The 60948-nt window shown below is 50.6% G+C and overlaps 1 protein-coding gene across 1 annotated transcript; it reads right to left on the bottom strand.

Moving 5' to 3' along the window:
• Positions 1-2422: 2422 nt before the first annotated feature.
• Positions 2423-10512, bottom strand: mfsd6l (major facilitator superfamily domain containing 6-like). The gene is made up of 2 exons (XM_041217245.1): positions 10257-10512; positions 2423-8752 (listed from the first exon to the last, which is right to left on the bottom strand). The coding sequence occupies exon 2, from the start codon at positions 8722-8724 to the stop codon at positions 6763-6765; it is 1962 nt and encodes a 653-aa protein (XP_041073179.1). The 5' UTR covers positions 8725-8752; positions 10257-10512; the 3' UTR covers positions 2423-6762.
• Positions 10513-60948: the final 50436 nt, after the last annotated feature.

Below are 60948 nucleotides of genomic sequence, written 5' to 3'. Positions count from 1 at the left end.
TCAACCCGGCCATTGGCCATCCTGCCAGTCATAAAGCCTCAGGAACAATGGCATTCTGCCTGAATTCATCAAAAATGGAAAGCCAGCACTGCTACTGCAGCTCATGAACTTTTGTGTCTGCTGGAAGGAAAGATTTGTGCCTCAAAAGAATAGTCATCTTGTACAAAAAGGGAGGCATCTCCTTTGTTATGTATTGTGCTTGTGTTGCTCTGACTAGATTGCAGACCCTGGCATTGCACATCTATCCTGTGTCTCAGTGCAACTTCAGAACTGGCCGATTGTTGATATGCATGATTTTATCACATTGGCAGTTACAGAAATGCCACAGATAGTGCAGACCAGTCTATATTGCCTTCATAGACCTCACAAAGGCCTTTGGCCTTGTCAGCAGAGACAGGCTTTTTAAACTGCTGTGGAAAATAGGCTGCTCACCTGGACTCCCGGGCATCATTTCTTCTTCCCACGAGGAGATGCGATTTCAGTTACAATGGGGCATCATCGGAGGCTTTCAATATCAGCAGCAGGGTAAAGCAGGGCTGTGTCCTCTTTGGCATTATTTTTCTCCATAATTTTGTACGCTTTCAGCAACTCAAATGAGGGTGTCTACCTGCATGCCAGAACTGACAGCAAGCTGTTCAACTTGGCAAGACTGCATGCGAAGACCAAAATGTGTAATGTCCAAGTTAGTGAGTTGTTGATAAAGCTGTGCTGGGATCCCATACTGAATCTCACTTGCAGCAGCTTGTAGATTGGCTCTCCTGGGCCTGCAAGGAGTTCGGACTGACAATCAGCATCAGGAAGACCAAAGTTATGGGCCAAGGCGTAGAGACTCCAGCTTCCATCAGCACTGACATCCTCACTTTGGCGGTCGTCAACAGCTTCACATACCTTGGATCAATTACCAGCAACCTGTCCCTTGATGCCGAAATCAGCACCAGGATTGCCAGGGTCGCAGCTGTCAGGTCAAAGTTGAGAAGCTGAGTGTCCCAACAGCAAACTGAAAATACGAAGCTTGTCTTCTCAGCTCCCTCCTTCACAGTAACGAGGCATGGACAACTTGAGCGCCAAGAAAAGTGGCTGAACAGCTTCCAGATCCGCTGCTGGACACAAACTTTGGGCATCTCCTGGCAAGACAGATTGCCGAATATGGAAGTACCTCAGCGCACAGGGATCCCAGCATGTTTGCCCGCAAGTCAGAGGTGACTCCGTTGTCTGGGCCCATGAGCTGAATGGATAACAGCCACATTCCAAAGTCATGTTCTATGGCAAGCTTGCCATTGGCATGAGACAACCAGGTCACCCACGTCTGCAATAAAAGGATGTCTCCAGGTGAGATCTCGAGTTGACCAGGATTGGAGTCGATGCATGGGAAGTACTTGCTGTTGACCAAAATGCCTGGAGATAAGCAGAGAAGGGTGTGGAAAAAGGAGAGGATGAAAGGAATGATCAGATGGCAGGAGAGCCTGCTAGAAAGAAAAAAAAAATCAGCAGACCTCGGGTTAGCGCTATTCATCTATCTCAGCTGTGAGAGGGTCTGCCACTCAGGAATCTGACTCTGCAGCCACAACAAACCAATGTTCAAAACAGAAGTGTCATACACCTTGGGCATAGTCCATTGCGTCTCAAGCGAGACAGATGGCAAGATTGTAAATCACAGCATATAAGTCAACTCAGTGTATAAGACGATCCCATTTTTCTAGCCCCAAAATCATGTTTTTGCATATACTTGGTGTATAAGTTGAATCTCCCTTTTTAGCCACAACATGCAATACATGCATTAATAGTCAGCCTCAATTTTTCAACCCACAAATGCATGTTTTACTTACCGGTATTTATGTGAACATACAGAAAAAAAATATTCTTATGTACCTCACAATTGTATGCAATGGGTCAAGCAGTCAATCAGGGCTGGGTTGCAAGAGATGCGTGGGAGTCGTAAGACACGTCCATTCTGTGTTGGGTGCTGATGACATTTCAAAATGGCGACTACTCACACCAGTGGTTCACTTTTATACCTGGCGTATAAATCAACCCCCCCATTTTTTGAGGCTTCAAAGGTCAATTTATATGCCAACAACTACAATGTTGGAAACAAAAATAACAAAATAAATTATAATTTAATAAGCTTCCCAGTTGGTGACTAAACAATGCTGTTAATCAAAGCTGCACTTTTATTTTGGAATAATTCAAATTTAGTGCAAAAATAATTGGGTTTTAGTTATAGCAAAATGATCTACATTTATAATTTCAAATGAGAAAAGTTTAAAAGGGATATAATATAGGAATAATTACAATTGATGTCTCTCTCTTTTGGCTTTCAACATTGACCTGAGACAGGATTTGGCTTATGTATGATCTATGTATGATCTATGAGTTAACAATGAAACTGACAAACTAGGCAAAAACGACAGAATTGACCAGGTTTCAATAAAATCATTTATTTAAAATCAATATATCCAATCACCAGTCCAATAAATAAGCTACAAGTACATTTACTAATAGAGACATTTAATATATTTTTCAATATTTACAGAGCTTTAATATACAACCAAATACACCATCATACAGCAGTGGTTACCAAGTAAAAAGTGCAATTTCAATTACCCACTGCACAATTTGTAATATTGCCTGAAGACAGAAACATAGCACCCCTCCCTGAAGGCACATTCCGTTTTTTTTTACAAGTGCAAGAATGTCTCAAATCAATTTCTAAGCACAAAGAATATTTGTTTATAACCTTATCCCGCATCCTCCCCAAACAAGCGGTAGCAAATCTCAAACAAATGATATTTTCTGATTTTTCACACATTTCCTAACAATTAAAAAATAACAATGGTTATTCCTCTTATTAGCAATAAGTGCAACAATGGAAAATAGATTGACCAGTTTCAACCAAAAGTATGGAGAACCCTAAAAATAGTCCCACTTTTTAAAAATAATTTAAATTCCAGAAAAGGAAAATGAAACCAGGGTTTCATCTAGTTCTACTAGCTAACTTCAAGAAAAGGAGCCAATTAACTCTAGGAATTAAGATTTTTCTTCTTTAAGGAAACATCCACACTTATTTTACCTTCATTGTTCTCTTTTTCCATAGGGAATTTTTTATATATTCAAACGAAGTCGTATCAAAATGTAAAACACTCTTTCCCCCAAAAAGAAAACAGTGCATTCAGCATTGATTTCATAATGGAACACCACCACAGTGCAAAAGATCTGCATGAGAGACATATAATTAAAGAGCTAAGTAATATATTGTTGAGACATTCACAGTATTTTGTTTTCAAATGCAACTACAATGTTACAGTATACTTCAATGTGCTTACAGTGGAATGTTAATTCTTTTGAGGAAATATGAATGAAATTCTTCACTCAACAAAAACATGCAATTACTTTGCATGTTAATAGGCAGAGGCGTAAGATGCGTGTGCAAAGATTTTGTTCCAATTTGCATACAAAATTTCTCTAAACAAATTCTACATATTTAATTTTGTAAATCAAGAAAATTCCCTCCTCCGTCCCACCCTAAGTAGCTAACCAAGAGCTTCATGGTATAGCTATGCTTAACTTACTTCACAAACAATTATTGTTAGTGTAATTGTCAGATTTTATTAGTGTACTAACATACAGTACTGCAGTATGGAGGGTTCATAGCTGAGGTACATGGAGTGAAGCACCCTGCACCTGGTTTTGAAATGATATTGGTCCTTGAAGCAGATCAGCTCATTGCCTGACCTACCAGCTGAGAAACAGCTTATGTTCAATTGGACTGGGAAGACAGTGGAACATCTGCATGTTTTTTTCAAATGAAAATGGAAAGCATGAACAAAAATACCACAAAAATAAAATTGTTCCTCACTTCAAATTCTACAAGCTTGAATGACAAAGGAATCAAGTAGGAAAATAGAAAATGTTCAGTATAATGAGCTAATTGGATAGCTCCTTCAAAGATCCAGCACATGCACAATGGGATGAATGGCCTCACTGTGCGTTGCATGATTCTCCATTTGCAACTATTTCAAGAAGAGTTTCCAACCTCAAAATGTGTCGTGCAGGTCTTCAGAAGGTTGTGTTTTTCCTGAAGTTCTCAGTTACATTTTTTTAAATTGCCTTCCTATCTGGAAATCAATCATTCCTGCTGTGGGTCAGTACGAAGGGTAACATGTCTCCCTCTGGAACCTCATCCAAGCAGCCATTCTTCATGTCACACTACTCAATGTTATCACATTATCTCACCATGGAGAGGCTTGGGATGGGAATGAGGCATGGGAAGAGGGCATCACAGCCTAGGTCAATCCTATCCTCACCAAACATTCACTCATGTCCTACTTAGCAGGATATCATTGAATCAGTCAAGAACTGGAAATGTCAGGCTGGGTTCCTCAACTTCAGCTTTTCTTGAGAACAAGTGGAGTTTTAATCAGCTAATTCAGAAAAGGCCAGATACTAAACATGGGAACATTTTGCTGGTACGGCTGCTCTACACTAGCTTTACAAACGGAGTCACCAACAAACCCAATATGCAGGTATTTTGCTAGAAGAATAAATCCATCTTAAACTAATCTGCAAATGCTAAACGCACTAATTGACCTGTTGGTTGACTGACTTAACTGGGCATGTTTGGCATGACAGAGAAAACATTTAGTGCAGCATAAAGTAGTATTAATGTTTAGTGTGGAAAATTATCCAGCGATTTTCAATCATTTTCTAGTTTATAGATGTAAAAAAACTAGTAGCTGCCTGTTCATAACTGCAGTTAGCATATCTGTACTTGACTTTTACATGTTTTTCTCCTCCACTGTAATGCTGCATCAGTGCCTTCAATTCTGACAAACACTTCCACCTAAAACACCTTTACCTTTTCTTTTCAAATGCTAACAGACTCATACTGTATCTCCAACACTTTGCATTTTTATTTCAAATCTAAACCTGAGTTTAATTACTGATCGGTACCCTTAATGAGACAAAAATCTAGAATGAGGAACACGTGATACTGTAACCTCTCCAAGATTTTTAAATTTTCTATAGCGTAGAAATTTTTAAAATACAAAGTTAAAGAACATGAATTATGAAATAATTGCTCATACTTCAGTTTTTAAAATAAGAATGTGTCTCCATATCCCTTTATGTCTCTCCATGCCATTTACTATTTCTCACCAAAAAAGAGTAAACAGGGAACTTGATGCAAATTCATGCCAGTAATACTTTAAGCTAAGCAAGGGGGAGCGTATGAATACAGCTTTGAAGAGCATCCATTGATGTTGGGGAGTGTGGTAAAGAGAGAAAAATAAGAGGGAAGAAAGACATGAAAAGATAAGAGTACAAAGACAACACATGTAGTTTGTTGGATAGGAGACATTTTTTGTGAAGTGAAGAGAGCATGCCAATGAGAGAAGGTAATGAGGATGGCACAGGAAGAGCTACCAGAGATTGGGCTACATCATAGGAGGTCGGAACATATAGATTCTCAAGTCTGCTGACAACATCACGCTCATCACCAGAACAAAGGAAGAGTTAGAGACCACGGCAGGCCTAGTCAAAAGACACAGTGAGTCTTCTGCGCTGACCATAACTGAGGCAATGACCAACATTGTGGCTCTATATGGAAAATCCAGGTTAGATTAACTACAGCAAGAGGTGTGACCAGTGACTTAAGTAGTGTCTGGAACTGCAAGTCCAAAAGCAATAGCATGAAGCTGAAAAACAACATCCAGTACAGTCACTAGTGTGGAGTGTTACACTCTATGAATGAGTTGGACCCTGAAAAAAAGGATAAGAGGAGGAGAACAGCTTTTGAAATGTGGGCATGGAGGAGGATGCTTAGGATCAGCTGGAAGGACAGAAAGACAAAATATGTGGGTTAGATCGAGGATAGAAGTTCAGGAATCAAAAGGGCTGTTCAGTAGTTAGAGAAAGAAAGATAGTCAAGTACAGACACTGGAAATGAAGACCCCACAACCTTGTCCTAGCAATAATTGAAGGAGAAAATGAGGGTAGAAACAGAAGAGGAAGAAGAAAGATTGGATGGGTGGATAACATCAAGACATGGACTAAGGGAGGATTGAAGAAAACCAGAGACGAAGCAAGAAAATGCCAACGGTCCCATTAAGGCTATGGTGACAAGGAATTAACAAGAGCATGATAAGGTAGAGGTGCTACATGAATGCAGTTTTTCTATTTAAATTATTTTTGCGTATTAAGTCCAGAAGTGGGCCCTTGGTAGCACTTTCCTTTCTCACCACTAACAGTGGAATGGTGAATGAGAAAACAGTCAGTCCAGATCATTTCTTGCCCTCCAAGTGTTCACTGTATTTTAATGAGTAGGTATAGAAGAATACCATAAACAGCTTTATATTCAATTAGCTGAAGACACCACATAAGCAATAACATCCAGTCATCACAGTTATGGCCTAACAACTATTAAAGGGACATTTCCATTTCAAAACAAATATTCTATTTTATTCAAAAATTAAATTCCCATAATTTGCCTTTTTAAAAAAAATCTCAATCCTACATTTCGTAGCTAAAAGTGCCAAAAAGAGTCAAAAAACCACACTTAAAGTAGAACTGGTATACAGTATTTAATAGCACATCATTTAATCTTAACCTGATTACTAAATTGTCACCTGAAAATTTCTATTCCAGATGTTTATTATATACTTTGGCTTGAATTTTAAAGCAACAACCAGAGCATTTGTGCCAAACATGAGGATGTCTTATATATTCAACAGGGAATACCCTAGAGAGATGAGCTTAGTAAACTAGCTACTTCTGTAAAACGTTTTCATTTTTCAGGGCCGTAACAAGCCAATCTTTATCTTGCTCATCATCCGAGTCACTCATATCACTGGTATCAGCTGCTAACAGTCGTGAGTAGTTTAACCTCTTTTGCCGAGGAATCTTAGACTGTGCAATGAGGAACACCACTGCCCAAAGCATTGCAGTAGCAGAGCATGCTTGGTAAAGTCTTTCTATGCCAAAACTATTCACAATGAAGCCACTGCAAAAACTGCCAAAACTTGCACCTAGACCAAAGGAAAGCCCATGGTAGATTTTATGGAGTGTCCTTTCTGTACCAAGGGTAGCTAGATCATTACATTGACTCCAAACAGCCCACCACAAGGCACCATTGCTAAAAGCATTCAAGACTTGAACAGGCAAAACTGCCCAAGAGGACCAGAGGAATGAATAGTAGAGCAGCTGAGCCGCAAGGCAAATTAGTCCCAAAGCCACTGTTCCAGAAAGTGAAAGGATCTTTAGCACTCTGTCCTTAAAAAGAAAAAGTAGAACTTCAGCTATAAAGCCAATTGCAACTGCAGCTCCCATAAAAGCCTCGCTGCTTCCCTTATTCTGCATTTGCCAAAAGAGGAAGTTGTTTATTGTTGATCCGATAGCTCCTGTGATGAAGACAGTGATCACATACAAGATGGCCCTTCCATCACTTCCCAACAGGTGCAATCCTTTGACAGTGCGGTTTACCATGTCATTTTTCTTAGCAGTGTGAATTGGATAGAACACACCAACAAGAAGTGTCAAAGTAATCAGCACTGCATAGCTATAAAAGTGCACGGCAATTCTAGGAGTATGTGCATTGAGGAAACAATTCAGCCTGTCCACAAGGACGCCAATACTAAAAGCTGCTCCAGCTGTGCCCAAGTAACCCCAAATCCACTGTTTACCATAGCGATCAACAGAGTCAACAAAGTCCAGGTAGTCATACAGCCCATCATCTGCAACCCAATCCGGAGCTGATGCTAAAATCTCCCATAAAGATATAGCTAGTAAAATAAGCACAAATGTCTGGTTCTGGTTATCCAGAATTTTAAAACTGTGATTAGGCTCAGTGTTGATGCGTTGCTTTTCTTTTCTGTCATCAGAACTGATCTTCAAAGCAACATTCCTTTTCATGACATGACTGTTTACTGTACTAGAATAAACATCTAAACTGTCGTTTTCCTCTTTGTTATTTTCTTTAACAGGAAGGTGCTTGGCAGCTTCTCTCATAGTTCTTGCCTGGCCAGAGTCTTCAATTGGCAGAAATTGGTTCTGCTTTGATTGAAGATGATCATTTGCATTTTGTGCGCTACCCACATCTTTTGACAGAGCTGAGAATTTTGAATTTGTAACATTACTCAGCTCAGTCTTGTCTGGATGTTTGGTTAGCGGTTTGGTTATGTTGCTCACAGCAGATGGTTCAGCAGTGGTCAGCAACTGGAGGTTTTCTTTCATTTGGAATGTTGAACGAGGATGGCCTGTTACAGCAGCATTCAATATTGTGGGAAGAATGGTCTGTGCAATCTTATTCATCTTAAAATCACCAACACTGTCTTTGCCTTCTGGTCTTATATTTTGATTCCAACTGTTTTTTGCATACATACTTGTGTTGCAGAATTTGTATTCTACTTTTTCATCACCGGGTGGAATGAGTGTGAGTAAAAGACCTGCTCCTATTGATGACAACAGGGAGCCAAGCACAAGAATTCTTCTTTTGTTATGGCGTCCAGCACAGTAAGACCAAAAGGGAGTACAAAGCAGGGAAATAAAATACTTTGCCCCCATGACAATGCCGACAAATGGCGCAGTTAATCCAAGCTGTCTGAAATATATGGTAAGGAATGGAATTATACAGGCTGTTGCTGCACAGTGAAGAAAGTGATAGAGGCTGGCAAGAGCCAGTGCTTTGCTGACATTCCACTGTTTATTTCTCTTCATGGTTTTTGGTTTCATCTTCTAGCAAACATTGTCAATTAACAATCTGAAAAACAACCAAAAACTTGTATTAGGCAACAAGATGCATTTAATACAAGGTGTGTGTGAATAATAAATCTTTCAGATTACACAAGTAACAGAATGTTCCTCATTAAATTATGAAAAGCCTGCCTTAAAGCTGTTGAAACTTTGTTGGCATACTATATTTGGGCCGCCTTGGAGAGCAGCAATAACCCCCAGATTCTTTTCTCCACTACCAACCATATCCTTTAACCCTATGCCCTGCCTCCTCCACCACCAAATAAGAGTAGGTCTTCAGCACTATGAATAAGACCATTTATTTAACTGTTTACCAGGTACTTCTCTAAGCAAAACCTCCTCCAGGCTCCCCTGCCCAACCTCCTGGTTTTCTCCGATTCCTTTCCTTTATGCTGCTATGGCCTTTACAAGCTCTCGCCCATGAGATAACTACTACTCTCTTGACCCCATTCCCACTAAACTGCAAACCACTCAAACTCCCTTTCTGGTCCTACATACTGACTGACATTGTGAAAGTTTCTCCCCCTTATTTACTGACCCTCTTGTTTTAAAATGTCATCACTATCCCTCTCCTCAAAAAAGCCCACCCTGGACTAATCTTCCCTTACAAAAATCTCCCACGTGTCCATTGGAACCTTTTCAATCAAGTTTCTGCCTCTGTCACAGCACTAAAATAGATTGAAATAAAGTAATCTGTGATTATGCTGCATTATTAACCTCCTCACTAGCTACCTGCATGTTTTAACTAAGCTAAACACAGCATTCTCTTTCAATGCATGTCCCCTCCATCTTGAATTGAGCTTCCAACCCCACATTCCGCTCTGTCAGGACACCACAGATCTCCATGTGTGTAGCATCAGCTACCCCCTGCCCTCAGTCACTGAAATCCTCATTTATGCTTCAGCACCTCCAGCCTGAACTATTCCAGAGCAAACGTCAACTGTGCTCTCCTCCGCCGATGCTGAGGACTCAGCAGCTGCTGAGTTTTTCCAGGTATTTCTGTTTCTGTTTTTATTCCAGTGCTTCCCTGGTTAACCTCTGGAAACCTCAGCTCAGCCTGAACTCTCTTGCACCATGCTTCTCACGCTATTTTTTGCTGGCTCGTGGCCTCCTGCTCCCCTCTCAATGCCTCAGATTTAAAACTCTCATCCTTAAAGCCTCCCAATCTTTGCCACCTCCACCAGAACACTCCTTCCTCCCCCACCCACCTCTTGCCCAACAGCTGGTGGCCCTGCCTCCGGCCTCTCCTGCTGATCAGAACACTGCCTTTAAACCAACTTCCAGCCAAACTCTCGCTCACCCCTCCCCCTCTTCTGGTCACTTTTGCCTGCGTGAAGCTCACTGGGATGCTCCAGGCGAGCCACAAATGCCAGTTGTTGTTGTATCGGTGAGCCCCCCCCCCCCCCCCCCCCACCCCATCCCACCTCACACCCCCACCTCACACACCACACCACCCCCCCCCCCAATACCACTCCCCACCCCCTCCACCCCGCCTCAGCCCCATCACCCACCGAGCCTGGGTCTTCAGTGCTGAACCTGAGGGAGGTTTATGGACACGGGGCTCATCACCGAACCGCAGCTCCAGCAATGAGGAAACATTCACATAAATAAACTCTTCTTCCTCATCCGGTCACCGCTTCACTCGGCTGCTCCTCCTGCGGCCCAGCTCACAACCGGCCAGCTTCCGCCTCCAGCAGCCCGGGCCCAGCAGGTAAACCGCTCGGCCTCGGGTCTGGGATCGAGGAGGTGGGGGGGGGGGGGAGGTGGTGGTGTGGAAACCAGGCACCGCCGCCTCATCCGCCACACGAAAACTTCCAGAGGGCGGGGCCCGTCATTCATGCCAATCGCCCAATGGGCGAGAGCCGCGCTGGGCACGTGATTGTCGCCCAGGGGACATTGCCGCCCCGCCCATTCGCGGCCCGCGTGACCCGCCCCACGCCCCAGGTGTTTGCCCACGTGATCCTCCCTCGCTGCCCGTGTGATGTGACCCGAGCCCCGCCCCCGTGGCTGCTGATGTCATTCTAACACCACCCCCACCCACCTCGCTCTAAACCTGGCGCTACCCAAGTGACCGCCATCGCGCGCGAGCATTTTTATTCAAAAAGGGATTTCGGTTTCTGGCTTTGGGGTGCGGGGCAGGATGGGATGGAGGCGAGATTGTTGTTGGGTTGTTGTTGTGACCTGGCCTGAGCCGCCATGTCAGCGGCTGGGAGGGTGGGACCTCCAACTGCAGCTCCTCCCAGCTGAGCTGCTCAGGGGGCCTGAGGTGGCAGAGTTCACCCTGTGGACCGTGTTTGACACTGACAGCAGAGGGCCGTTGTTCTTTGATGAGGTGAATAGTCATTGTCAGGTGAAGAGTAAGGGGGGGGCGATGACAGCATTCTGCAGAGATCCCTCACTCAACACAGTCACCTCGCCATCATCATCATCACCATCATCATCATCATCATGCAGCGCTGCAGGATCGTGAAGAAGTTTCTCGGAGCACAACTTACCCAGTCGAGTGCTTGAGTCGGGTTGCCCAACGCGACGAAGAGTTCCTGCTGCCGCCCTCGACGTTTTCTACAGCCGGGTCTGGCCACAAGCGTTCGGCCAAAGCTCCCGCAAAAATCAGCTAGGATGGAGTGGACACTTGCGGCCGACAAAACACCTCTCCCCCACCCCCACCCGCCTGGTCCTGTTCTCCCAAACGGCCCGCGTTCCAAGGGAGGATAAAGAAAACGCTGAAAAGACGCTCGAGCTGCGCTTGAGGTGTGTCAGCGTTGACATGAATGATAGGGAGGAACTTGCTACCAATAACGAAAGTCATCGAATCCTGTATTCTGGATCCCACTACCTTGTGGGGACAACCTGTCCAATCCCGAAAGATCTGCGGTCAAGAATTGGCCTGCAGGAACTCGCGACCCTGATTAATCGAGGTACAGCTGTCGACGGCTGAAGAAAGGTCACAGAGCTGGGACATACATTCAGTTTTTCTCACCCCAGAGATGCTACCGAAACCTACTGAGTATTGCCATAACTTTCTGTTTTTATATGGCGAAACAGATGTACTGCGAATTCCAATTTAACCACGGCTTGTATTTATAGAGCAACTTCAACACAACAAATGTCTGAAGAGGCTTCGCAGGACAATATAAAGCAAAGTTTGACAAAAGAGCTTCATAAAGCAATATTGGGGCAGGAGGTCAAGAGCTTGATCAAAGAGATAGGTTTTAAGGAGGAAAAAGAGGCAGAGGAATTTAGGGAGGGAATTCGAAAGCTGAGGGCCTTGGCAGTCAAGGGTAGGGTAACTAATGGTGGAGTGGTTACAATCAGGTTTGCTCAGGAGACCAGAATTAGAGGAGCGCAGTTATGATGGAGATTGTGAGACAGCAGAAGGTTACAGAAATAGGGATGGATGAGGTGATGGAATGATTCAAAAACTAAGCACCAGCAGTGCCTCTGTTGGTAGCACTCTCACCTCGGAGTTAGACAGGTGTGCGTTGAAGTCCAACTTGAGGGACTGAGCTCATAATTCAAACAGGATGCAGAGCGCTGCACTGCTGGAGGTGCTGTCTTATGTATGAAAAATTAAACTGAAATGCAATCTGCCTGCTTGCAATCTCTCGCTGTAATAACACCATCTTACACTATAATAATCCAGCGAAAGTCCATCTGTACTAACCCAATCTAAAGCCCTCTCATCAAAGCTAAACCACTCGAACCCTTTTTCTGTACTAACCCTCCAGAACCCTTCCTCTCTGTACTAACCCAGTACGAGACCCTTTTCTTTGCACTAACCCAGGACAAGCTCCTTCTCTCTGTACTCGCCCAGTACGAGCACCTGCTTTCTGTACTAGCCCAGTACGGGCTCCTTCTCTCTGTACTAGCCCAGGACAAGCTCCTTCTCTCTATACTTGCCCAGTACGAGCACCTGCTCTCTGTACTAGCCCAGTACGAGCCCCTTCTCTCTGTACTAGCCCAGCACGAGCTCCTTTTCTCTGTACTAACCAAGTACGGGCTCATTCTCTCTGTACTCGCCCAGTACGAGGCCCTTCTCTCTGCACTAGCCCAGTACGAGCTCCTCTCTCTACGAGCCCAATATGAGCTCCTTCTCTCTGTACTATCCAAGTACGAGCTCCTTCTCTCTGTACTAACCCAGTACGAGCTCCTTCTCTCAGTAGTAACCTAGTACGAGTCCCTTCTCTCTGTACTTGCCCAGTCCGAGCACCTTCTCTCTGTACTTGCCCAGTACGAGCTCCTTCTCTCTGTACTAAAAAAGTACGAGTCCCATCTCTCTGTACTCGCCCAGTACGAGCCCCTTTACTCTGCACTAGCCCAGTAGGAGCCCCTCCTCTCTGCACTAGCCCAGGAGGAGCCCCTCCTCTCTGCACTAGCCCAGTACAAGCTCTTTCTCTCTGTACTAGTCCAGTACGAGCTCCTTCTCTCTGTAATAGCCCAGTACGAGCTCCTTCTCTCTGTACTCGCCCAGTACGAGCCCATTCTCTCTGTACTCGCCCAGTACGAGCCCATTCTCTCTGCACTAGCACAGTACTAGCCCCTCCTCTCTGTACTAGCCCAGTATAATCTCCTTCTCTCTGTACTAACCAAGTACGAGCCCCTTCTCTCTCTACGAGCTCAGTACGAGCACCTTCTCTCTGTACTGGCCCAGTACGAGCCCCTTTTCTCTGCACTTGCCCAGTACAAGCTCTTTCTCTCTGTACTAACCCAGTACAAGTCCCTTCTCTCTGTACTAGCCTAGTATGAGCCCCTTTTCACTGCGCTTGCCCAGTACGAGCTCCTTCTCTCTGTACTAGCCCAGTAGGAGCCCCTTCTCTCTGTACTAGCCCAGTACGAGCTCCTTCACTCTGTACTAACCCAGTACCAGCCCCTTCTCTCTGTACTAACCCAGTACCAGCCCCTTCTCTCTGTACTAACCCAGTACCAGCCCCTTCTCTCTGTACTAACCCAGTACCAGCCCCTTCTCTCTGTACTAACCCAGTACCAGCCCCTTCTCACTGTACTAACCCAGTACGAACTCCTTCTATGTTTTTGTCCAGTACGAGCCCATTTTCTATGCACTAGCACAGTAAGAGCTCCTTCTCTCTACACTAGTCCAGTACAATCTCCTTCTCTCTGCACCAGCCCAGTACGAGCTCCTTCTCTCTGTACTAGTCCAGTACGAGATCCTTCTCTCTGTACTAGTCCAGTACGAGTTCCTTCTCTATGTACTAACCCAGTATGAGCTCCTTCTCTCTGTACTAACCAAGTACGAGTCCCTTCTTTCTGTACTTTCCCAGTACGAGCTGCTTCTCTCTGTGCTAGCCCAGTATGAGCTCCTTCTCTCTGCACTAGCACAGTACGAGCCCCTTCTCTCTGTACTTGCCCAGTACGAGCCACTTCTCTCTGCACTTGCCCAGTACAAGCTCCTTCTCTCTGTACTTGCACAGTGCGGACTCCTCCTCTCTGTACTAGCCCAATATGAGCTCCTTCTCTCTGTACTAGCCCAGTATGAGCCCATTCTCTCTATAATAGCCCAGTACGAGCCCCTTTTCGCTGCACTAGCACAGAACGACCTCCTTCTCTCTGTACTAGTCCAGTAGGAGCTCCTTCTCTCTGTACTAACCAAGTACGAGCTCCTTCTCTGTGTACTCGCACAGTACGAGCCCCTCCTCTCTGTACTTGCCCATTACGAGCTCCTTCTCTCTGTACTAACCAAGTACGAGCTCCTTCTCTCTGTACTCACCCAGTACGAGCCCCTTTTCTCTGTACTAACCCAGTATGAGATCCTTCTCTCTGCACTTGCACAGTACGAGCCCCTTTTCTCTGCACTTGCCCAGTACAAGCTCCTTCTCTCTGTACTTGCACAGTGCGGACTCCTCCTCTCTGTACTAGCCCAATATGAGCTCTTTCTCTATGTACTAGCCCAGTACGAGCCCCTTTTCTCTGTACTAACCCAGTACAAGCCCCTTCTCTACGTACTAGCCTAGTACGAGCCCCTTTTCTCTGCGCTTGCCCAGTACCAGCCCCTTCTCCCTGTACTAGCCCAGTATGAGCTCCTTCTCTGTACTAGCACAGTATGAGCCGCTTCTCTCTGTACTAACCCAGTACCAGCCCCTTCTCTCTGTACTAACCCAGTACGAGCCCCTTCTCTCTGTACTAACCCAGTACCAGCCCCTTCTCCCTGTACTAACCCAGTACCAGCCCCTTCTCTCTGTACTAACTCAGTACGAGCTCCTTCTCTCTGTACTAGTCCAGTACGAGCTCCTTCTATCTGTACTAGTCCAGTACGAGCTCCTTCTCTCTGTATTAACCCAGTATGAGCTCCTTCTCTCTGTACTAACCAAGTACGAGTCCCTTCTCTCTGTACTTGCCCAGTACGAGCTCCTTCTCTCTGTACTAGTCCAGTACGAGCCCCTTCTCTCTGTACTAGTCCAGTACGAGCTCCTTCTCTGTACTTGCCCAGTACGAGCTCCTTCTCTCTGTACTAACCATGTACGAGTCCCTTCTCTCTGTACTTGCCCAGTACGAGCTCCTTCTCTCTGTACTAACCATGTACGAGTCCCTTCTCTCTGTATTCGCCCAGTACGAGCCCCTTTTCTCTGCACTAGCCCAGGAGGAGCCCCTCCTCTTTGCACTAACCCAGGAGGAGCCGCTCCTCTTTGCACTAACCCAGTACAAGCTCTTTCTCTCTGTACTAGACCAGTACGAGCCCCTTCTCTCTGTACTTGCCCAGTACGGGCTCCTTCTCTCTGTACTTGCCCAGTACGGGCTCCTTCTCTCTGTACTTGCCCAGTACGGACTCCTTCTCTCTGTACTTGCCCAGTACGGGCTCCTTCTCTCTGTACAAGCCCAGTACGAGCCCCTTCTCTCTGTACTTGCCCAGTACGAGCTCCTTCTCTCTGTACAAGCCCAGTACGAGCCCCTTCTCTCTGTACTTGCCCAGTACGGGCTCCTTCTCTCTGTACTTGCCCAGTACGAGCTCCTCCTCTCTGTACAAGCCCAGTACGAGCCCCTTCTCTCTGTACTAACCCAGTACAAGCCCCTTCTCTCTGTACTAGCCCAGTACGAGCCCTTCTCTCTGTACTAGCACAGTACTAGCTCCTTCTCTCTGCACTAGCCCAGGTACGAGCACCATCTCTCTGCACTAACCCAGTACGAGCCCATTCTCTCTGTACTATCCAAGTACGAACCCCTTCTCTCTGTAGTTGTCGAGTACGAGCTCCTTCTCTCTGTACTAAACCAGTAGGAGCTGCTTCTCTCTGTAGTAACCTAGTACGAGTCCCTTCTCTCTGTACTGGTCCAGTACGAGCCCCTTTTCTCTGCACTAGCCCAGTAGTAGCCCCTCCTCTCTGCACTAGCCCAGGAGGAGCCCCTCCTCTATGCACTAACCCAGTACAAGCTCTTTCTCTCTGTACTAGCTCAGTACGAGCTCCGTCTCCCTGTAATAGCCCAGTACGAGCCCCTTCTCTCTGTACTCGCCCAGTACGAGCCCCTTCTCTCTGTACTCGCCCAGTACGAGCCCCTCCGCTCTGTATTAGCACAGTACAATCTCCTTCTCTCTGGACTAGCACAGTGCGAACTCCTCCTCTCTGTACTAGCCCAGTAAGAGCTCCATCTCTCTGTACTAGCCCAGTACGAGCTCCTTTTCTCTGTACTAGCCCAGTACGAGCCGCTTTTCTCTGTAGTTGCCCAATACTGGCTCCTTCTCTCTGTACTTGCCCAGTAATGGCTCCTTCTCTCTGTACTTGCCCAGTAGGAGCTCCTTCTCTCTGTACTAGCCCAGTAAGAACTCCTCCTCTCTGTATTAGCACAGTACGTGCCCCTTTTATCTGCACTAGCCCAGTACGAGCTCCTTCTCTCTCTACGTGCCCAATATGAGCTCCTTCTCTCTGTACTAGCCCAGTACGAGCCCCTTCTCTCTGCACTAGCCCAGTTCGAGCCCCATCTCTCTGCACTAGCCCAGTACGAGCTCCTTCTCTCTGCACTAACCCAGTACGAGCCCATTCTCTCTGTACTAACCCAGCATGAGCCCCTTCTCTCTGTACTAAACCAGTACGAGGCCCTTCTCTCTGTACTAACCCATTACGAGCCCATTCTCTCTGTACTAGCCCAGTACGAGTCCCTTCTCTCTGTACTTGCCCAGTACGAGCTCCTTTTCTCTGCATTAGCCCAGAATGAGCCCCTTTTCGCTGCATTAGCCAAGTACGAGCTCCTTCTCTCTGTACTTGCCCAGTACGGGCTGCTTCTCTCTGTACTTGCCCAGTACGGGCTCCTTCTCTCTGTACTTGCCCAGTACGGGCTCCTTCTCTCTGTACTTGCCCAGTACGGGCTCCTTCTCTCTGTACTTGCCCAGTACGGGCTCCTTCTCTCTGTACTTGCCCAGTACGGGCTCCTTCTCTCTGTACTTGCCCAGTACGGGCTCCTTCTCTCTGTACTTGCCCAGTACGGGCTCCTTCTCTCTGTACTTGCCCAGTACGGGCTCCTTCTCTCTGTACTTGCCCAGTACGGGCTCCTTCTCTCTGTACTTGCCCAGTACGGGCTCCTTCTCTCTGTACTTGCCCAGTACGGGCTCCTTCTCTCTGTACTTGCCCAGTACGGGCTCCTTCTCTCTGTACTTGCCCAGTACGGGCTCCTTCTCTCTGTACTTGCCCAGTAAGAACTCCTCCTCTCTGTATTAGCACAGTACGTGCCCCTTTTCTCTGCACTAGCCCAGTACGAGCTCCTTCTCTCTCTACGAGACCAATATGAGCTCCTTCTCTCTGCACTAGCCCAGTACGAGCCCCTTCTCTCTGCACTAACCAGTACGAGCTCCTTCTCTCTGCACTAACCCAGCACGAGCCCATTCTCTCTGTACTAACCCAGCATGAGCCCCTTCTCTCTGTACTAAACCAGTACGAGGCCCTTCTCTCTGTACTAACCCATTACAAGCCCCTTCTCTCTGTACTAGCCCAGTACGAACTCCTTCTCTCTGTTCTTGCCCAGTACGAGACCCTTTTCTATGCACTAGCACAATACGAGCTCCATCTCTCTGTACTAGTCCAGTACAAGCTCCTTCTCTCTGTACTAGTACGGTATGAGCTCCTTCTCTCTGTACTAGTACGGTATGAGCTCCTTCTCTCTGTACTAACCAAGTACGAGTCCCTTCTCTCTGTACTTGCCCAGTACGAGCCCCTTTTCGCTGCATTAGCCAGGTACGAGCTCCTTCTCTCTGTACTTGCCCAGTACGGGCTCCTTCTCTCTGTACTTGCCCAGTACGGGCTCCTTCTCTCTGTACTTGCCCAGTACGGGCTCCTTCTCTCTGTACTTGCCCAGTACGGGCTCCTTCTCTCTGTACTTGCCCAGTACGGGCTCCTTCTCTCTGTACTTGCCCAGTACGGGCTCCTTCTCTCTGTACTTGCCCAGTACGGGCTCCTTCTCTCTGTACTTGCCCAGTACGGGCTCCTTCTCTCTGTACTTGCCCAGTACGGGCTCCTTCTCTCTGTACTTGCCCAGTACGGGCTCCTTCTCTCTGTACTTGCCCAGTACGGGCTCCTTCTCTCTGTACTTGCCCAGTACGGGCTCCTTCTCTCTGTACTTGCCCAGTACGGGCTCCTTCTCTCTGTACTTGCCCAGTACGGGCTCCTTCTCTCTGTACTTGCCCAGTACGGGCTCCTTCTCTCTGTACTTGCCCAGTAAGAACTCCTCCTCTCTGTATTAGCACAGTACGTGCCCCTTTTCTCTGCACTAGCCCAGTACGAGCTCCTTCTCTCTCTACGAGCCCAATATGAGCTCCTTCTCTCTGTACTAGCCCAGTACGAGCCCCTTCTCTCTGCACTAGCCCAGTACGAGCTCCATCTCTCTGCACTAACCCAGTACGAGCTCCTTCTCTCTGCACTAACCCAGTACGAGCCCATTCTCTCTGTACTAACCCAGCATGAGCCCCTTCTCTCTGTACTAAACCAGTACGAGGCCCTTATCTCTGTACTAACCCATTACGAGCCCCTTCTCTCTGTACTAGCCCAGTATGAACTCCTTCTCTCTGTTCTTGCCCAGTACGAGACCCTTTTCTATGCACTATCACAATACGAGCTCCATCTCTCTGTACTAGTCCAGTACAAGCTCCTTCTCTCTGTACTAGTACGGTATGAGCTCCTTCTCTCTGTACTAGTACGGTATGAGCTCCTTCTCTCTGTACTTGCCCAGTACGGGCTCCTTCTCTCTGTACTTGCCCAGTACGGGCTCCTTCTCTCTGTACTTGCCCAGTACGGGCTCCTTCTCTCTGTACTTGCCCAGTACGGGCTCCTTCTCTCTGTACTTGCCCAGTACGGGCTCCTTCTCTCTGTACTTGCCCAGTACGGGCTCCTTCTCTCTGTACTTGCCCAGTACGGGCTCCTTCTCTCTGTACTTGCCCAGTACGGGCTCCTTCTCTCTGTACTTGCCCAGTACGGGCTCCTTCTCTCTGTACTTGCCCAGTACGGGCTCGTTTTCTCTGTACTTGCCCAGTACGGGCTCGTTTTCTCTGTACTTGCCCAGTACGGGCTCCTTCTCTCTGTACTTTCCCAGTACGGGCTCCTTCTCTCTGTACTTGCCCAGTACGGGCTCCTTCTCTCTGTACTTGCCCAGTACGGGCTCCTTCTCTCTGTACTTGCCCAGTACGGGCTCCTTCTCTCTGTACTTGCCCAGTACGGGCTCCTTCTCTCTGTACTTGCCCAGTACGGGCTCCTTCTCTCTGTACTTGCCCAGTACGGGCTCCTTCTCTCTGTACTTGCCCAGTACGGTCTCCTTCTCTCTGTACTTGCCCATTACGGGCTCCTACTCTCTGTACTTGCCCAGTACGGGCTCCTTCTCTCTGCACTAGCCCAGTACGAGCTCCTTCTCTCTGCACTAGCCTAGTACAATCTCCTTCTCTCTGCACTAGCCCAGTACAAGCTCATTCTCTCTGTACTAGCCCTGTACGTGCTCCTTCCCTCTGTACTAACCCAGTACAAGCCCCTTCTCTATGTACTAGCCTAGTATGAGCCCCATCTCTCTGCACTAACACAGTACGAGCTCCTTCACTCTGCACAAATCCAGTACGAGGCCCTTCTCTCTGTACTAACCGAGTACAATCCCTTCTCTCTGTACTAACCCAGTACGAGCCCCTTCTCTCTGTACTAGCCCAGTACGAGCTCCTTCTCTCTGTTCATGCCCAGTATGAGCCCCTTTTCTATGCACTAGCCCAATACGAGCTCCTTTTCTCTGTACTAGTCCAGTACGAGCTCCTTCTCTCTGTACTGGTCCAGTACAAGCTCCTTCTCTCTGTACTAGTCCAGTACGAGCTCCTTCTCTCTGTATTAGCACATTACGAGCTCTTTTTCTCTGTACTAGTCCAGTACGAGCTCCTTCTCTCTGTAGTAACCAAGTACGAGTCCCTTCTCTCTGTACTTGCCCAGTACGAGCTCCTTCTCTCTGTACTTGCCCAGTACGGGCTCCTTCTCTCTGTACAAGCCCAGTACGAGCCCCTTCTCTCTGTACTTGCCCAGTACGAGCTCCTTCTCTCTGTACAAGCCCAGTACGAGCCCCTTCTCTCTGTACTTGCCCAGTATGGGCTCCTTCTCTCTGTACTTGCCCAGTACGAGCTCCTCCTCTCTGTACAAGCCCAGTACGAGCCCCTTCTCTCTGTACTAACCCAGTACAAGCCCCTTCTCTCTGTACTAGCCCAGTACGAGCCCCTTCTCTCTGTACTAGCACAGTACGAGCTCCTTCTCTCTGCACTAGCCCAGTACGAGCCCCATCTCTCTGCACTAACCCAGTACGAGCCCATTCTCTCTGTACTATCCAAGTACGAACCCCTTCTCTCTGTAGTTGTCGAGTACGAGCTCCTTCTCTCTGTACTAAACCAGTAGGAGCTGCTTCTCTCTGTAGTAACCTAGTACGAGTCCCTTCTCTCTGTACTGGTCCAGTACGAGCCCCTTTTCTCTGCACTAGCCCAGTAGTAGCCCCTCCTCTCTGCACTAGCCCAGGAGGAGCCCCTCCTCTATGCACTAACCCAGTACAAGCTCTTTCTCTCTGTACTAGCTCAGTACGAGCTCCGTCTCCCTGTAATAGCCCAGTACGAGCCCCTTCTCTCTGTACTCGCCCAGTACGAGCCCCTTCTCTCTGTACTCGCCCAGTACGATCCCCTCCGCTCTGTATTAGCACAGTACAATCTCCTTCTCTCTGGACTAGCACAGTGCGAACTCCTCCTCTCTGTACTAGCCCAGTAGGAGCTCCTTCTCTCTGTACTAGCCCAGTAAGAACTCCTCCTCTCTGTATTAGCACATTACGTGCCCCTTTTATCTGCACTAGCCCAGTACGAGCTCCTTCTCTCTCTACGTGCCCAATATGAGCTCCTTCTCTCTGTACTAGCCCAGTACGAGCCCCTTCTCTCTGCACTAGCCCAGTTCGAGCCCCATCTCTCTGCACTAGCCCAGTACGAGCTCCTTCTCTCTGCACTAACCCAGTACGAGCCCATTCTCTCTGTACTAACCCAGCATGAGCCCCTTCTCTCTGTACTAAACCAGTACGAGGCCCTTCTCTCTGTACTAACCCATTACGAGCCCATTCTCTCTGTACTAGCCCAGTACGAGTCCCTTCTCTCTGTACTTGCCCAGTACGAGCTCCTTTTCTCTGCATTAGCCCAGAATGAGCCCCTTTTCGCTGCATTAGCCAAGTACGAGCTCCTTCTCTCTGTACTTGCCCAGTACGGGCTCCTTCTCTCTGTACTTGCCCAGTACGGGCTCCTTCTCTCTGTACTTGCCCAGTACGGGCTCCTTCTCTCTGTACTTGCCCAGTACGGGCTCCTTCTCTCTGTACTTGCCCAGTACGGGCTCCTTCTCTCTGTACTTGCCCAGTACGGGCTCCTTCTCTCTGTACTTGCCCAGTACGGGCTCCTTCTCTCTGTACTTGCCCAGTACGGGCTCCTTCTCTCTGTACTTGCCCAGTACGGGCTCCTCTCTGTACTTGCCCAGTACGGGCTCCTTCTCTCTGTACTTGCCCAGTACGGGCTCCTTCTCTCTGTACTTGCCCAGTACGGGCTCCTTCTCTCTGTACTTGCCCAGTACGGGCTCCTTCTCTCTGTACTTGCCCAGTACGGGCTCCTTCTCTCTGTACTTGCCCAGTAAGAACTCCTCCTCTCTGTATTAGCACAGTACGTGCCCCTTTTCTCTGCACTAGCCCAGTACGAGCTCCTTCTCTCTCTACGAGACCAATATGAGCTCCTTCTCTCTGCACTAGCCCAGTACGAGCCCCTTCTCTCTGCACTAACCCAGTACGAGCTCCTTCTCTCTGCACTAACCCAGCACGAGCCCATTCTCTCTGTACTAACCCAGCATGAGCCCCTTCTCTCTGTACTAAACCAGTACGAGGCCCTTCTCTCTGTACTAACCCATTACGAGCCCCTTCTCTCTGTACTAGCCCAGTACGAACTCCTTCTCTCTGTTCTTGCCCAGTACGAGACCCTTTTCTATGCACTAGCACAATACGAGCTCCATCTCTCTGTACTAGTCCAGTACAAGCTCCTTCTCTCTGTACTAGTACGGTATGAGCTCCTTCTCTCTGTACTAGTACGGTATGAGCTCCTTCTCTCTGTACTAACCAAGTACGAGTCCCTTCTCTCTGTACTTGCCCAGTACGAGCCCCTTTTCGCTGCATTAGCCAGGTACGAGCTCCTTCTCTCTGTACTTGCCCAGTACGGGCTCCTTCTCTCTGTACTTGCCCAGTACGGGCTCCTTCTCTCTGTACTTGCCCAGTACGGGCTCCTTCTCTCTGTACTTGCCCAGTACGGGCTCCTTCTCTCTGTACTTGCCCAGTACGGGCTCCTTCTCTCTGTACTTGCCCAGTACGGGCTCCTTCTCTCTGTACTTGCCCAGTACGGGCTCCTTCTCTCTGTACTTGCCCAGTACGGGCTCCTTCTCTCTGTACTTGCCCAGTACGGGCTCCTTCTCTCTGTACTTGCCCAGTACGGGCTCCTTCTCTCTGTACTTGCCCAGTACGGGCTCCTTCTCTCTGTACTTGCCCAGTACGGGCTCCTTCTCTCTGTACTTGCCCAGTACGGGCTCCTTCTCTCTGTACTTGCCCAGTACGGGCTCCTTCTCTCTGTACTTGCCCAGTACGGGCTCCTTCTCTCTGTACTTGCCCAGTACGGGCTCCTTCTCTCTGTACTTGCCCAGTAAGAACTCCTCCTCTCTGTATTAGCACAGTACGTGCCCCTTTTCTCTGCACTAGCCCAGTACGAGCTCCTTCTCTCTCTACGAGCCCAATATGAGCTCCTTCTCTCTGTACTAGCCCAGTACGAGCCCCTTCTCTCTGCACTAGCCCAGTACGAGCCCCATCTCTCTGCACTAACCCAGTACGAGCTCCTTCTCTCTGCACTAACCCAGTACGAGCCCATTCTCTCTGTACTAACCCAGCATGAGCCCCTTCTCTCTGTACTAAACCAGTACGAGGCCCTTATCTCTGTACTAACCCATTACGAGCCCCTTCTCTCTGTACTAGCCCAGTATGAACTCCTTCTCTCTGTTCTTGCCCAGTACGAGACCCTTTTCTATGCACTAGCACAATACGAGCTCCATCTCTCTGTACTAGTCCAGTACAAGCTCCTTCTCTCTGTACTAGTACGGTATGAGCTCCTTCTCTCTGTACTAGTACGGTATGAGCTCCTTCTCTCTGTACTAACCAAGTACGAGTCCCTTCTCTCTGTACTTGCCCAGTACGAGCCCCTTTTCGCTGCATTAGCCAAGTACGAGCTCCTTCTCTCTGTACTTGCCCAGTACGGGCTCCTTCTCTCTGTACTTGCCCAGTACGGGCTCCTTCTCTCTGTACTTGCCCAGTACGGGCTCCTTCTCTCTGTACTTGCCCAGTACGGGCTCCTTCTCTCTGTACTTGCCCAGTACGGGCTCCTTCTCTCTGTACTTGCCCAGTACGGGCTCCTTCTCTCTGTACTTGCCCAGTACGGGCTCCTTCTCTCTGTACTTGCCCAGTACGGGCTCCTTCTCTCTGTACTTGCCCAGTACGGGCTCCTTCTCTCTGTACTTGCCCAGTACGGGCTCCTTCTCTCTGTACTTGCCCAGTACGGGCTCCTTCTCTCTGTACTTGCCCAGTACGGGCTCCTTCTCTCTGTACTTGCCCAGTACGGGCTCCTTCTCTCTGTACTTGCCCAGTACGGGCTCCTTCTCTCTGTACTTGCCCAGTACGGGCTCCTTCTCTCTGTACTTGCCCAGTAAGAACTCCTCCTCTCTGTATTAGCACAGTACGTGCCCCTTTTCTCTGCACTAGCCCAGTACGAGCTCCTTCTCTCTCTACGAGCCCAATATGAGCTCCTTCTCTCTGTACTAGCCCAGTACGAGCCCCTTCTCTCTGCACTAGCCCAGTACGAGCCCCATCTCTCTGCACTAACCCAGTACGAGCTCCTTCTCTCTGCACTAACCCAGTACCAGCCCATTCTCTCTGTACTAACCCAGCATGAGCCCCTTCTCTCTGTACTAAACCAGTACGAGGCCCTTATCTCTGTACTAACCCATTACGAGCCCCTTCTCTCTGTACTAGCCCAGTATGAACTCCTTCTCTCTGTTCTTGCCCAGTACGAGACCCTTTTCTATGCACTAGCACAATACGAGCTCCATCTCTCTGTACTAGTCCAGTACAAGCTCCTTCTCTCTGTACTAGTACGGTATGAGCTCCTTCTCTCTGTACTAGTACGGTATGAGCTCCTTCTCTCTGTACTAACCAAGTACGAGTCCCTTCTCTCTGTACTTGCCCAGTACGAGCCCCTTTTCGCTGCATTAGCCAAGTACGAGCTCCTTCTCTCTGTACTTGCCCAGTACGGGCTCCTTCTCTCTGTACTTGCCCAGTACGGGCTCCTTCTCTCTGTACTTGCCCAGTACGGGCTCCTTCTCTCTGTACTTGCCCAGTACGGGCTCCTTCTCTCTGTACTTGCCCAGTACGGGCTCCTTCTCTCTGTACTTGCCCAGTACGGGCTCCTTCTCTCTGTACTTGCCCAGTACGGGCTCGTTCTCTCTGTACTTGCCCAGTACGGGCTCCTTCTCTCTGTACTTGCCCAGTACGGGCTCCTTCTCTCTGTACTTGCCCAGTACGGGCTCCTTCTCTCTGTACTTGCCCAGTACGGGCTCCTTCTCTCTGTACTTGCCCAGTACGGGCTCCTTCTCTCTGTACTTGCCCAGTACGGGCTCCTTCTCTCTGTACTTGCCCAGTACGGGCTCCTTCTCTCTGTACTTGCCCAGTACGGGCTCCTTCTCTCTGTACTTGCCCAGTACGGGCTCCTTCTCTCTGTACTTGCCCAGTACGGTCTCCTTCTCTCTGTACTTGCCCATTACGGGCTCCTACTCTCTGTACTTGCCCAGTACGGGCTCCTTCTCTCTGCACTAGCCCAGTACGAGCTCCTTCTCTCTGCACTAGCCTAGTACAATCTCCTTCTCTCTGCACTAGCCCAGTACAAGCTCATTCTCTCTGTACTAGCCCTGTACGTGCTCCTTCCCTCTGTACTAACCCAGTACAAGCCCCTTCTCTATGTACTAGCCTAGTATGAGCCCCATCTCTCTGCACTAACACAGTACGAGCTCCTTCACTCTGCACAAATCCAGTACGAGGCCCTTCTCTCTGTACTAACCGAGTACAATCCCTTCTCTCTGTACTAACCCAGTACGAGCCCCTTCTCTCTGTACTAGCCCAGTACGAGCTCCTTCTCTCTGTTCATGCCCAGTATGAGCCCCTTTTCTATGCACTAGCCCAATACGAGCTCCTTTTCTCTGTACTAGTCCAGTACGAGCTCCTTCTCTCTGTACTGGTCCAGTACAAGCTCCTTCTCTCTGTACTAGTCCAGTACGAGCTCCTTCTCTCTGTATTAGCACATTACGAGCTCTTTTTCTCTGTACTAGTCCAGTACGAGCTCCTTCTCTCTGTAGTAACCAAGTACGAGTCACTTCTCTCTGTACTTGCCCAGTACGAGCTCCTTCTCTCTGTACTTGCCCAGTACGGGCTCCTTCTCTCTGTACAAGCCCAGTACGAGCCCCTTCTCTCTGTACTTGCCCAGTACGAGCTCCTTCTCTCTGTACAAGCCCAGTACGAGCCCCTTCTCTCTGTACTTGCCCAGTACGGGCTCCTTCTCTCTGTACTAGCCCAGTACGAGCCCCTTCTCTCTGTACTAGCACAGTACGAGCTCCTTCTCTCTGCACTAGCCCAGTACGAGCCCCATCTCTCTGCACTAACCCAGTACGAGCCCATTCTCTCTGTACTATCCAAGTACGAACCCCTTCTCTCTGTAGTTGTCGAGTACGAGCTCCTTCTCTCTGTACTAAACCAGTAGGAGCTGCTTCTCTCTGTAGTAACCTAGTACGAGTCCCTTCTCTCTGTACTGGTCCAGTACGAGCCCCTTTTCTCTGCACTAGCCCAGTAGTAGCCCCTCCTCTCTGCACTAGCCCAGGAGGAGCCCCTCCTCTATGCACTAACCCAGTACAAGCTCTTTCTCTCTGTACTAGCTCAGTACGAGCTCCGTCTCCCTGTAATAGCCCAGTACGAGCCCCTTCTCTCTGTACTCGCCCAGTACGAGCCCCTTCTCTCTGTACTCGCCCAGTACGAGCCCCTCCGCTCTGTATTAGCACAGTACAATCTCCTTCTCTCTGGACTAGCACAGTGCGAACTCCTCCTCTCTGTACTAGCCCAGTAGGAGCTCCTTCTCTCTGTACTAGCCCAGTAAGAACTCCTCCTCTCTGTATTAGCACATTACGTGCCCCTTTTATCTGCACTAGCCCAGTACGAGCTCCTTCTCTCTCTACGTGCCCAATATGAGCTCCTTCTCTCTGTACTAGCCCAGTACGAGCCCCTTCTCTCTGCACTAGCCCAGTTCGAGCCCCATCTCTCTGCACTAGCCCAGTACGAGCTCCTTCTCTCTGCACTAACCCAGTACGAGCCCATTCTCTCTGTACTAACCCAGCATGAGCCCCTTCTCTCTGTACTAAACCAGTACGAGGCCCTTCTCTCTGTACTAACCCATTACGAGCCCATTCTCTCTGTACTAGCCCAGTACGAGTCCCTTCTCTCTGTACTTGCCCAGTACGAGCTCCTTTTCTCTGCATTAGCCCAGAATGAGCCCCTTTTCGCTGCATTAGCCAAGTACGAGCTCCTTCTCTCTGTACTTGCCCAGTACGGGCTCCTTCTCTCTGTACTTGCCCAGTACGGGCTCCTTCTCTCTGTACTTGCCCAGTACGGGCTCCTTCTCTCTGTACTTGCCCAGTACGGGCTCCTTCTCTCTGTACTTGCCCAGTACGGGCTCCTTCTCTCTGTACTTGCCCAGTACGGGCTCCTTCTCTCTGTACTTGCCCAGTACGGGCTCCTTCTCTCTGTACTTGCCCAGTACGGGCTCCTTCTCTCTGTACTTGCCCAGTACGGGCTCCTCACTGAACTTGCCCAGTACGGGCTCCTTCTCTCTGTACTTGCCCAGTACGGGCTCCTTCTCTCTGTACTTGCCCAGTACGGGCTCCTTCTCTCTGTACTTGCCCAGTACGGGCTCCTTCTCTCTGTACTTGCCCAGTACGGGCTCCTTCTCTCTGTACTTGCCCAGTACGGGCTCCATCTCTCTGTACTTGCCCAGTAAGAACTCCTCCTCTCTGTATTAGCACAGTACGTGCCCCTTTTCTCTGCACTAGCCCAGTACGAGCTCCTTCTCTCTCTACGAGACCAATATGAGCTCCTTCTCTCTGCACTAGCCCAGTACGAGCCCCTTCTCTCTGCACTAACCCAGTACGAGCTCCTTCTCTCTGCACTAACCCAGCACGAGCCCATTCTCTCTGTACTAACCCAGCATGAGCCCCTTCTCTCTGTACTAAACCAGTACGAGGCCCTTCTCTCTGTACTAACCCATTACGAGCCCCTTCTCTCTGTACTAGCCCAGTACGAACTCCTTCTCTCTGTTCTTGCCCAGTACGAGACCCTTTTCTATGCACTAGCACAATACGAGCTCCATCTCTCTGTACTAGTCCAGTACAAGCTCCTTCTCTCTGTACTAGTACGGTATGAGCTCCTTCTCTCTGTACTAGTACGGTATGAGCTCCTTCTCTCTGTACTAACCAAGTACGAGTCCCTTCTCTCTGTACTTGCCCAGTACGAGCCCCTTTTCGCTGCATTAGCCAGGTACGAGCTCCTTCTCTCTGTACTTGCCCAGTACGGGCTCCTTCTCTCTGTACTTGCCCAGTACGGGCTCCTTCTCTCTGTACTTGCCCAGTACGGGCTCCTTCTCTCTGTACTTGCCCAGTACGGGCTCCTTCTCTCTGTACTTGCCCAGTACGGGCTCCTTCTCTCTGTACTTGCCCAGTACGGGCTCCTTCTCTCTGTACTTGCCCAGTACGGGCTCCTTCTCTCTGTACTTGCCCAGTACGGGCTCCTTCTCTCTGTACTTGCCCAGTACGGGCTCCTTCTCTCTGTACTTGCCCAGTACGGGCTCCTTCTCTCTGTACTTGCCCAGTACGGGCTCCTTCTCTCTGTACTTGCCCAGTACGGGCTCCTTCTCTCTGTACTTGCCCAGTACGGGCTCCTTCTCTCTGTACTTGCCCAGTACGGGCTCCTTCTCTCTGTACTTGCCCAGTACGGGCTCCTTCTCTCTGTACTTGCCCAGTACGGGCTCCTTCTCTCTGTACTTGCCCAGTACGGGCTCCTTCTCTCTGTACTTGCCCAGTAAGAACTCCTCCTCTCTGTATTAGCACAGTACGTGCCCCTTTTCTCTGCACTAGCCCAGTACGAGCTCCTTCTCTCTCTACGAGCCCAATATGAGCTCCTTCTCTCTGTACTAGCCCAGTACGAGCCCCTTCTCTCTGCACTAGCCCAGTACGAGCCCCATCTCTCTGCACTAACCCAGTACGAGCTCCTTCTCTCTGCACTAACCCAGTACGAGCCCATTCTCTCTGTACTAACCCAGCATGAGCCCCTTCTCTCTGTACTAAACCAGTACGAGGCCCTTATCTCTGTACTAACCCATTACGAGCCCCTTCTCTCTGTACTAGCCCAGTATGAACTCCTTCTCTCTGTTCTTGCCCAGTACGAGACCCTTTTCTATGCACTAGCACAATACGAGCTCCATCTCTCTGTACTAGTCCAGTACAAGCTCCTTCTCTCTGTACTAGTACGGTATGAGCTCCTTCTCTCTGTACTAGTACGGTATGAGCTCCTTCTCTCTGTACTAACCAAGTACGAGTCCCTTCTCTCTGTACTTGCCCAGTACGAGCCCCTTTTCGCTGCATTAGCCAAGTACGAGCTCCTTCTCTCTGTACTTGCCCAGTACGGGCTCCTTCTCTCTGTACTTGCCCAGTACGGGCTCCTTCTCTCTGTACTTGCCCAGTACGGGCTCCTTCTCTCTGTACTTGCCCAGTACGGGCTCCTTCTCTCTGTACTTGCCCAGTACGGGCTCCTTCTCTCTGTACTTGCCCAGTACGGGCTCCTTCTCTCTGTACTTGCCCAGTACGGGCTCCTTCTCTCTGTACTTGCCCAGTACGGGCTCCTTCTCTCTGTACTTGCCCAGTACGGGCTCCTTCTCTCTGTACTTGCCCAGTACGGGCTCCTTCTCTCTGTACTTGCCCAGTACGGGCTCCTTCTCTCTGTACTTGCCCAGTACGGGCTCCTTCTCTCTGTACTTGCCCAGTACGGGCTCCTTCTCTCTGTACTTGCCCAGTACGGGCTCCTTCTCTCTGTACTTGCCCAGTACGGGCTCCTTCTCTCTGTACTTGCCCAGTAAGAACTCCTCCTCTCTGTATTAGCACAGTACGTGCCCCTTTTCTCTGCACTAGCCCAGTACGAGCTCCTTCTCTCTCTACGAGCCCAATATGAGCTCCTTCTCTCTGTACTAGCCCAGTACGAGCCCCTTCTCTCTGCACTAGCCCAGTACGAGCCCCATCTCTCTGCACTAACCCAGTACGAGCTCCTTCTCTCTGCACTAACCCAGTACCAGCCCATTCTCTCTGTACTAACCCAGCATGAGCCCCTTCTCTCTGTACTAAACCAGTACGAGGCCCTTATCTCTGTACTAACCCATTACGAGCCCCTTCTCTCTGTACTAGCCCAGTATGAACTCCTTCTCTCTGTTCTTGCCCAGTACGAGACCCTTTTCTATGCACTAGCACAATACGAGCTCCATCTCTCTGTACTAGTCCAGTACAAGCTCCTTCTCTCTGTACTAGTACGGTATGAGCTCCTTCTCTCTGTACTAGTACGGTATGAGCTCCTTCTCTCTGTACTAACCAAGTACGAGTCCCTTCTCTCTGTACTTGCCCAGTACGAGCCCCTTTTCGCTGCATTAGCCAAGTACGAGCTCCTTCTCTCTGTACTTGCCCAGTACGGGCTCCTTCTCTCTGTACTTGCCCAGTACGGGCTCCTTCTCTCTGTACTTGCCCAGTACGGGCTCCTTCTCTCTGTACTTGCCCAGTACGGGCTCCTTCTCTCTGTACTTGCCCAGTACGGGCTCCTTCTCTCTGTACTTGCCCAGTACGGGCTCCTTCTCTCTGTACTTGCCCAGTACGGGCTCGTTTTCTCTGTACTTGCCCAGTACGGGCTCCTTCTCTCTGTACTTGCCCAGTACGGGCTCCTTCTCTCTGTACTTGCCCAGTACGGGCTCCTTCTCTCTGTACTTGCCCAGTACGGGCTCCTTCTCTCTGTACTTGCCCAGTACGGGCTCCTTCTCTCTGTACTTGCCCAGTACGGGCTCCTTCTCTCTGTACTTGCCCAGTACGGGCTCCTTCTCTCTGTACTTGCCCAGTACGGGCTCCTTCTCTCTGTACTTGCCCAGTACGGGCTCCTTCTCTCTGTACTTGCCCAGTACGGTCTCCTTCTCTCTGTACTTGCCCATTACGGGCTCCTACTCTCTGTACTTGCCCAGTACGGGCTCCTTCTCTCTGCACTAGCCCAGTACAAGCTCATTCTCTCTGTACTAGCCCTGTACGTGCTCCTTCCCTCTGTACTAACCCAGTACAAGCCCCTTCTCTATGTACTAGCCTAGTATGAGCCCCATCTCTCTGCACTAACACAGTACGAGCTCCTTCACTCTGCACAAATCCAGTACGAGGCCCTTCTCTCTGTACTAACCGAGTACAATCCCTTCTCTCTGTACTAACCCAGTACGAGCCCCTTCTCTCTGTACTAGCCCAGTACGAGCTCCTTCTCTCTGTTCATGCCCAGTATGAGCCCCTTTTCTATGCACTAGCCCAATACGAGCTCCTTTTCTCTGTACTAGTCCAGTACGAGCTCCTTCTCTCTGTACTGGTCCAGTACAAGCTCCTTCTCTCTGTACTAGTCCAGTACGAGCTCCTTCTCTCTGTATTAGCACATTACGAGCTCTTTTTCTCTGTACTAGTCCAGTACGAGCTCCTTCTCTCTGTAGTAACCAAGTACGAGTCACTTCTCTCTGTACTTGCCCAGTACGAGCTCCTTCTCTCTGTACTTGCCCAGTACGGGCTCCTTCTCTCTGTACAAGCCCAGTACGAGCCCCTTCTCTCTGTACTTGCCCAGTACGAGCTCCTTCTCTCTGTACAAGCCCAGTACGAGCCCCTTCTCTCTGTACTTGCCCAGTATGGGCTCCTTCTCTCTGTACTTGCCCAGTACGAGCTCCTCCTCTCTGTACAAGCCCAGTACGAGCCCCTTCTCTCTGTACTAACCCAGTACAAGCCCCTTCTCTCTGTACTAGCCCAGTACGAGCCCCTTCTCTCTGTACTAGCACAGTACGAGCTCCTTCTCTCTGCACTAGCCCAGTACGAGCCCCATCTCTCTGCACTAACCCAGTACGAGCCCATTCTCTCTGTACTATCCAAGTACGAACCCCTTCTCTCTGTAGTTGTCGAGTACGAGCTCCTTCTCTCTGTACTAAACCAGTAGGAGCTGCTTCTCTCTGTAGTAACCTAGTACGAGTCCCTTCTCTCTGTACTGGTCCAGTACGAGCCCCTTTTCTCTGCACTAGCCCAGTAGTAGCCCCTCCTCTCTGCACTAGCCCAGGAGGAGCCCCTCCTCTATGCACTAACCCAGTACAAGCTCTTTCTCTCTGTACTAGCTCAGTACGAGCTCCGTCTCCCTGTAATAGCCCAGTACGAGCCCCTTCTCTCTGTACTCGCCCAGTACGAGCCCCTTCTCTCTGTACTCGCCCAGTACGAGCCCCTCCGCTCTGTATTAGCACAGTACAATCTCCTTCTCTCTGGACTAGCACAGTGCGAACTCCTCCTCTCTGTACTAGCCCAGTAAGAGCTCCATCTCTCTGTACTAGCCCAGTACGAGCCCCTTTTCTCTGTACTAGCCCAGTACGAGCCGCTTTTCTCTGTACTTGCCCAGTAATGGCTCCTTCTCTCTGTACTTGCCCAGTAGGAGCTCCTTCTCTCTGTACTAGCCCAGTAAGAACTCCTCCTCTCTGTATTAGCACAGTAAGTGCCCCTTTTATCTGCACTAGCCCAGTACGAGCTCCTTCTCTCTCTACGTGCCCAATATGAGCTCCTTCTCTCTGTACTAGCCCAGTACGAGCCCCTTCTCTCTGCACTAGCCCAGTTCGAGCCCCATCTCTCTGCACTAGCCCAGTACGAGCTCCTTCTCTCTGCACTAACCCAGTACGAGCCCATTCTCTCTGTACTAACCCAGCATGAGCCCCTTCTCTCTGTACTAAACCAGTACGAGGCCCTTCTCTCTGTACTAACCCATTACGAGCCCCTTCTCTCTGTACTAGCCCAGTACGAGTCCCTTCTCTCTGTACTTGCCCAGTACGAGCTCCTTTTCTCTGCATTAGCCCAGAATGAGCCCCTTTTCGCTGCATTAGCCAAGTACGAGCTCCTTCTCTCTGTACTTGCCCAGTACGGGCTCCTTCTCTCTGTACTTGCCCAGTACGGGCTCCTTCTCTCTGTACTTGCCCAGTACGGGCTCCTTCTCTCTGTACTTGCCCAGTACGGGCTCCTTCTCTCTGTACTTGCCCAGTACGGGCTCCTTCTCTCTGTACTTGCCCAGTACGGGCTCCTTCTCTCTGTACTTGCCCAGTACGGGCTCCTTCTCTCTGTACTTGCCCAGTACGGGCTCCTTCTCTCTGTACTTGCCCAGTACGGGCTCCTTCTCTCTGTACTTGCCCAGTACGGGCTCCTTCTCTCTGTACTTGCCCAGTACGGGCTCCTTCTCTCTGTACTTGCCCAGTACGGGCTCCTTCTCTCTGTACTTGCCCAGTACGGGCTCCTTCTCTCTGTACTTGCCCAGTACGGGCTCCTTCTCTCTGTACTTGCCCAGTACGGGCTCCTTCTCTCTGTACTTGCCCAGTACGGGCTCCTTCTCTCTGTACTTGCCCAGTACGGGCTCCTTCTCTCTGTACTTGCCCAGTACGGGCTCCTTCTCTCTGTACTTGCCCAGTACGGGCTCCTTCTCTCTGTACTTGCCCAGTAAGAACTCCTCCTCTCTGTATTATCACAGTACGTGCCCCTTTTCTCTGCACTAGCCCAGTACGAGCTCCTTCTCTCTCTACGAGACCAATATGAGCTCCTTCTCTCTGCACTAGCCCAGTACGAGCCCCTTCTCTCTGCACTAACCCAGTACGAGCTCCTTCTCTCTGCACTAACCCAGCACGAGCCCATTCTCTCTGTACTAACCCAGCATGAGCCCCTTCTCTCTGTACTAAACCAGTACGAGGCCCTTCTCTCTGTACTAACCCATTACGAGCCCCTTCTCTCTGTACTAGCCCAGTACGAACTCCTTCTCTCTGTTCTTGCCCAGTACGAGACCCTTTTCTATGCACTAGCACAATACGAGCTCCATCTCTCTGTACTAGTCCAGTACAAGCTCCTTCTCTCTGTACTAGTACGGTATGAGCTCCTTCTCTCTGTACTAGTACGGTATGAGCTCCTTCTCTCTGTACTAACCAAGTACGAGTCCCTTCTCTCTGTACTTGCCCAGTACGAGCCCCTTTTCGCTGCATTAGCCAGGTACGAGCTCCTTCTCTCTGTACTTGCCCAGTACGGGCTCCTTCTCTCTGTACTTGCCCAGTACGGGCTCCTTCTCTCTGTACTTGCCCAGTACGGGCTCCTTCTCTCTGTACTTGCCCAGTACGGGCTCCTTCTCTCTGTACTTGCCCAGTACGGGCTCCTTCTCTCTGTACTTGCCCAGTACGGGCTCCTTCTCTCTGTACTTGCCCAGTACGGGCTCCTTCTCTCTGTACTTGCCCAGTACGGGCTCCTTCTCTCTGTACTTGCCCAGTACGGGCTCCTTCTCTCTGTACTTGCCCAGTACGGGCTCCTTCTCTCTGTACTTGCCCAGTACGGGCTCCTTCTCTCTGTACTTGCCCAGTAAGAACTCCTCCTCTCTGTATTAGCACAGTACGTGCCCCTTTTCTCTGCACTAGCCCAGTACGAGCTCCTTCTCTCTCTACGAGCCCAATATGAGCTCCTTCTCTCTGTACTAGCCCAGTACGAGCCCCTTCTCTCTGCACTAGCCCAGTATGAGCCCCATCTCTCTGCACTAACCCAGTATGAGCTCCTTCTCTCTGCACTAACCCAGTACGAACCCATTCTCTCTGTACTAACCCAGCATGAGCCCCTTCTCTCTGTACTAAACCAGTACGAGGCCCTTATCTCTGTACTAACCCATTACGAGCCCCTTCTCTCTGTACTAGCCCAGTATGAACTCCTTCTCTCTGTTCTTGCCCAGTACGAGACCCTTTTCTATGCACTAGCACAATACGAGCTCCATCTCTCTGTACTAGTCCAGTACAAGCTCCTTCTCTCTGTACTAGTACGGTATGAGCTCCTTCTCTCTGTACTAGTACGGTATGAGCTCCTTCTCTCTGTACTAACCAAGTACGAGTCCCTTCTCTCTGTACTTGCCCAGTACGAGCCCCTTTTCGCTGCATTAGCCAAGTACGAGCTCCTTCTCTCTGTACTTGCCCAGTACGGGCTCCTTCTCTCTGTACTTGCCCAGTACGGGCTCCTTCTCTCTGTACTTGCCCAGTATGGGCTCCTTCTCTCTGTACTTGCCCAGTACGGGCTCCTTCTCTCTGTACTTGCCCAGTACGGGCTCCTTCTCTCTGTACTTGCCCAGTACGGGCTCCTTCTCTCTGTACTTGCCCAGTACGGGCTCGTTTTCTCTGTACTTGCCCAGTACGGGCTCCTTCTCTCTGTACTTGCCCAGTACGGGCTCCTTCTCTCTGTACTTGCCCAGTACGGGCTCCTTCTCTCTGTACTTGCCCAGTACGGGCTCCTTCTCTCTGTACTTGCCCAGTACGGGCTCCTTCTCTCTGTACTTGCCCAGTACGGGCTCCTTCTCTCTGTACTTGCCCATTACGGGCTCCTTCTCTCTGTACTTGCCCAGTACGGTCTCCTTCTCTCTGTACTTGCCCATTACGGGCTCCTACTCTCTGTACTTGCCCAGTACGGGCTCCTTCTCTCTGCACTAGCCCAGTACGAGCTCCTTCTCTCTGCACTAGCCTAGTACAATCTCCTTCTCTCTGCACTAGCCCAGTACAAGCTCATTCTCTCTGTACTAGCCCTGTACGTGCTCCTTCCCTCTGTACTAACCCAGTACAAGCCCCTTCTCTATGTACTAGCCTAGTATGAGCCCCATCTCTCTGCACTAACACAGTACGAGCTCCTTCACTCTGCACAAATCCAGTACGAGGCCCTTCTCTCTGTACTAACCGAGTACAATCCCTTCTCTCTGTACTAACCCAGTACGAGCCCCTTCTCTCTGTACTAGCCCAGTACGAGCTCCTTCTCTCTGTTCATGCCCAGTATGAGCCCCTTTTCTATGCACTAGCCCAATACGAGCTCCTTTTCTCTGTACTAGTCCAGTACGAGCTCCTTCTCTCTGTACTGGTCCAGTACAAGCTCCTTCTCTCTGTACTAGTCCAGTACGAGCTCCTTCTCTCTGTATTAGCACATTACGAGCTCTTTTTCTCTGTACTAGTCCAGTACGAGCTCCTTCTCTCTGTAGTAACCAAGTACGAGTCACTTCTCTCTGTACTTGCCCAGTACGAGCTCCTTCTCTCTGTACTTGCCCAGTACGGGCTCCTTCTCTCTGTACAAGCCCAGTACGAGCCCCTTCTCTCTGTACTTGCCCAGTACGAGCTCCTTCTCTCTGTACAAGCCCAGTACGAGCCCCTTCTCTCTGTACTTGCCCAGTACGGGCTCCTTCTCTCTGTACTTGCCCAGTACGAGCTCCTCCTCTCTGTACAAGCCCAGTACGAGCCCCTTCTCTCTGTACTAACCCAGTACAAGCCCCTTCTCTCTGTACTAGCCCAGTACGAGCCCCTTCTCTCTGTACTAGCACAGTACGAGCTCCTTCTCTCTGCACTAGCCCAGTACGAGCCCCATCTCTCTGCACTAACCCAGTACGAGCCCATTCTCTCTGTACTATCCAAGTACGAACCCCTTCTCTCTGTAGTTGTCGAGTACGAGCTCCTTCTCTCTGTACTAAACCAGTAGGAGCTGCTTCTCTCTGTAGTAACCTAGTACGAGTCCCTTCTCTCTGTACTGGTCCAGTACGAGCCCCTTTTCTCTGCACTAGCCCAGTAGTAGCCCCTCCTCTCTGCACTAGCCCAGGAGGAGCCCCTCCTCTATGCACTAACCCAGTACAAGCTCTTTCTCTCTGTACTAGCTCAGTACGAGCTCCGTCTCCCTGTAATAGCCCAGTACGAGCCCCTTCTCTCTGTACTCGCCCAGTACGAGCCCCTTCTCTCTGTACTCGCCCAGTACGAGCCCCTCCGCTCTGTATTAGCACAGTACAATCTCCTTCTCTCTGGACTAGCACAGTGCGAACTCCTCCTCTCTGTACTAGCCCAGTAAGAGCTCCATCTCTCTGTACTAGCCCAGTACGAGCCCCTTTTCTCTGTACTAGCCCAGTACGAGCCGCTTTTCTCTGTAGTTGCCCAATACTGGCTCCTTCTCTCTGTACTTGCCCAGTAATGGCTCCTTCTCTCTGTACTTGCCCAGTAGGAGCTCCTTCTCTCTGTACTAGCCCAGTAAGAACTCCTCCTCTCTGTATTAGCACAGTAAGTGCCCCTTTTATCTGCACTAGCCCAGTACGAGCTCCTTCTCTCTCTACGTGCCCAATATGAGCTCCTTCTCTCTGTACTAGCCCAGTACGAGCCCCTTCTCTCTGCACTAGCCCAGTTCGAGCCCCATCTCTCTGCACTAGCCCAGTACGAGCTCCTTCTCTCTGCACTAACCCAGTACGAGCCCATTCTCTCTGTACTAACCCAGCATGAGCCCCTTCTCTCTGTACTAAACCAGTACGAGGCCCTTCTCTCTGTACTAACCCATTACGAGCCCCTTCTCTCTGTACTAGCCCAGTACGAGTCCCTTCTCTCTGTACTTGCCCAGTACGAGCTCCTTTTCTCTGCATTAGCCCAGAATGAGCCCCTTTTCGCTGCATTAGCCAAGTACGAGCTCCTTCTCTCTGTACTTGCCCAGTACGGGCTCCTTCTCTCTGTACTTGCCCAGTACGGGCTCCTTCTCTCTGTACTTGCCCAGTACGGGCTCCTTCTCTCTGTACTTGCCCAGTACGGGCTCCTTCTCTCTGTACTTGCCCAGTACGGGCTCCTTCTCTCTGTACTTGCCCAGTACGGGCTCCTTCTCTCTGTACTTGCCCAGTACGGGCTCCTTCTCTCTGTACTTGCCCAGTACGGGCTCCTTCTCTCTGTACTTGCCCAGTACGGGCTCCTTCTCTCTGTACTTGCCCAGTACGGGCTCCTTCTCTCTGTACTTGCCCAGTACGGGCTCCTTCTCTCTGTACTTGCCCAGTACGGGCTCCTTCTCTCTGTACTTGCCCAGTACGGGCTCCTTCTCTCTGTACTTGCCCAGTACGGGCTCCTTCTCTCTGTACTTGCCCAGTACGGGCTCCTTCTCTCTGTACTTGCCCAGTACGGGCTCCTTCTCTCTGTACTTGCCCAGTACGGGCTCCTTCTCTCTGTACTTGCCCAGTACGGGCTCCTTCTCTCTGTACTTGCCCAGTACGGGCTCCTTCTCTCTGTACTTGCCCAGTAAGAACTCCTCCTCTCTGTATTAGCACAGTACGTGCCCCTTTTCTCTGCACTAGCCCAGTACGAGCTCCTTCTCTCTCTACGAGACCAATATGAGCTCCTTCTCTCTGCACTAGCCCAGTACGAGCCCCTTCTCTCTGCACTAACCCAGTACGAGCTCCTTCTCTCTGCACTAACCCAGCACGAGCCCATTCTCTCTGTACTAACCCAGCATGAGCCCCTTCTCTCTGTACTAAACCAGTACGAGGCCCTTCTCTCTGTACTAACCCATTACGAGCCCCTTCTCTCTGTACTAGCCCAGTACGAACTCCTTCTCTCTGTTCTTGCCCAGTACGAGACCCTTTTCTATGCACTAGCACAATACGAGCTCCATCTCTCTGTACTAGTCCAGTACAAGCTCCTTCTCTCTGTACTAGTACGGTATGAGCTCCTTCTCTCTGTACTAGTACGGTATGAGCTCCTTCTCTCTGTACTAACCAAGTACGAGTCCCTTCTCTCTGTACTTGCCCAGTACGAGCCCCTTTTCGCTGCATTAGCCAGGTACGAGCTCCTTCTCTCTGTACTTGCCCAGTACGGGCTCCTTCTCTCTGTACTTGCCCAGTACGGGCTCCTTCTCTCTGTACTTGCCCAGTACGGGCTCCTTCTCTCTGTACTTGCCCAGTACGGGCTCCTTCTCTCTGTACTTGCCCAGTACGGGCTCCTTCTCTCTGTACTTGCCCAGTACGGGCTCCTTCTCTCTGTACTTGCCCAGTACGGGCTCCTTCTCTCTGTACTTGCCCAGTACGGGCTCCTTCTCTCTGTACTTGCCCAGTACGGGCTCCTTCTCTCTGTACTTGCCCAGTACGGGCTCCTTCTCTCTGTACTTGCCCAGTACGGGCTCCTTCTCTCTGTACTTGCCCAGTAAGAACTCCTCCTCTCTGTATTAGCACAGTACGTGCCCCTTTTCTCTGCACTAGCCCAGTACGAGCTCCTTCTCTCTCTACGAGCCCAATATGAGCTCCTTCTCTCTGTACTAGCCCAGTACGAGCCCCTTCTCTCTGCACTAGCCCAGTATGAGCCCCATCTCTCTGCACTAACCCAGTATGAGCTCCTTCTCTCTGCACTAACCCAGTACGAACCCATTCTCTCTGTACTAACCCAGCATGAGCCCCTTCTCTCTGTACTAAACCAGTACGAGGCCCTTATCTCTGTACTAACCCATTACGAGCCCCTTCTCTCTGTACTAGCCCAGTATGAACTCCTTCTCTCTGTTCTTGCCCAGTACGAGACCCTTTTCTATGCACTAGCACAATACGAGCTCCATCTCTCTGTACTAGTCCAGTACAAGCTCCTTCTCTCTGTACTAGTACGGTATGAGCTCCTTCTCTCTGTACTAGTACGGTATGAGCTCCTTCTCTCTGTACTAACCAAGTACGAGTCCCTTCTCTCTGTACTTGCCCAGTACGAGCCCCTTTTCGCTGCATTAGCCAAGTACGAGCTCCTTCTCTCTGTACTTGCCCAGTACGGGCTCCTTCTCTCTGTACTTGCCCAGTACGGGCTCCTTCTCTCTGTACTTGCCCAGTATGGGCTCCTTCTCTCTGTACTTGCCCAGTACGGGCTCCTTCTCTCTGTACTTGCCCAGTACGGGCTCCTTCTCTCTGTACTTGCCCAGTACGGGCTCCTTCTCTCTGTACTTGCCCAGTACGGGCTCGTTTTCTCTGTACTTGCCCAGTACGGGCTCCTTCTCTCTGTACTTGCCCAGTACGGGCTCCTTCTCTCTGTACTTGCCCAGTACGGGCTCCTTCTCTCTGTACTTGCCCAGTACGGGCTCCTTCTCTCTGTACTTGCCCAGTACGGGCTCCTTCTCTCTGTACTTGCCCAGTACGGGCTCCTTCTCTCTGTACTTGCCCATTACGGGCTCCTTCTCTCTGTACTTGCCCAGTACGGTCTCCTTCTCTCTGTACTTGCCCATTACGGGCTCCTACTCTCTGTACTTGCCCAGTACGGGCTCCTTCTCTCTGCACTAGCCCAGTACGAGCTCCTTCTCTCTGCACTAGCCTAGTACAATCTCCTTCTCTCTGCACTAGCCCAGTACAAGCTCATTCTCTCTGTACTAGCCCTGTACGTGCTCCTTCCCTCTGTACTAACCCAGTACAAGCCCCTTCTCTATGTACTAGCCTAGTATGAGCCCCATCTCTCTGCACTAACACAGTACGAGCTCCTTCACTCTGCACAAATCCAGTACGAGGCCCTTCTCTCTGTACTAACCGAGTACAATCCCTTCTCTCTGTACTAACCCAGTACGAGCCCCTTCTCTCTGTACTAGCCCAGTACGAGCTCCTTCTCTCTGTTCATGCCCAGTATGAGCCCCTTTTCTATGCACTAGCCCAATACGAGCTCCTTTTCTCTGTACTAGTCCAGTACGAGCTCCTTCTCTCTGTACTGGTCCAGTACAAGCTCCTTCTCTCTGTACTAGTCCAGTACGAGCTCCTTCTCTCTGTAGTAACCAAGTACGAGTCCCTTCTCTCTGTACTTGCCCAGTACGAGCTCCTTCTCTCTGTACTTGCCCAGTACGAGCTCCTTCTCTCTGTACTAACCAAGTACGAGTCCCTTCTCTCTGTACTCGCCCAGTAAGAGCCCCTTTTCTCTGCACTAGACCAGGAGGAGCCGCTCCTCTCTGCACTAGCCCAGGAGGAGCCCCTCCTCTTTGCACTAACACAGTACAAGCTCTTTCTCTCTGTACTAGTCCAGTACGAGTCCCTTCTCTCTGTACTTGCCCAGTACGACCCCCTTCCCTCTGTACTTGCCCAGTAGGAGCTCCTTCTCTGTGTACTTACCCAGTACGAGCTCCTACTGTCTCTGTACTTGCCCAGTACGAGCTCCTTCTCTCTCTGTACTTGCCCAGTACGAGCTCCTTCTCTCTGTACTAACCAAGTACGAGTCCCTTCTCTCTGTACTCGCCCAGTACGAGCCCCTTCTCTCTGCACTAGCCCACTAGGAGCCCCTTCTCTCTGCACTAGCCCAGGAGGAGCTCCTCCTCTCTGTACGAGCACAGTACGAGCCACTTTTCTCTGCATTAGCCCAGAATGAGCCCCTTTTCGCTGCATTAGCCAAATACGAGCCCCTTCTCTCTGTACTTGCCCGGTACGGGCTCCTTCTCTCTGTACTAGCCCAGTACGGGCTCCTTCTCTCTGTACTTGCCCAGTACGGGCTCCTTCTCTCTGTACTTGCCCAGTACGGGCTCCTTCACTCTGTACTAGCCCAGTACTAGCCCCTTCTCTCTGTAGTAGCCCAGTACAAGCTCCTTCTCTCTGTACTAGCTCAGTACGAGCGCCTTATCGCTGTACTAACCTAGTACAAGCCCCTTCTCTCTGTACTAACCCAGTACCAGTCCCTTCTCTCTGTACTAGCCCAGTACGAGCCCCTTCTCTCTGTACTTGCTCAGTACGAGCCCCTTCTCTCTGTACTTGCTCAGTACGAGCCCCTTCTCTCTGTACTTGCCCAGTACGAGCCCCTTCTCTCTGTACTTGCTCAGTACGAGCCCCTTCTCTCTGTACTAGCCCAGTACGAGCCCCTTCTCTCTGTACTAGCCCAGTACGAGCCCCTTCTCTCTGTACTAACCCAGTACCAGCCCCTTCTCCCTGTACTAACCCAGTACCAGCCCCTTCTCTCTGTACTAACTCAGTACCAGCCCCTTCTCTCTGTACTAAGCCATTACGAGTTCCTTCTCTCTGTACTAAGCCAGTACGAGCCCATTTTCTATGCACTAGCCCAGTACGAGCTCCTTCTCTCTGCACTGGCGCAGTACAATCTCCTTCTCTCTGCACTAGCCCAGTACGAGCTCCATCTCTCTGCACTAGTCCAGTACGAGCTCCTTCTCTCTGCACTAGTCCAGTACGAGCTCCTTCTCTCTGTACTAACCCAGTACGAGCTCCTTCTCTCTGTACTAGCCCAGTACGAACCCCTTCTCTCTGTACTAGCCCAGTACGAGCCCCTTTTCTCTGCACTAGCACAGAATGACCTCCTTCTCTCTGTACTAGTCCAGTACGAGCTCCTTCTCTCTGTACTAACCCAGTATGAGCTCCTTCTCTCTGTACTAACCAAGTACGAGTCCCTTCTCTCTGTACTTGCCCATTATGAGCTCCTTCTCTCTGTACTAACCAAGTACGAGCCCCTCCTCTCTGTACTTGCCCAGTACGAGCCCCTTTTCTCTGTAGTAGCCCAGTACGAGCCCCTTTTCTCTGTACTTGCACAGTACGAGCCCCTTCTCTCTGTACTAACCCAGTAAGAACTCCTTCTCTCTGCACTAGCACAGTACGAGCCCCTTTTCTCTGCACTTGCCCAGTACAAGCTCGTTCTCTCTGTACTTGCACAGTGCAAACTCCTCCTCTCTGTCCTAGCCCAGTACGAGCCCCTTCTCTCTGTGCTAACCCAGTACAAGCCCCTTCTCTATGTACTAGCCTAGTACGAGCCCCTTTTCTCTGCACTTGCCCAGTATGAGCTCCTTCTCTCTGTACTAGTCCAGTACGAGCTCCTTATCTCTGTACTAGTCCAGTACGAGCTCCTTCTCTCTGTACTAACCCAGTACCAGCCCCTTCTCCCTGTACTAACCCAGTACCAGCCCCTTCTCTCTGTACTAACTCAGTACCAGCCCCTTCTCTCTGTACTAAACTAGTACAAGCCCCTTCTCTCTATACTAACCCAGTACGAGCCCCTTCTCTCTGTACTAGCACAGTACGAGCCCCTTCTCTCTGTACTAGATCAGTACGATCTCCTACTCTCTGTACTAGCCCAGTACGAGCCCCTTCTCTCTGTACTAGCCCAGTACGAGCCCCTTTTCTCTGCACTAGCACAGAACAACCTCCTTCTCTCTGTACTAGTCTAGTACGAGCTCCTTCTCTCTGTACTAACCCAGTATGAGCTCCTTCTCTCTGTACTAACCAAGTACGAGTCCCTTCGCTCTGTACTAACGAAGTACGAGTCCCTTCTCTCTGTACTTGCCCATTACGAGCTCCTTCTCTCTGTACTAACCAAGTACGAACTCCTTTTCTCTGTACTAGCCCAGTATGAGATCCTTCTCTCTGCACTTGCAAAGTACGAGCCCCTTTTCTCTGCACTAGCACAGTACGAGCCCCTTTTCTCTGCACTTGCCCAGTACAAGCTCCTTCCCTCTGTACTTGCACAGTGCGGACTCCTCCTCTCTGTACTAGCCCAATATGAGCTCCTTCTCTCTGTACTAGCCCAGTACGAGCCCCTTCTCTCTGTACTAGCCCAGTATGAGCTCCTTTTCTGTACTAGCCCCGTACGAGCCCCTTCTCTCTGTACTAACCCAGTCCCATCCCCTTCTCTCTGTACTAACCCATTACGAGTTCCTTCTCTCTGTACTAAGCCAGTACGAGCCCATTTTCTATGCACTAGACCAGTACGAGCTCCTTCTCTCTGCACTAGCCCAGTATAATCTCCTTCTCTCTGCACTAGCCCAGTACGAGCTCCATCTCTCTGCACTAGTCCAGTACGAGCTCTTTCTCTCTGCACAAGTCCAGTACGAGCCCCTTCTCTCTGTACTAACCCAGTTCCAGCCCCTTCTCTCTGTACTAGCCCAGTACGAGCCCCTTCTCTCTGTACTAACCCAGTACCAGCCTCTTCTCTCTGTACTAACACAGTCCCATCCCCTTCTCTCTGTACTTACCCATTACGAGTTCCTTCTCTCTGTACTAAGCCAGTACGAGCCCATTTTCAATGCACTAGCCCAGTACGAGCTCCTTCTCTCTGCACTAGCCCAGTATGAGATCCTTCTCTCTGCACTAGCCCAGTACGAGCTCCATCTCTCTGCACTAGTCCAGTACGAGCTCCTTCTCTCTGTACTAGTCCAGTACGAGCCCCTTCTCTCTGTACTAATCCAGTATGAGCTCCTTCTCTCTGTTCTAACCAAGTACGAGTCCCTTCTCTCTGTACTTGCCCATTACGAGCTCCTTCTCTCTGTACTAACCAAGTACGAGCTCCTTCTCTCTGTACTCGCCCAGTACGAGCCCCTTTTCTCTGTACAAGCCCAGTATGAGCTCCTTCTCCCTGCACTAGCACAGTACCAGCCCCTTTTCTCTGCATTAGCCCAGTACGAGCCCCTTTTCGCTGTACTTGACCAGTACGAGCCCCTTTTCTCTGTATTTGCCCAGTACGAGCCCCTTCTCTCTGTACTAACCCAGTAAGAATTCCTTCTCTCTGCACTAGCACAGTACGAGCCCCTTTTCTCTGCAGTTGCCCAGTACAAGCTCGTTCTCTCTATACTTGCACAGTGCAGACTCCTCCTCTCTGTACTTGCTCAATATGAGCTCCTTCTCTCTGTACTAAACCAGTACAAGCCCCTTCTCTCTGTACTAGCCTAGAACGAGCCCCTTTTCTCTGCACTTGCCCAGTACGAGCTCCTTCTCTCTGTACTAGCCCAGTACAAGCCCCTTCTCTCTGTACTAATCCAGTACCAGCCCCTTCTCTCTGTACTAACCAAGTACCAGCCCCTTCTCTCTGTACTAACCCTGTACTAACCCCTTCTCCTTGTTTTTGTCCAGTACGAGCCCCTTTTCGATGCACTAGCCCAGTACGAGCTCCTGCTATCTGCACTACCCCAGTACGAGCTCCTTCTCTCTGTACTTGCCCAGGAGGAACTCCTTCTCTCTGCAGTAGCCCAGTACAAGCCCCTTCTCTCTGTACTAGCCCAGTACGACTCCTTCGCTGTACTAGCCCAGTACGAGCCCCTTTTCTCTGTACTAACCCAGTACCAGCCCCTTCTCTCTGTACAAACCAAGTACCAGCCCCTTCTCTCTGTACTAACCCAGTACCAGCCCCTTCTCACTGTACTAGCCCAGTACGAGCCCCTTCTCTCTGTACTAGCCCAGTACGAGCCCTTCTCTCTGTACTAACCCAGTACCAGCCCCTTCTCTCTGTACTAACACAGTACCAGCCCCGTCTCTCTTTACTTACCAAGTACCAGCCGCTTCTCTCTTTACTAACCCAGTACCAGACCCTTCTCTCTGTACTAACCCAGTACGAGCTCCTTCTCTCTGTTTTTGTCCAGTACGAGCCCCTTTTCGATGCGCTAGCCCAGTACGAGCTCCTGCTATCTGCACTAGCCCAGTACGAGCTCCTTCTCTCTGTACTTGCCCAGGAGGAACTCCTCCTCTCTGTACTAGCACAGTACGAGCCCCTTTTCTCTGCATTAGCCCAGAATGAGCCCCTTTTCGCTGCATTAGCCAAGTACGAGCCCCTTCTCTCTGTACTTGCCCAGTATGGGCTCCTTCTCTCTGTACTTGCCCAGTACGGGCTCCTTCTCTCTGTACTTGCCCAGTACGGGCTCCTTCACTCTGTACTAGCCCTGTACGAGCCTCTTCTTTCTGTACTAGCCCAGTACAAGCTCCATCTCTCTGTATTAGTCCAGTACGAGCTCCTTTCTCTCTGTACTAGCCCAGTACGAGCCCCTTCTCTCTGTACTAACCCAGTACGAGCCCCTTCTCTCTGTACTAGCCCAGTACGAGCCCCTTCTCTCTGTACTAGCCCAGTATGAGCTCCTTTTCTGGACTAGCACAGTACGAGCCCCTTCTCTCTGTACTAACCCAGTTCCAGCCCCTTCTCTCTGTACTAGCCCAGTACGAGCCCCTTCTCTCTGTACTAACCCAGTCCCATCCCCTTTTCTCTGTACTAACCCATTACGAGTTCCTTCTCTCTGTATTAAGCCAGTACGAGCCCATTTTCTATGCACTAGCCCAGTACGAGCTCCTTCTCTCTGCACTAGCCCAGTATAATCTCCTTCTCTCTGCACTAGCCCAGTACGAGCTCCATCTCTCTGCACTAGTCCAGTACGAGCTCCTTCTCTCTGCACAAGTCCAGTACGAGCCCCTTCTCTCTGTACTAACCCAGTTCCAGCCCCTTCTCTCTGTACTAGCCCAGTACGAGCCCCTTCTCTCTGTACTAACCCAGTACCAGGCTCTTCTCTCTGTACTAACACAGTCCCATCCCCTTCTCTCTGTACTAACCCATTACGAGTTCCTTCTCTCTGTACTAAGCCAGTACGAGCCCATTTTCAATGCACTAGCCCAGTACGAGCTCCTTCTCTCTTCACTAGCCCAGTACGAGCTCCATCTCTCAGCACTAGTCCAGTACGAGCTCCTTCTCTCTGTACTAGTCCAGTACGAGCCCCTTCTCTCTGTACTAGTCCAGTACGAGCCCCTTCTCTCTGTACTAACCCAGTATGAGCTCCTTCTCTCTGTTCTAACCAAGTACGAGTCCCTTCTCTCTGTACTTGCCCATTACGAGCTCCTTCTCTCTGTACTAACCAAGTACGAGTTCCTTCTCTCTGTACTCGTCCAGTACGAGCCCCTCCTCTCTGTACTTGCCCAGTACAGTCTCCTTCTCTCTGTACTTGCCCAGTACTGGCTCCTTCTCTCTGTACTTGCCCAGTACTTGTCCCTTCTCTCTGTACTAGCCCAGTACGAGCTTCTTCTCTCTGTACTAACCTAGTACGAGCTCCTTCTCTCTGTACTCGCCCAGTACGAGCCCCTTTTCTCTGTACTAGCCCAGTATGAGCTCCTTCTCCCTGCACTAGCACAGTACCAGCCCCTTTTCTCTGCATTAGCCCAGTACGAGCCCCTTTTCGCTGTACTTGACCAGCACGAGCCCCTTTTCTCTGTATTTGCTCAGTACGAGCCCCTTCTCTCTGTACTAACCCAGTAAGAACTCCTTCTCTCTGCACTAGCACAGTACCAGCCCCTTTTCTCTGCAGTTGCCCAGTACAAGCTTGTTCTCTCTATACTTGCACAGTGCAGACTCCTCCTCTCTGTACTTGCTCAATATGAGCTCCTTCTCTCTGTACTAAACCAGTACAAGCCCCTTCTCTCTGTACTAGCATAGAACGAGCCCCTTTTCTCTGCACTAGCCCAGTACGAGCTCTTCTCTCTGTACTAGCCCAGTACAAGCCCCTTCTCTCTGTACTACTCCAGTACCAGCCCCTTCTCTCTGTACTAACCAAGTACCAGCCCCTTCTCTCTGTACTAACCCTGTACTAACCCCTTCTCCTTGTTTTTGTCCAGTACGAGCCACTTTTCGATGCACTAGCCCAGTACGAGCTCCTCCTATCTGCACTACCCCAGTACGAGCTCCTTCTCTCTGTACTTGCCCAGGAGGAACTCCTTCTCTCTGCAGTAGCCCAGTACAAGCCCCGTTTCTCTGTACTAGCCCAGTATGAGCTACTTCTCTCTGCACTAGCACAGTACGAGCCCCTTTTCTCTGCATTAGCCCAGTACGAGCTCCTTCTCTCTGCACTTGCCCAGTACAAGCTCCTTCTTTCTGTACTTGCACAGTGCGGACTCCTCCTCTCTGTACTAGCCCAAAAAGAGCTCCTTCTCTCTTTACTCGCCCAGTACGAGCCCCTTCTCTCTGTACTAGCCCAATACAAGCCCCTTTTCTCTGCGCTAGCACAGAACGACCTCCTTCTCTCTATACTAGTCCAGTACGAGCTCCTTCTCACTGTACTAACCCAGTATGAGCTCCTTCTCTCTGTACTAACCAAGTACGAGCTCCTTCTCTCTGTACTTGCCCAGTACGAGACCCTTTTCTCTGTACTAGCCCAGTACGAGCCCCTTTTCTCTGTATTTGACCAGTACGAGCCCCTTCTCTCTGTACTAACCCAGTAAGAACTCCTTCTCTCTGCACTAGCACAGTACGAGCCCCTTTTCTCTGCACTTGCCCAGTACGAGCCCCTTCTCTCTGTACTAGCCCAGTACGAGCCCCTTCTCTCTGTACTAACCCAGTACCAGCCTCTTCCCTCTGTACTAACCCAGTACCAGCCTCTTCTCTCTGTACTAACCCATTACGAGTTCATTCTCTCTGTACTAAGCCAGTACGAGCCCATTTTCTATGCACTAGCCCAGTACGAGCTCCTTCTCTCTGCACTAGCCTAGTCCAATCACCTTCTCTCTGCACTAGCGCAGTACGAGCTCCATCTCTCTGCACTAGTCCAGTACGAGCTCCTTCTCTCTGCACTAGTCCAGTACGAGCTCCTTCTCTCTGCACTAGTCCAGTACAAGCTCCTTCTCTCTGTACTAACCCAGTACGAGCTCCTTCTCTCTGCACTATACAAGTACGAGCTCCTTCTCTCTGAACTCGCCCAGTTAGAGCCCCTTTTCTCTGTACTAGCCCAGTATGAGCTCCTTCTCTCTGCACTAGCACAGTACCAGCCCCATTTCTCTGCATTAGCACAGTACGAGCCCCTTTTCCCTGTACTTGCCCAGTACGAGCTCCTTCTCTCTGCACTTGCCCAGTACAAGCTCCTTCTCTCTGTGCTTGCACAGTGCGGACTCCTCCTTTCTGTACTAGCCCAAAAAGAGCTCCTTCTCTCTTTATTAGCCCAGTACGAGCCCCTTCTCTCTGTACTAGCCCAGTACAAGCCCCTTTTCTCTGCGCTAGCACAGAACGACCTCTTTCTCTCTATACTAGTCCAGTACGAGCTCCTTCTCACTGTACTAACCCAGTATGAGCTCCTTCTCTCTGTACTAACCAAGTCCGAGTCCCTTCTCTCTGTACTTGCCCATTACGAGCTCCTTCTCTCTGTACTAACCAAGTACGAGCTCCTTCTCTCTGTAGTTGCCCAGTACGAGACCCTTTTCTCTGTACTAGCCCAGTACAAGCCCCTTTTCTCTGTATTTGCCCAGTACGAGCCCCTTCTCTCTGTACTAACCCAGTAAGAACTCCTTCTCTCTGCACTAGCACAGTACGAGCCCCTTTTCTCTGCACTTGCCCAGTACGAGCTCGTTCTCTCTGTACTTGCACAGTGCAGAATCCTCCTCTCTGTACTAGCCCAATATGAGCTCCTTTTCTCTGTGCTAGCCCAGTACGAGCCCCGTTTCTCTGCACTTGCCCAGTACGAGCTCCTTCTCTCTGTATTAACCTAGTACAAGCCCCTTCTCTATGTACTAGCCTAGAACGAGCACCTTTTCTCTGCACTTGCCCAGTACGAGCTCCTTCCCTGTGCTAGCCCAGTACGAGCTCCTTTTCTCTGTAGTAACCAAGTACGAGTTCCTTCTCTCTGTACTTGCCCAGTATGAGATCCTTCTCTCTGCACTTGCACAGTACGAACCCCTTTTCTCTGCACTAGCACTGTACGAGCCCCTTTTCTCTGCACTTGCCCAGTACAAGCTCCTTCTCTCTGTACTTGCACAGTGCGGACTCCTCCTCTCTGTACTAGCCCAATATGAGCTCCTTCTCTCTGTACTAACCCAGTACAAGCCCCTTCTCTATGTACTAGCCTAGTATGAGCCCCTTTTCTCAGCGCTTGCTAAGTACGAGCTCCTGCTCTCTGTACTAACCCAGTTCCAGCCCCTTCTCTCTGTACTAACCCAGTACCAGCCCCTTCTCTCTGTACTAACCCAGTACGAGCTCCTTCTCTCTGTTTTTGTCCAATACGAGCCCTTTTTCTATACACTAGCCCAGTACGAGCTCCTTCTCTCTGTACTTGCCCAGTACGAGCTCCTTCTCTCTGTACTAACCAAGTACAAGTCCCTTCTCTCTGTACTCGCCCAGTACGAGCCCCTTCGCTCTGCACTAGCCCACTAGGAGCCCCTTCTCTCTGCACTAGCCCTGCAGGAACTCCTCCTCTCTGTACTAGCACAGTACGAGCCCCATCTCTATGTACTAGCCTAGAACGAGCCCCTTTTCTCTGCACTTGCCCAGTACGAGCTCCTTCTCTCTGTACTAGCCCAGTACAAGCCCCTTCTCTCTGTACTAGCGCAGTACGAGCACCTTCTCTCTGTACTAACCCAGTACCAGCCCCTTCTCTCTGTACTAACCAAGTACCAGCCCCTTCTCTCTGTACTAACCCTGTACGAGCTCCTTCTCTCTGTTTTTGTCCAATACGAGCCCCTTTTTGATGCACTAGCCCAGTACGAGCTCCTGCTCTCTGCACTAGCCCAGTACCAGCTCCTTCTCTCTGCACTAGCCCAGTATGAGCTCCTTCTCTCTGTACTAGTCCAGTACTAGCTCCTTCTCTCTGTACTAGTCCAGTATGAGCTCCTTCTCTCTGTACTAGTCCAGTACTAGTCCCTTCTCTTCGTACTTTCCTAGTTCGAGCTCCTTCTCTCTGTACTAACCCAGTCCCATCCCCTTCTCCCTGTACTAACCCATTACGAGTTCCTTCTCTCTCTATTAAGCCAGTACGAGCCCATTTTCTATGCACTAGCCCAGTACGAGCTCCTTCTCTCTGCACAAGTCCAGTACGAGCCCCTTCTCTCTGTACTAACCCAGTTCCAGCCCCTTCTCTCTGGACTAGCCCAGTACGAGCCCCTTCTCTCTGTACTAACCCAGTACCAGCCTCTTCTCTCTGTACTAACACAGTCCCATCCCCTTCTCTCTGCACTAACCCATTACGAGTTCCTTCTCTCTGTACTAAGCCAGTACGAGCCCATTTTCATTGCACTAGCCCAGTACGAGCTCCTTCTCTCTGTACTTGCCCAGTACGAGCTCCTTCTCTCTGTACTTGCCCAGTACGGGCTCCTTCTCTCTGTACTTGCCCAGTACGGGCTCGTTTTCTCTGTACTTGCCCAGTACGGGCTCCTTCTCTCTGTACTTGCCCAGTACGGGCTCCTTCTCTCTGTACTTGCCCAGTACGGGCTCCTTCTCTCTGTACTTGCCCAGTACGGGCTCCTTCTCTCTGTACTTGCCCAGTACGGGCTCCTTCTCTCTGTACTTGCCCAGTACGGGCTCCTTCTCTCTGTACTTGCCCATTACGGGCTCCTTCTCTCTGTACTTGCCCAGTACGGTCTCCTTCTCTCTGTACTTGCCCAGTACGGGCTCCTTCTCTCTGCACTAGCCCAGTACGAGCTCCTTCTCTCTGCACTAGCCTAGTACAATCTCCTTCTCTCTGCACTAGCCCAGTACAAGCTCATTCTCTCTGTACTAGCCCTGTACGTGCTCCTTCCCTCTGTACTAACCCAGTACAAGCCCCTTCTCTATGTACTAGCCTAGTATGAGCCCCATCTCTCTGCACTAACACAGTACGAGCTCCTTCACTCTGCACAAATCTAGTACGAGGCCCTTCTCTCTGTACTAACCGAGTACAATCCCTTCTCTCTGTACTAACCCAGTACGAGCCCCTTCTCTCTGTACTAGCCCAGTACGAGCTCCTTCTCTCTGTTCATGCCCAGTATGAGCCCCTTTTCTATGCACTAGCCCAATACGAGCTCCTTTTCTCTGTACTAGTCCAGTACGAGCTCCTTCTCTCTGTACTGGTCCAGTACGAGCTCCTTCTCTCTGTACTAGTCCAGTACAAGCTCCTTCTCTCTGTACTAGTCCAGTACGAGCTCCTTCTCTCTGTAGTAAACAAGTACGAGTCCCTTCTCTCTGTACTTGCCCAGTACGAGCTCCTTCTCTCTGTACTTGCCCAGTACGAGCTCCTTCTCTCTGTACTAACCAAGTACGAGTCCCTTCTCTCTGTACTCGCCCAGTAAGAGCCCCTTTTCTCTGCACTAGACCAGGAGGAGCCGCTCCTCTCTGCACTAGCCCAGGAGGAGCCCCTCCTCTTTGCACTAACACAGTACAAGCTCTTTCTCTCTGTACTAGTCCAGTACGAGTCCCTTCTCTCTGTACTTGCCCAGTACGACCCCCTTCCCTCTGTACTTGCCCAGTAGGAGCTCCTTCTCTGTGTACTTACCCAGTACGAGCTCCTACTCTCTCTGTACTTGCCCAGTACGAGCTCCTTCTCTCTCTGTACTTGCCCAGTACGAGCTCCTTCTCTCTGTACTAACCAAGTACGAGTCCCTTCTCTCTGTACTCGCCCAGTACGAGCCCCTTCTCTCTGCACTAGCCCACTAGGAGCCCCTTCTCTCTGCACTAGCCCAGGAGGAGCTCCTCCTCTCTGTACGAGCACAGTACGAGCCCCTTTTCTCTGCATTAGCCCAGAATGAGCCCCTTTTCGCTGCATTAGCCAAATACGAGCCCCTTCTCTCTGTACTTGCCCGGTACGGGCTCCTTCTCTCTGTACTAGCCCAGTACGGGCTCCTTCTCTCTGTACTTGCCCAGTACGGGCTCCTTCACTCTGTACTAGCCCAGTACTAGCCCCTTCTCTCTGTAGTAGCCCAGTACAAGCTCCTTCTCTCTGTACTAGCTCAGTACGAGCGCCTTATCGCTGTACTAACCTAGTACAAGCCCCTTCTCTCTGTACTAACCCAGTACCAGTCCCTTCTCTCTGTACTAGCCCAGTACGAGCCCCTTCTCTCTGTACTTGCTCAGTACGAGCCCCTTCTCTCTGTACTTGCTCAGTACGAGCCCCTTCTCTCTGTACTTGCTCAGTACGAGCCCCTTCTCTCTGTACTTGCTCAGTACGAGCCCCTTCTCTCTGTACTAGCCCAGTACGAGCCCCTTCTCTCTGTACTAGCCCAGTATGAGCCCCTTCTCTCTGTACTAACCCAGTACCAGCCCCTTCTCCCTGTACTAACCCAGTACCAGCCCCTTCTCTCTGTACTAACTCAGTACCAGCCCCTTCTCTCTGTACTAAGCCATTACGAGTTCCTTCTCTCTGTACTAAGCCAGTACGAGCCCAGTTTCTATGCACTAGCCCAGTACGAGCTCCTTCTCTCTGCACTGGCGCAGTACAATCTCCTTCTCTCTGCACTAGCCCAGTACGAGCTCCATCTCTCTGCACTAGTCCAGTACGAGCTCCTTCTCTCTGCACTAGTCCAGTACGAGCTCCTTCTCTCTGCACTAGTCCAGTACGAGCTCCTTCTCTCTGTACTAACCCAGTACGAGCTCCTTCTCTCTGTACTAGCCCAGTACGAACCCCTTCTCTCTGTACTAGCCCAGTACGAGCCCCTTTTCTCTGCACTAGCACAGAATGACCTCCTTCTCTCTGTACTAGTCCAGTACGAGCTCCTTCTCTCTGTACTAACCCAGTATGAGCTCCTTCTCTCTGTACTAACCAAGTACGAGTCCCTTCTCTCTGTACTTGCCCATTATGAGCTCCTTCTCTCTGTACTAACCAAGTACGAGCCCCTCCTCTCTGTACTTGCCCAGTACGAGCCCCTTTTCTCTGTAGTAGCCCAGAACGAGCCCCTTTTCTCTGTACTTGCACAGTACGAGCCCCTTCTCTCTGTACTAACCCAGTAAGAACTCCTTCTCTCTGCACTAGCACAGTACGAGCCCCTTTTCTCTGCACTTGCCCAGTACAAGCTCGTTCTCTCTGTACTTGCACAGTGCAAACTCCTCCTCTCTGTCCTAGCCCAGTACGAGCCCCTTCTCTCTGTGCTAACCCAGTACAAGCCCCTTCTCTATGTACTAGCCTAGTACGAGCCCCTTTTCTCTGCACTTGCCCAGTACGAGCTCCTTCTCTCTGTACTTGCCCAGTACAAGCCCCTTCTCTCTGTACTAGCCCAGTATGACTCCTTCTCTGTACTTGCCCAGTACGAGCCCCTTCTCTCTGTACTAACCCAGTACCAGCCCCTTCTCTCTGTACTAACCTGTACGAGCTCCTTCTCTCTGTTTTTGTCCAATACGAGCCCCGTTTCGATGCACTAGCCCAGTACGAGCTCCTGCTCTCTGCACTAGCCCAGTACGAGCTCCTTCTCTCTGCACTAGCCCAGTATGAGCTCCTTCCCTCTGTACTAGTCCAGTACGAGCTCCTTATCTCTGTACTAGTCCAGTACGAGCTCCTTCTCTCTGTACTAACCCAGTACCAGCCCCTTCTCCCTGTACTAACCCAGTACCAGCCCCTTCTCTCTGTACTAACTCAGTACCAGCCCCTTCTCTCTGTACTAAACTAGTACAAGCCCCTTCTCTCTGTACTAACCGAGTACAATCCCTTCTCTCTGTACTAACCCAGTACGAGCCCCTTCTCTCTGTACTAGCCCAGTACGAGCTCCTTCTCTCTGTTCATGCCCAGTATGAGCCCCTTTTCTATGCACTAGCCCAATACGAGCTCCTTTTCTCTGTACTAGTCCAGTACGAGCTCCTTCTCTCTGTACTGGTCCAGTACGAGCTCCTTCTCTCTGTACTAGTCCAGTACAAGCTCCTTCTCTCTGTACTAGTCCAGTACGAGCTCCTTCTCTCTGTAGTAAACAAGTACGAGTCCCTTCTCTCTGTACTTGCCCAGTACGAGCTCCTTCTCTCTGTACTTGCCCAGTACGAGCTCCTTCTCTCTGTACTAACCAAGTACGAGTCCCTTCTCTCTGTACTCGCCCAGTAAGAGCCCCTTTTCTCTGCACTAGACCAGGAGGAGCCGCTCCTCTCTGCACTAGCCCAGGAGGAGCCCCTCCTCTTTGCACTAACACAGTACAAGCTCTTTCTCTCTGTACTAGTCCAGTACGAGTCCCTTCTCTCTGTACTTGCCCAGTACGACCCCCTTCCCTCTGTACTTGCCCAGTAGGAGCTCCTTCTCTGTGTACTTACCCAGTACGAGCTCCTACTCTCTCTGTACTTGCCCAGTACGAGCTCCTTCTCTCTCTGTACTTGCCCAGTACGAGCTCCTTCTCTCTGTACTAACCAAGTACGAGTCCCTTCTCTCTGTACTCGCCCAGTACGAGCCCCTTCTCTCTGCACTAGCCCACTAGGAGCCCCTTCTCTCTGCACTAGCCCAGGAGGAGCTCCTCCTCTCTGTACGAGCACAGTACGAGCCCCTTTTCTCTGCATTAGCCCAGAATGAGCCCCTTTTCGCTGCATTAGCCAAATACGAGCCCCTTCTCTCTGTACTTGCCCGGTACGGGCTCCTTCTCTCTGTACTAGCCCAGTACGGGCTCCTTCTCTCTGTACTTGCCCAGTACGGGCTCCTTCTCTCTGTACTAGCCCAGTACGGGCTCCTTCACTCTGTACTAGCCCAGTACTAGCCCCTTCTCTCTGTAGTAGCCCAGTACAAGCTCCTTCTCTCTGTACTAGCTCAGTACGAGCGCCTTATCGCTGTACTAACCTAGTACAAGCCCCTTCTCTCTGTACTAACCCAGTACCAGTCCCTTCTCTCTGTACTAGCCCAGTACGAGCCCCTTCTCTCTGTACTTGCTCAGTACGAGCCCCTTCTCTCTGTACTTGCTCAGTACGAGCCCCTTCTCTCTGTACTTGCTCAGTACGAGCCCCTTCTCTCTGTACTTGCTCAGTACGAGCCCCTTCTCTCTGTACTAGCCCAGTACGAGCCCCTTCTCTCTGTACTAGCCCAGTATGAGCCCCTTCTCTCTGTACTAACCCAGTACCAGCCCCTTCTCCCTGTACTAACCCAGTACCAGCCCCTTCTCTCTGTACTAACTCAGTACCAGCCCCTTCTCTCTGTACTAAGCCATTACGAGTTCCTTCTCTCTGTACTAAGCCAGTACGAGCCCATTTTCTATGCACTAGCCCAGTACGAGCTCCTTCTCTCTGCACTGGCGCAGTACAATCTCCTTCTCTCTGCACTAGCCCAGTACGAGCTCCATCTCTCTGCACTAGCCCAGTACGAGCTCCATCTCTCTGCACTAGTCCAGTACGAGCTCCTTCTCTCTGCACTAGTCCAGTACGAGCTCCTTCTCTCTGTACTAACCCAGTACGAGCTCCTTCTCTCTGTACTAGCCCAGTACGAACCCCTTCTCTCTGTACTAGCCCAGTACGAGCCCCTTTTCTCTGCACTAGCACAGAATGACCTCCTTCTCTCTGTACTAGTCCAGTACGAGCTCCTTCTCTCTGTACTAACCCAGTATGAGCTCCTTCTCTCTGTACTAACCAAGTACGAGTCCCTTCTCTCTGTACTTGCCCATTATGAGCTCCTTCTCTCTGTACTAACCAAGTACGAGCCCCTCCTCTCTGTACTTGCCCAGTACGAGCCCCTTTTCTCTGTAGTAGCCCAGAACGAGCCCCTTTTCTCTGTACTTGCACAGTACGAGCCCCTTCTCTCTGTACTAACCCAGTAAGAACTCCTTCTCTCTGCACTAGCACAGTACGAGCCCCTTTTCTCTGCACTTGCCCAGTACAAGCTCGTTCTCTCTGTACTTGCACAGTGCAAACTCCTCCTCTCTGTCCTAGCCCAGTACGAGCCCCTTCTCTCTGTGCTAACCCAGTACAAGCCCCTTCTCTATGTACTAGCCTAGTACGAGCCCCTTTTCTCTGCACTTGCCCAGTACGAGCTCCTTCTCTCTGTACTTGCCCAGTACAAGCCCCTTCTCTCTGTACTAGCCCAGTATGACTCCTTCTCTGTACTTGCCCAGTACGAGCCCCTTCTCTCTGTACTAACCCAGTACCAGCCCCTTCTCTCTGTACTAACCTGTACGAGCTCCTTCTCTCTGTTTTTGTCCAATACGAGCCCCGTTTCGATGCACTAGCCCAGTACGAGCTCCTGCTCTCTGCACTAGCCCAGTACGAGCTCCTTCTCTCTGCACTAGCCCAGTATGAGCTCCTTCTCTCTGTACTAGTCCAGTACGAGCTCCTTATCTCTGTACTAGTCCAGTACGAGCTCCTTCTCTCTGTACTAACCCAGTACCAGCCCCTTCTCCCTGTACTAACCCAGTACCAGCCCCTTCTCTCTGTACTAACTCAGTACCAGCCCCTTCTCTCTGTACTAAACTAGTACAAGCCCCTTCTCTCTGTACTAACCCAGTACGAGCCCCTTCTCTCTGTACTAGCACAGTACGAGCCCCTTCTCTCTGTACTAGATCAGTACGATCTCCTACTCTCTGTACTAGCCCAGTACGAGCCCCTTCTCTCTGTACTAGCCCAGTACGAGCCCCTTTTCTATGCACTAGCACAGAACAACCTCCTTCTCTCTGTACTAGTCTAGTACGAGCTCCTTCTCTCTGTACTAACCCAGTATGAGCTCCTTCTCTCTGTACTAACCAAGTACGAGTCCCTTCGCTCTGTACTAACGAAGTACGAGTCCCTTCTCTCTGTACTTGCCCATTACGAGCTCCTTCTCTCTGTACTAACCAAGTACGAACTCCTTTTCTCTGTACTAGCCCAGTATGAGATCCTTCTCTCTGCACTTGCAAAGTACGAGCCCCTTTTCTCTGCACTAGCACAGTACGAGCCCCTTTTCTCTGCACTTGCCCAGTACAAGCTCCTTCCCTCTGTACTTGCACAGTGCGGACTCCTCCTCTCTGTACTAGCCCAATATGAGCTCCTTCTCTCTGTACTAGCCCAGTACGAGCCCCTTCTCTCTGTACTAGCCCAGTATGAGCTCCTTTTCTGTACTAGCCCCGTACGAGCCCCTTCTCTCTGTACTAACCCAGTCCCATCCCCTTCTCTCTGTACTAACCCATTACGAGTTCCTTCTCTCTGTACTAAGCCAGTACGAGCCCATTTTCTATGCACTAGACCAGTACGAGCTCCTTCTCTCTGCACTAGCCCAGTATAATCTCCTTCTCTCTGCACTAGCCCAGTACGAGCTCCATCTCTCTGCACTAGTCCAGTACGAGCTCTTTCTCTCTGCACAAGTCCAGTACGAGCCCCTTCTCTCTGTACTAACCCAGTTCCAGCCCCTTCTCTCTGTACTAGCCCAGTACGAGCCCCTTCTCTCTGTACTAACCCAGTACCAGCCTCTTCTCTCTGTACTAACACAGTCCCATCCCCTTCTCTCTGTACTTACCCATTACGAGTTCCTTCTCTCTGTACTAAGCCAGTACGAGCCCATTTTCAATGCACTAGCCCAGTACGAGCTCCTTCTCTCTGCACTAGCCCAGTATGAGATCCTTCTCTCTGCACTAGCCCAGTACGAGCTCCATCTCTCTGCACTAGTCCAGTACGAGCTCCTTCTCTCTGTACTAGTCCAGTACGAGCCCCTTCTCTCTGTACTAATCCAGTATGAGCTCCTTCTCTCTGTTCTAACCAAGTACGAGTCCCTTCTCTCTGTACTTGCCCATTACGAGCTCCTTCTCTCTGTACTAACCAAGTACGAGTTCCTTCTCTCTGTACTCGCCCAGTACGAGCCCCTCCTCTCTGTACTTGCCCAGTACAGTCTCCTTCTCTCTGTACTTGCCCAGTACTGGCTCCTTCTCTCTGTACTTGCCCAGTACGAGCTCCTTCTCTCTGTACTAACCTAGTACGAGCTCCTTCTCTCTGTACTAACCTAGTACGAGCTCCTTCTCTCTGTACTCGCCCAGTACGAGCCCCTTTTCTCTGTACTAGCCCAGTATGAGCTCCTTCTCCCTGCACTAGCACAGTACCAGCCCCTTTTCTCTGCATTAGCCCAGTACGAGCCCCTTTTCTCTGTATTTGCCCAGTACGAGCCCCTTCTCTCTGTACTAACCCAGTAAGAATTCCTTCTCTCTGCACTAGCACAGTACGAGCCCCTTTTCTCTGCAGTTGCCCAGTACAAGCTCGTTCTCTCTATACTTGCACAGTGCAGACTCCTCCTCTCTGTACTTGCTCAATATGAGCTCCTTCTCTCTGTACTAAACCAGTACAAGCCCCTTCTCTCTGTACTAGCCTAGAACGAGCCCCTTTTCTCTGCACTTGCCCAGTACGAGCTCCTTCTCTCTGTACTAGCCCAGTACAAGCCCCTTCTCTCTGTACTAATCCAGTACCAGCCCCTTCTCTCTGTACTAACCAAGTACCAGCCCCTTCTCTCTGTACTAACCGTGTACTAACCCCTTCTCCTTGTTTTTGTCCAGTACGAGCCCCTTTTCGATGCACTAGCCCAGTACGAGCTCCTGCTATCTGCACTACCCCAGTACGAGCTCCTTCTCTCTGTACTTGCCCAGGAGGAACTCCTTCTCTCTGCAGTAGCCCAGTACAAGCCCCTTCTCTCTGTACTAGCCCAGTACGACTCCTTCGCTGTACTAGCCCAGTACGAGCCCCTTCTCTCTGTACTAACCCAGTACCAGCCCCTTCTCTCTGTACAAACCAAGTACCAGCCCCTTCTCTCTGTACTAACCCTGTACGAACTCCTTCTCTCTGTTTTTGTCCAGTACGATCCCCTTTTCGATGCACTAGCCCAGTACGAGCTCCTGCTATCTGCACTAGCCCAGTACGAGCTCCTTCTCTCTGTACTTGCCCAGGAGGAACTCCTCCTCTCTGTACTAGCACAGTACGAGCCCCTTTTCTCTGCTTTAGCCCAGAATGAGCCCCTTTTCGCTGCATTAGCCAAGTACGAGCCCCTTCTCTCTGTACTTGCCCAGTACGGGCTCCTTCTCTCTGTACTTGCCCAGTACGGGCTCCTTCTCTCTGTACTTGCCCAGTACGGGCTCCTTCACTCTGTACTAGCCCTGTACGAGCCACTTCTTTCTGTACTAGCCCAGTACAAGCTCCATCTCTCTGTACTAGTCCAGTACGAGCTCCTTTCTCTCTGTACTAGCCCAGTACGAGCCCCTTCTCTCTGTACTAGCCCAGTACGAGCCCCTTCTCTCTGTACTAACCTAGTACAAGCCCCTTCTCTCTGTACTAACCCAGTACGAGCCCCTTCTCTCTGTACTAGCCCAGTACGAGCCCCTTCTCTCTGTACTAGCCCAGTACGAGCCCCTTCTCTCTGTACTAGTCCAGTATGAGCTCCTTCTCTCTGTACTAGTCCAGTGCTAGTCCCTACTCTTCGTACTTTCCTAGTTCGAGCTCCTTCTCTCTGTACTAACCAAGTACGAGCTCCTTCTCTCTGTGCTCGCCCAGGAGGAGCCCCTCCGCTCTGCACTAGCACAGAACAACCTCCTTCTCTCTGTACTAGTCTAGTACGAGCTCCTTCTCTCTGTACTAACCCAGTATGAGCTCCTTCTCTCTGTACTAACCAAGTACGAGTCCCTTCGCTCTGTACTAACGAAGTACGAGTCCCTTCTCTCTGTACTTGCCCATTACGAGCTCCTTCTCTCTGTACTAACCAAGTACGAGCTCCTTTTCTCTGTACTAGCACAGTACGAGCCCCTTTTCTCTGCACTTGCCCAGTACAAGCTCCTTCCCTCTGTACTTGCACAGTGCGGACTCCTCCTCTCTGTACTAGCCCATTATGAGCTCCTTCTCTCTGTACTAGCCCAGTACGAGCCCCTTCTCTCTGTACTAGCCCAGTATGAGCTCCTTTTCTGTACTAGCCCCGTACGAGCCCCTTCTCTCTGTACTAACCCAGTCCCATCCCCTTCTCTCTGTACTAACCCATTACGAGTTCCTTCTCTCTGTACAAAGCCAGGACGAGCCCATTTTCTATGCACTAGCCCAGTACGAGCTCCTTCTCTCTGCACTAGCCCAGTATAATCTCCTTCTCTCTGCACTAGCCCAGTACGAGCTCCATCTCTCTGCACTAGTCCAGTACGAGCTCTTTCTCTCTGCACAAGTCCAGTACGAGCCCCTTCTCTCTGTACTAACCCAGTTCCAGCCCCTTCTCTCTGTACTAGCCCAGTACGAGCCCCTTCTCTCTGTACTAACCCAGTACCAGCCTCTTCTCTCTGTACTAACACAGTCCCATCCCCTTCTCTCTGTACTAACCCATTACGAGTTCCTTCTCTCTGTACTAAGCCAGTACGAGCCCATTTTCAATGCACTAGCCCAGTACGAGCTCCTTCTCTCTGCACTAGCCCAGTATGAGATCCTTCTCTCTGCACTAGCCCAGTACGAGCTCCATCTCTCTGGACTACTCCAGTACGAGCTCCTTCTCTCTGTACTAGTCCAGTACGAGCCCCTTCTCTCTGTACTAATCCAGTATGAGCTCCTTCTCTCTGTTCTAACCAAGTACGAGTCCCTTCTCTCTGTACTTGCCCATTACGAGCTCCTTCTCTCTGTACTAACCAAGTACGAGTTCCTTCTCTCTGTACTCGCCCAGTACGAGCCCCTCCTCTCTGTACTTGCCCAGTACAGTCTCCTTCTCTCCGTACTTGCCCAGTACTGGCTCCTTCTCTCTGTACTTGCCCAGTACTTGTCCCTTCTCTCTGTACTAGCCCAGTACGAGCTCCTTCTCTCTGTACTAACCTAGTACGAGCTCCTTCTCTCTGTACTAACCTAGTACGAGCTCCTTCTCTCTGTACTCGCCCAGTACGAGCCCCTTTTCTCTGTACTAGCCAAGCATGAGCTCCTTCTCCCTGCACTAGCACAGTACCAGCCCCTTTTCTCTGCATTAGCCCAGTACGAGCCCCTTTTCGCTGTACTTGACCAGTACGAGCCCCTTTTCTCTGTATTTGCCCAGTACGAGCCCCTTCCCTCTGTACTAACCCAGTAAGAATTCCTTCTCTCTGCACTAGCACAGTACGAGCCCCTTTTCTCTGCAGTTGCCCAGTACAAGCTCGTTCTCTCTATACTTGCACAGTGCAGACTCCTCCTCTCTGTACTTGCTCAATATGAGCTCCTTCTCTCTGTACTAAACCAGTACA

The sequence above is a fragment of the Carcharodon carcharias genome, chromosome 22, assembly GCF_017639515.1.
Source record: "Carcharodon carcharias isolate sCarCar2 chromosome 22, sCarCar2.pri, whole genome shotgun sequence".
NCBI classification, from domain to species: domain Eukaryota; kingdom Metazoa; phylum Chordata; class Chondrichthyes; order Lamniformes; family Lamnidae; genus Carcharodon; species Carcharodon carcharias.
Note: the sequence above shows the minus strand (reverse complement) of the source record. Positions and strands in the feature narration are given on the sequence as shown.

Excerpts from the sequence above, each read along its gene's own strand:
- mfsd6l (XM_041217245.1), bottom strand. The coding sequence starts at position 8,724 with ATGAAACCAAAAACCATGAAGAGAAATAAACAGTGGAATGTCAGCAAA.